Genomic DNA, 72,089 nt, shown 5'->3' on the forward strand with positions numbered 1-72,089 from the left:
CGTTGGATGCGCTGGGCCTTGACCCCTCAGGACTCCTGGCCAAGAACTCCAAGGCCACCACACTGGTCTCCCAGCGGACACTTAGGTTGGGGAAGAATCTGTGCCATGCTAAAGGACGTTACGGCTCCCACGTGGCTAGACTAAGGTCTCCTCTGGTATGTCCACACAGGGGACCTGATGCAGTCCGGATATTGTAACTGGAGGGGGGGAGGGGGGGCAAAAAAGGAAATACAGGGTGGAGGTGTTTTCACCTTTTTTTTTTTTTTTTTTTTTTTGGTATTGATGGGGAGGGGTGGTTTGGGATGGATCTAGCGCCTCAGCTCTATCCCTTCCAGTCTCCCTCGGCTGCTCAAGTTACTGGCCACCGCTCGTCCCCTCCTCGAAACGGTGTAGACACTGCCGGCACCGTCCGACGGCGGAAGGAGCGCGTAGGAAGCGGAGGTGGGTGTCCTCCGGCCCCCCACCCCGCCGGAGACCGCCAGGCGCGGCGGGAGGATGTCGGCACGCGGAGGGCGTGCGTCGCCCACCCTCCTCCCCCGCCCGCGCCCCCCGCCCTGGGGGACCCCGCGCCCAGGGGAAGCCCCGCGCGGGTGCCGGACGCCCGCCCCAGTCCCTCCGCCTCCCCGAGGCCCGGGGCTGCCTCCTCGGGCCGCGCCGGGGCCGCCCGCACTGCGCATGAGCGGGAGCCCGGCAAGCCCGTGAGAGGAGCCGCCGCCGCCGCCGCCGTCCATTCGCTGCGGAGCCGGAGGAGGAGGGGAGAGGCCTGGAGGACACCAACATGGTGAGGCACTGCGGCCGCCCGCCTGCCCGCCCCGCCGGCTGGGGGCCGGCGCAGCTGCGCACCCCCGCCCCGCCGCCCTCCGCCCCGTGGCGACCCCGCCGCCCCGAGCCTCGGCCCACGGCCTCCGTCCGCTCCCCGGCGGGGCTCTCCTCCCCTCCTCTCCCTTCCTCCTTCGCCCCTTCCCGCCCGGGCGCCGCCGCTACGCGAGAGCCGAGGAGGCGGAGCGGAGCTGGGCCTAGTCGGGAGCCCCGGGGAGTTTGGGGCGCGGGGCGCGGCCCCCGGTGCCCCTCGCCGGGCCCGGCGCGGGTGGGGGAGGCGTTGGGGCGGGGGGAGGGGATGGGGCAACGGCCCTACCCTGGCCGGGCCCCCTCGCTGGCTCCATTGTGTCTGGCCGGGGACCGGGCTCCGGGGTTCCGGGTGAGGAGCCTCCCCCCGCCCCGGAGCCGGGGCTTCCCCCTCCGCCCCGCCGGCGAGAAGGAAAGACTTTCCCGGCGCTCCTCTCCCTCCTCCGCTCCCGGCTCCAACACCCCTCAAGTCTCCAGGCAGTTTCGCTTGGGGCGGGGTATTAGCCCTTTTCCTTTCTCCATCACCTCTTGATCCGTCCCATGCTTTTGGAAAATGAGAGTTTAACTGGCCAGTTGGTGGAGGTTATAGTCGCCTCTCCGCCGAGAACATGGGAAACCGCTGAGCTTGGGGGACGTGGTGGGGGGCGGGGAGTACGGAAGTGCAACCTGTTCTCATTTCATAAAATTAGGAGAAACAGACTTGCTACCTTTTGAGCACATGTTTAATTTGCTTGGGGTGGGAGGAATAATTGCTTTATTATGCCAGTTAAAGACCATTTGTGATTTTTAAAAAACAGTTTGTCAAGTTATTTCCCTCTTTTTTGTTTGGGGGAAAAAAAAACCTAACAGTCTTCTTACCAGCTTGAAGAAGTAGTCAAGTTATCTGTTTACATTTTGGTAATCTTGTACCTGACTCTTTCGGGTTCTCTTTTTTCCAGAAGTGATATTTGGCATTATAGTTTGAGCATGAGTTGAATTCCATGCAGGTTACTGTATGAATAGACAGTAAAAATGATATTGTTGTCCTTTTGCTCATGGGGAACATAAAGGCCTCTTTGAGGAGGGTGTATGTGTGTGTCTGTGTTAAGGGAATGCCCCAGTATCTTTGTTTTTAGTTGGGCTTATTTCTGCTGAATAACACTTATCTAGCTCCAGCCTCTAACTTGGCAGAATTTTGGTGTCATGTATGGATATGTGGTTCGGTTTGTCATATATTCCATGGTAAGTTTCATGAAAATTTGTCATTTGTACTTGTAAGAAAACTTTGCCATAAAGTATAGGTTAATGTTTGGATCGACATTGCAGTATTCAAAGATATACTAGGGCGTCTAAACATTTTCTAAATTTTTAAAAAGTATTTTGAGGGTCATAGGCACTACTTCTAAAGTTTTCAGACTCTTGGCACGTAGATAAATAGTAAGTTTGAAGTAATGAAATGTAATTCCCTGGTAAACACTCTGTGAGAGCACTGAAATGTGTTCTGTTCATAATAGTCTGTAATTCAGCAGCATCCTCTAGAAACCAGGCTCTTGATAATGCTCATCACCTGCCCAGGAATTCAGGATTCATGTGGTTCGTGCAAGAGTTCAGCTTGGATTGGAGCTTGTAAACTTCTGTCCTTTTGTTAATAGTAAATTAGCTAGTTTTGGAACTTAGCCATAACTCATCTAATGATAACAGTAGTGGCAACATATCACTAATTTAAAACACTTTCTGTGGCTGAACTCAGATCATGTCACTAGAATTGTCTTGGTATGCTCTTGTTAGTTTAGAAACTAAATCACCACGCACTCTAATAGAAGTTAGGCTGTAAGATTTTTCTAGTTAAGTTTTTCATCATAAATTTAAATTATAATTGTTTCTTGATACAATTTTTGGGCTAATATTTCTCAGTATGTGTAGCTCAGGCTATTTCTAGAAGACATGTTATTGTTAATTCTAGGGTAGGCTTAAATGATGGGATATCTGAAATATTTTGTATAAAAAAATGTTCAGTTAGCCCTGCCTGACACATACACGGGCCAAAAATAACTCCCAAACTAGACAGTATTATGTTAATTTCTGAAAATCTTTAAAAAGTATTCAAAATTTCTGGGTGGTTTTCTTATTTGTAAGATGACAGGATTGAATTTGATGATTTCTAAAGTTCTATTCAGATAAAAATTTTGACTAATTTCATCTAATAGATGTGTAAGGAGTATGTATCAGGTAACCTACTAAATTTTTATAGATTCATGGCATAGGATTTTTAGACCAGAAATGGTTCCAGAGATCATCCGTTTTACTCCTCTTCCCTTTTACAGGAGAAGAAAGTGAGGATCAAGCAGGTTTTGAGGTTCAAATTTGCAAAACTGTTTGTTGCAGAACTGAAACTTTTCCTCCTGGTTTACTACTTCCGCCAGTATTTGTGGTACATGTTATCTCTTAACTCACATGGGATCTAGAAAAATTGTTGGAAATTGGATTTGATATTAAATTACATTATTCATATAAGTAGAGGAAAATCCATGTGTTATTAATGAATGTGTTAAATAACAAATTTCAGATGGATGACTAATGATGTTAATTACAATGCTTTTAATGGCTTTTTAAAAAAATGTGTGGACTTCGAAATTTAAGATTGTACTTTCAACAAATACAGAGTTTATAAGTCCAAATGAATGTAGTCCTGTTTAAGTTTGTCTCTTTAGAACTTATTTCACATTCTTTTGCATATCCACAAGTAAATTAAAGGAGGGCCTTAATTCATTTCAGTAATTATTTATTTATTTATTTATTTATTATTATTTTTTTTAAAGATTTTATTTATTTATTTGAGAGAGAGAGAATGAGAGACAGAGAGCATGAGAGGGAGGAGGGTCAGAGGGAGAAGCAGACTCCCTGCCGAGCAGGGAGCCCGATGCGGGACTTGATCCAGGGACTCCAGGATCATGACCTGAGCCGAAGGCAGTTGCTTAACCAACTGAGCCACCCAGGTGCCCTCAGTAATTATTTATTAAACACTTTGTGCCAAGCACTGTTCTGGGCACCGGGAATGTGTGTGTGTATGTGTGTGTATTTTTTATGTTTCACTGAAAAAATGAAAATCCCTCCTCTTGTAAGGGCTACATTTTAGTAGGGAGACACAAATAATAAACATAGTATATATTTTTCTTCTACTGTGTTAGGAGGTGTTAAGTGCTATGGGAGAAAACAGTGTTAAGGGAGGGGTATTGGGGGGAGGGGTGGGGGCACAGTGGTAGTGGGTTTGCAAAATGGTTTCTGCACCACTGATGAGGTGAATTTTGAGCAGACTAGGAGATGAAGGATTAAGCCATGCAGAAATATGGTAAGACCAGTGTGGCTGGAGCAGTGTGTATGGGGGCAAGTGGTATTTGGGCATTAGAGCCGATGAGGTTTGAGTGGTAAGGAGTAGAGATGGGCAGGTGTGGGTGGGCATTGTAAGGATATTGGTTTTTTACTCCAAGAGAAATGGGAAGCCACTGAAGGACTCTGAGTGATATGATAGACTCTGTTTCTATTTGTCTATAGTGTCCAATTACAATATTATAGGCAATTATTTTTTAAAGCAGTTTTTAAAAACAACAAAACCCTTACTGTAATTTTTTTTACCTTGCAGCTTCTTTGTATAGGGTTTTCAGTTCTGTTTAAGATGACTGTCTAGTATTCAGTAAAAACCTAGTTGACCATTGAGTTTACCTAACCATGCTAGTTAATAAAAACAACAAAACCTCTTCCGTAGATTGCTTTTGAATATGTTCTAGTAGTTTGTACATAGTTTAATAGCTATATGCAGAAAGTTGAGCCTCTGGGGAGAAAGAAGGACATTAACATTTATTGAGAACATACTGTCTGCTAGTCAGACAATTTACAACTGTTATTAATTTTTAGTCTTGAGATGGATATTGCTACGTCCTTTTAACATATCTGGAAATGGAGGTTTAGTGGTTCTAAATGATTTGACCAAGGTTAAAGAGCTAGTATGTGGCAGAGCATGGCTTAGAAGCCTGGTCTCTGATTAACACACTTTATCTACCCCCCCCCCCTTTTTTAAACCCGGCAAATGCTCTTTCAGTATAGGTGTGGAATTTTTGATTAGTTTCACTCTTGTTTCTTCCTTATCATGTTTCCTAGTGACCTAGTTGTTTCTGTATCAAATGAAATGATCTGATATAAACATTTAAGTAACTGAAAAATTAAAACTCTTTTGGTACATATAGTAAAAAAGTTGAAAGTAAAATTAACTCTCCTGGTGGTGTTTTGTTTTGTTTTAAGCTTAAAAAAAGCTGAGCTCATTTGAGTCAAGTTGCTGTTTCCATTATGGTCTTATAGGTTGGGTCAAGCATAATGAAATCTGTGAGAAAGCTCCTTTTTAAATTTCAGCTTGTGGTGTTCAAGTTTTGATAGTATTAGCCATGACATTTGATGATGAGAAATAGTTCCAAATAGGATTCAGTTGCTTTGTGGACACAAATAAGCTCTTGAATAACCTGCTGACTATCTAGTTTACCTAGTCATTTTAGGTGTACACACCCCACCTAAGAAAAAGCGAAAACAGAAGAGAAAAATGCCACTAAAGCATTTTTCATCACTTTGTTGAATCCCTTTTATATAATTAGTACCTAATCACTAATGGTGATTAGGCTGCTTGTTTGCGTTGTAAAATTTTAAGAGAGATTTACTTTTAAAGAGTTCTTTTCTAAAGAATTCCATTGCATTACACTTTTGAATCCTTCAACACTGAACATGGTGTTGCTGAAGATAAATTGCTGAAGTTCATGGCCCATATTTTTGTTATATTAGGATATTTTCATTTCAGTAAACATTTAGAGTGCTTATTTATTATTCATAGGGTTCTAATATTTTTGGATTTAGGATTTGAATAGATACCAGATCTTAGAATTAGGAGATTTTATTTTTCAGGGATCACTTATTCTCTTTATAAAACATAGATCACATGACTTTTGAATGCTAGTCATTATTGTAAGTTATTTAACTATGAAACTTTTAAAATCTCATTTAATTCTTTGTTTTTTTTTGTTTTGTTTTCACCTGAGTAATCTTTTTGTTAATTCTAGATTTCTTTAGAGAAGATGTTTATGGAGAGGAGAAGCAAGTTTAAATTAGCTACCTGACTGCTTGTTAGAAGTTCAAAAATTAGTTTGGCGGAATCAATTGAAATATGATGGCTAACACAAGTATTTTAAGGAGGTTATTTCTATCCTATTATAGATAATCAGGAATTAGCAAAAATAAGTTTTTAATAGGACAGTCTTGCTGAAATCAAAACATTCAGTTTACAGTGGAAGTCATCTTTTGAATAATAATTCTTAGGGCGAGGAGAAGAAAATCCTTTAAATTTCTGTCAACAGAATACTTTTTGTAATATATTAAAGTTTTTAAAAAATTTTAAGTAGGCTCCACACTCACCGTGGGGCTTGAACACACAACCCTGAGATTGAGTCTTGTGCTCTGCTGACTGAGCCAACCAGGCACCCCTGGGATACTTTTTTAAAACCTATGAGGAAAATCATACCGAACCAAACAAAATTGAGAAACATAGAAAACCAGTTTGAATCTTAAAAGTATACTTTCTGTGATAATTTTTTTCAGGTGAATTGCTATTATATAAAACATTGACTACAATAATTGCATAGTACAGTATAGTATAATTCCACGTTCAATTTAGTGTTGGTACAACACCTCTTAAGAGTTTGTCATTGAAAGTACGGGAAGTTTATGGAAGAATGATACGAGGCACAGGCCTAACCATAAATAATTATTCTAAACAGATTATAATTTAAAATAATACCGAGTGTTTTTTGTTTTGCTTAATATTTGAAATTGTACACATTTGCTTATATTTTGGGGGTATAACCTACACATGTGTTTGTATTTTCTCTGGGTTTCAAGCCTTCTCATTGGAAAAGGAAATCCTGACTTTCAATACCCCCCAGTTTTCCATCTCTACATTTAAAGCTATAGATTGTGGACAGCTCTAAAAATAGACTATGACATGACAATAAACACATTTTTCTTCCTGTTGAATTACTTTTCTTAAAAAAATACCCATCTCCCTCTTCTCCCCTCCTTTTCTTCCCAAAAACCCTAAAAGGGAAGTTCCATCCCTAAATTAGCCTTCTATTTAGGTTGTGAGGGAATGCTTAATGGGTAATTTTTAGTCAGAATGCAGATTGTTTACATGAGATTGGGGAAGGGTCAGTTGATCACTTAACTTTTCCATAAAAATAGATGAAGAAATATTGCTCACAATCCCCCCCCCCCTTTTTAACACATAATTAGTCAGTGGTTGCACTTTTGCCCTGTTTTCTCTTTCACTTGACAATATGGAATAAATGGAAAGACTGCATACCCTGAAGCAAGGCACCAGGGTTTCATTCCTAGCTCTGTTACTTTTTGTATAAGTCTATCTTTAGATAAATCGAGCTCTGGGGCTTGGTTTTCTCATTGGTAAAATGGAATCAATGATAACCACCTTGAAGGATTGTTAATAATTAAATACCTAGCACAGCGTTGGCACACAGTAGGAGCTCAAATGTTAGCTGCTAGTTTTTATGATTATTTTACTATTTGCATAAAATCATTTTTTTTCTCTGGAATATTCTTTCCTTTACGGACTTGAAAGGAGGCCTTACTATGTGCTAAGTACAGTTCTAAGAGTTTAACCTGAATTAATTTGTGTAACCTTCACACCCTGTTTACAGATGAGGAAATTGAAGCACACAGAGATTAAGTAATTTTCCCAAAGTCACACAGCAATTAAGAGGCATAGGTGGGATTAAAATCCTGCCAATCTGGTTTGAGAGTCTACACTAATCATATACTACCTCTCTGTGCAGGTAGAGGGGAAGAGGATTTCTAGCTTCTCCTACCTAGGTTCTTAGGCTGACTTTCCTGCTGAACTTTGCCCCTTGGTGAAAGTCTTCTCTCGGAGTGGGTAGTCTCATTAGTTGAATTGGTTTTTCTTTCCACTTTTGACTTCAGACCTATAATCTTACCGGGACTCTATGAGTGGTTTAAGATATTGGTAACGTTTGGTTATTATCTGCTGAATACTATGTATCATATATGGAAAGTATGATTTTTCTGGACTTAAACTAGCTCTTCAAAGTTTCAGGTAAAGTTAAACTGTTAATCATATGGTAAACACATGAGAATCAATATACAGAGCTTTTAGTGAGAATTGAGTGATCATTACAGTGTTTTGATTTTTAAAACATGGCCTTTTTTGAGCTAGATTCATCAAATCCTGAGAGAACTAGAATTGAGTTAGAAAACTAATTCCTTTAAAAGTGTAAAGACCTTAGTATCTTTTTTTTTTTTAGAGTTCAGACTGAATTTGAAACTTAAGGGTGAGAAGATGAAAATTCAGAATAATATAAATAATTAAATGTATCTTTAATTTTAATATTTTGCTTTAAAAAATATTGCCCATTGAAATTATTTCCATTTGGAATTATTAGGACTTAGTTGACTAGGAAATAATTTTCCATGTTCATTATTTTTCTTGAGGGAAGTACTTAAGAGGAATTTTTTAACATTATGATCATTATTTTTAGTGTAGAGCCTAAGTCCCCATTCTTTTTTTTTTTTTTTAAGATTTTATTTGTCAGAGAGTGAGCACAAGTGGGGGGAGTGACAGGCAGAGGGAGAGGGAGAAAAAGGCTCCTAGCGGAGCAGGGAGCCCGATGTGGGGCTCGATCCCAGGACCCCGGGATCATGACCCGAGCCGAAGGCAGACGCTCAGCTAACTGAGCCACACAGGCATCCCAAGCCTTTCTAAGTCCCCATTCTTCTATCATAATAGACTTTATAGGTTCAATGGTAAAATGTAGTTGACTCTATGATACTTGGCTACATCCAAAGTATTTTTTTTCAGATAAACTATTTTACTTTTCTATAATTTTTAAAATGATTTTATTTGAAAGTGAGCGAGAAAGCACGAATGGGGGGAGGGGCAGAGGGAGAAGCAGACTCCCCACTGAGCGGGAAGCCGGATGCTGGGCTCTGATGCTGGGAGCCGATCCCAGGACCCTGATCATGACCTGAGCTGAAGGGAGACGCTTAACTGACTGAGCCACCCGGGAGCCCCGTAAACTGTTATTTTAAATGTGATTCATAAATTTCTTGAGTGGAAAAAAAAATTGCAGATATTCTAGATTTAAGTATTAAACAATACGTGTTGATGACCAGATTTTTTTCATTTTGGAAACATGAACAAATAAGTGTTTTTTTACTGTCCAGATTATAATAGTATCTCTAACTTTGGTGACCATATACAATTGTAATTAGCTTTCTGTTACAAAACACAACACTTCTCTCCTTTTTTCCCTTCCTCTCACTCCCCTACTGTTCCTCTCTCCCCCTTCCTTTGGTTCCCCCCCCCTTTTTTGCTAGAATTAAAAATAATATATTCTATATTTTATACATTTTACATATTTCAGTACTGAATTAACTTGAAAATTTGTCACACATTTGAGTACTGAAGATTGTATTATCTAATCTTATTTAATGATTTAGTTTAAATAAGATTTATTTAAAAGGAACAAACTAAAAAAATCTGAAAGTGAATGACATATACTTATTTGAGTGCTGAATCATTGTAGTTGTCACATGTTTTTGCTCTTAGGAAGATCCCCACTGCGTTTGTAGTAGAAATAGAGAAAATCCATCTGTTTTTGTCTTCTACTTCAGTTTTCTATCCACCCTCTCATGCCCTGTAAATAATTTTTTGCTGGCTAGATACCCTTTTTCTCTTCCTTAAGTTGATAGAAATTTAAACCTTTGATGCCATACTCTTAAAATCAGAAAACCTTGCCTGATGTCCCCATGTAGCCTGGGAAAAGGGGGTGGGAGTGTTCGAGGTCTCCTAGAGGCGTGGGGAAGGGGCAACTCTATGTAGTACACTCCAGCTTTATTCTAGGACAGCCTTTGAGACTACAGAGTTGAGTACATCCTCCCTCGTAGGGGAGCACGTGGTTAAGATTGATTCTAGGCACAGAGCTGACAGAAAAATGGTAAGAGTGCAATATAAGTACAAGAAGGGGAGGGTACTTACCAGACTTTGTAGGAATGGGATTGCTTATTCTTGGTCTAGCAGAAACCCATCCTATCAGTTCTGTGCCAGGCTTCACTCATTAGCCTTAATGGTGTTGGAAGTGGGTAGCTACAGCCCTTTTCCTTAAAATATATTGATAATGCTGCGTAACTGGAAACTTTAACCAGTTAAAATAGTTTAATTTATATATACATAGACATTATTTATTACATATACTTTTTTTCAAATAAGGTAATAGAGTTAAATTATTCATTTGTATAATTTTGTTACTAATTTGTGTGGGTAGGATGATTTTTTATCTTTGCTCCCCAGTTTTCTCATCTCTGGCACTGTGACAAGAGTCATTATAGACTGAACAGTGCTTTTGGCTTGCATTAGTGACTTAAGCTATATTTTTCCTTCATCTTTTCAATAAAAATGATTCAAGTTTCAGGGAACAGAGCACTGGATTTAATACTGTATGATGAAACCCCAAATAATGCTGATTGTTTTTCTGTCTCCAACTTTTAGGGGAACGGGAAAAAGTTAATACAAAGAAGTTAATTCAGGCTGAATTAAAAAGTAATTTCTAGGATGTAGCCTGTAATTGGTATATACTTCAGATTAATCTCCTGACACTCTTTACAACCTTATACAGTGGTCACTGGTGATCATAGTGACCATCAGATCCATCTCTGTTCTTCAAAGAAAAATTAAAATGTATGTCAGTGAACTGTCTCTCTCAAGGGAAAAAGGTATACTAATTTTAAAAATAGTATTTCATAATACAGGTTGAAATCAAGGTGGCTTCCTTTCATTTAAAGAGTATATTAAAATAAGACCGGTATCTTCTTTGGCATTTGATTTCATTGTGGGTTTGTTGCAATTGAATAATAAATCTTGAGGAGCTATTTTTCAAAAGGGAAGAATCCTAGACATCTGAGAGATGTGTTGTATAATGTGGTATGAGTTATCTGGTTTCCAGAGGTGGTAGAGTTATTTAGTGAGGTAACACGAGGTTAGTGAATTTGTAGTTTCTCAATTTTAATGGAGAACAGAGGTTGAGATTTTAATCCGTAATCCTAGAAAATAACATATTTACAGAGAGAGGAGTGTGGCTGACAAATCAGACTCTAGGGCATAAACATTTTTCATATCGTAAGAGAGAGGGTTGGTTTTCATATTTGATTTTGCATATTCTTATTTTTATTCTGTAATAGGTGGAAATATTTATATCTTTGGTAGCCTTTTTCTTGAAAATCCCAAAAGGCTTATAACTGTGTACAGCATGCAGTGTGGTTTGTGGAAAGATTACTAAGACTCAGATTCATGAGATCTTTCTGTTCTTGTCCCATTTCTACTAATAATAACCTGGGTGATTTTTGAACAAATTCCTTAACTTTCTGGGTCTCTTCTCATCCGTCCAATCAGGGGATTGAGGTTTGTGATCTGTCAGTTTGGGCTAGATCAAAGATGCTGGGGTTCTCAGATGTGTTGCTTAATCCACAGAACGGTTTCTGTCTATTAATGTGTGCCCTACTCATGTGCTTTTTTCCCCTTGCAGTAGTAGCTCAGCAAGAACCCAAGCACTTTGCTGAGAGATGGTGTTAGGACTTGGTAAGGGGAAGAATAATAGTGGGGAGGCTAAAATTGCGCACAGGAGACCAGGTTGGATGGGAAGAGAGGGAAAACATGGTCTTTGTTACTGGGAGAGTAGAGGGCCTAATTGCCCTGCTTTATTTTGCACAGGGTTCAGGTCAGATGAGAAATGAATCTGTGTCAACATAAGGCAAGTAAGAAGAGGTTATTACAGCAGAGAGCCTGTTTGGGGAGAGCCTCTGCTAGGCTCGGGCCAAGGGAAAGAGGTGATTCTTTCAAGGGAAAAAAAGAAGAATTCTATTAAAAGTTACCTTCATTGGAAGGATCCAGGGTACTTGTTCATATTGCACTGCTTTCTATTTGAATGCAAATATGGGGAAATTCTATTGATAATTATCTTGGTTTCTGAACACCACCAGGAGAAATGTAGGGTACTCATATTTCATTTCTTTTTCACATTTGGTAAAAATAGCAAGAAACAAGGGGTGGGGTTGGGAGAATTGTACCCTATATCCTTTATAATGGGTTTTAAGACTGCTACTAACACCTGTTAATCTCATTGTTCCCTGGGGTCATTGCGTCTTCTGGCTTCCTAGATAATGTCACTTCTTCACCACCACTCCTTACGCGTCCCTTTAGAGCTTTGTGCTTGGTCAAGCACTTCCCTTTCTAGAGCCTTTATATATGTGCTCAGGATCCACTTTTAGGAGAAATGCAGGGTGGTTGAATTTCCTTTACCTTTTAATTTCTCCTGTAAAATAATACCAAATTTTGTGTTTTACGTTAAAAAATTTGTCTTTCTGATTAATAGAACAAAAATAAGTCTTGACTTAAAATATTTTATGAGGAAAAAGTATTGCTAAGAATGATTAGTTAGCCATATAGATATAGTCATCTGATTTTACATAGTTTCAATTTATTTTCTGGTTTCAACAGAACAAGTTGAAATCATCGCAGAAGGATAAAGTTCGTCAGTTTATGATCTTCACACAATCTAGTGAAAAAACAGCAGTAAGTTGTCTGTCTCAAAATGACTGGAAGTTAGATGTTGCAACAGACAATTTTTTCCAAAATCCTGAACTTTATATACGAGAGAGTGTAAAAGGATCATTGGACAGGAAGAAGTTAGAACAACTATACAATAGATACAAAGGTGAGTGCTTGTGACTTTAAATATTTTGAACCAGGTTTTCCACAGTTACATGCTTATGAGAAATCAGGCATACATAGAACATGAATTGGGTGAATGTGTCCAACGTAGCTCTGTAGATCTTAGAATTACTTCAAGAGATCTGAGAGAAATTCTTTCCCTCTTTTCACTAAAATTTCTTCTTAGCCTCTTTATTTCTTCCTCCCTTATCCTCCCCCCTTTTTTCTTCCCCCAAGATCCAGTTTTAGAATAGTGACTGGGGGCCTGGATTTTTTCCCCCTCATTTTCATAAAATTCAGCTGAACTAATTTAAAGAAGACCTGCATAATAATTTTAACAACCTTTAAAGAACTATGAAGTAATACTTTAAAAATGTTAAACAACATATGAATAAAGAAGAAGTTAATAGCTTCTCCCTCTTTATTCTCCTGAGGGAACCAATATTTAATAGGCTGGTGTGGATCCTTCCATATCTTTTATGTTTATGCAGAAATATATATACAGTTTCTTTCAAAATTTTTCCTAAAGTAGAATTACATTTTATGCTTAACTCATGCCCAGAAGCCAAAAGATATGCATGTTTTTTATTTCTACTAACTACTAACATCTTCTAGAGATGTTAGCAAATCACCTACAACAATGCACTGTATGGGTGCCTCTTTCTCCTTGTATTTGTCATTACTTTAAATTTTTGCCATCTGATGAGTAAATATATTGATAGTTGGGTTTTTTCTTTAATTTGAACAACAGATGTTTATATTGTTGAGATTGGGATTGAATTGCAGAGTTACAGTTTTTCTGATATTAAGAAATGATTGCCATTATCAAATGAACTTTGCTGTAAGAAAACAAGAAATTCTGTTCATATGTTCAGAAAAAATCCTTTTTTTTCTATATAGGAATGTCTGATTTTCTGAGTGTATATGAGTATGGGACATTTTTCACATCAATAAATAAAACTTAAAAATCAAGTGCCCATCTCTTCCCCCCCCCCCCCAATATCTTCCTGTTCATCTCAAGAATGCCATTTCTGGGACAAAGTGGCTTTAAATGTTATAGTGGGAAAATATGTTAGAGTATTACCATTTCATATTTCTGATTTGTTGTGAACATTTTTTAATGGAATATAGAGCATTACTTTTTCCAGTTTTAGGCATAGCATAATAAAGTATGGCACTAATTTAATATTGCACTGTTGTTTTTAAAGATCCTCAAGATGAAAATAAAATTGGAATAGATGGTATCCAGCAGTTCTGTGATGACCTGGCACTCGATCCCGCCAGCATCAGCGTGTTGATCATTGCATGGAAGTTCAGAGCAGCAACACAGTGCGAGTTTTCCAAACAAGAGTTCATGGATGGTATGACAGAGTTAGGGTGAGTATATACTTACCACAGGAAATTAGGCACATTACTATGAGAATTAACTGTGGAACTGAATTGTGTTATGAATTTGTAAATGTCAATTTTTAAATTTACCAGCCTACAAACATTGGTATAAATAGAAATGGGCTAGTATGCTAGCTCCTTCCCATGTTACATAGTTTTCTGGGTTTGTCAAGGTTTCTGTGTAGTTTAGCCTATTCCATTTGCATTATGCTTTTATCATTTGTTTCTAAGGAAGTTTCATTAGTATTAAAATAAATTACTGTGCTTTAATATTTAACATGGATAAGTGAAATGAGCTTTAGTTTATTTCTCACTGTGCGGTTGTGAACTCTGGATTTATAAACAAACTCCTAGAATGTAAAATCTTAGAAGTTACTAATCGCTTTTTGTTCCATTTATACCTTGAACAGCTGATTAGCTAAATGTCTTGGGATAGGTAAGTTAAAAAGTCATGGGTAGAGATTTTACCTATGGCGTCTAGTTGTCTGTAGTTAATGAGAATATGAAAAAGTATTCAGTCTGTGGATAGGTAACGGGCTGCTGCCCTTTCTGTTTTTAGTGAGTGACAAGTAATAATAGCTAACAGTTGTTGAACATGCATTTTTATTTCAGGAACTGTGCTAAGTAAGTATTTCACCTACACAACAACTTTGTGAGAGAAGCAGTATTTGCCCATTTTAGAGGTGAGGAAAGTGAGGTACAGAAAAATTATGGAATTAGGTAGGGTTAGAGCCCGAATTTGAACCCAGGCATTCTGATTCTCGAGCCTGAGGGACATTGTAATCAGTCAGGGTCCAGAAAAAAACACAAAAACCATGTCAGTAATTTGAACAGGGAAAATTTAAAAAGTCGTATTATGTAAAAGAGGTAAAAGAAAATTCTAAGTATAACAGAAGTGGCAGATGCAGGAAGCTGCCATCACCCTTGTGGCCGTGGGAAGTGAGCAAGGAAGGAACGTAGAAACCAAAGAAATCCTGCAAGGCTGAGGTTGAGGAGTTCCGAGGAGAGGGTGTGGCCGCTGCAGGAACACGGGGCCTGCGGTGCTTGCTTTGCCTCCTGCTCTGGTAGAGAAGAAACTGGCTGGAGGCCACCTGCGGCCGGGCCCTAGGAGTTGCCACCGTTGGTGAACGCTGCTGGGAGCTCCCAGCGCACTGGAAAACCCTTGCTCTCTGCAGAAAACAGACTAGGAGAGGAGGAAAAGTTCCTTCTTCCTCTTCCAGCCTCTCGTCGCCCTCTATTGGTAGAACCTAACAGTGAGCCAGCTGGTAAGAAAAACAGAGCCTCAGGATTGGTAGTTGACTGCAAATAGTCGCAAAGTGTAGGTAGGGCAAAGTAGGGTAAGTTTAAAGTTGAGGAGCAGTAAATTAATAACTGGTCTAGACACTGTGTTCTGCCTCCCAAGCCAGCCCTATCCTGAACTTGCTGGAATTTTCTGTACTAGGACAGGTTCCACTAGAACTTACTTTTTTTTCATTCGAAACTGAATTCATATAAAATGTAATGAACTTCCAAATAAAAATTTTAATCTACAAACTAATGAGCTGGAAGGTGTTACGAAGACCATAGAAGGGAAATAAAAGCAGAAATGATTAGAGGAAAAATGGAATGCTAGTTTGTGGAATCTATAAAAAAGAGGATTTCTGCCTTCAGGCTGTTATGTGGAAAGTAGGATGGGTACATAGACCCTTTCAGTTCCTTGGAAGTTGAATGCTTTGCAAATGTAGAAAAAGCTTAAATACTGATTTGAGAAAAGCAGTTAGAGATGGTAGGGGGTTCAGCTTATATTTATTATTATACTTTGTATAACAACACCTTTTCAAGGGGAATGCTTTCTCACCTAAGCAAGAGACTGTGCTTTCAGTTAGTTTGAGAGCTAGACATGTGACTTGTTACCAGGTAAGGAGTATCTACTGCTGTTTAAACTGGTGATTGTTATGGTGATTACTGTACATTCTATTCTCTGTGGCTGACTTCTACAATTTGGGTGTGTTGATAGTCCAATGAATTACATAGTTAAAAGTAATACTCCATTTCTTTTAAAAATGGTAATTCTGACATTTAATACTCCAGACCTTTACTTTCTCTGGCTAACCCCATACGTGTTTATATAATGTAAAAATATAAAATTTCAACTGATTTTTTAAAAGTTCTGTGAAATAAATATAAGCTTTTATCAAAGTCCTTTAATTTATGGTGAAAAAGTTTATATTTTATAAACTTTAATTTTACAATGTAGATGTGACAGCATAGAAAAACTAAAGGCCCAGATACCCAAGATGGAACAAGAATTGAAAGAACCTGGACGATTTAAGGATTTTTACCAGTTTACTTTTAATTTTGCAAAGAATCCAGGACAAAAAGGATTAGGTAAGAATTTTTTAAATTATATTTGGTGTTTCAAATATATTAAAATACATTGACAGTGTCACTTTTGTAATTGAAAGTTTCGTGTTTTGAGCATAAAGTCATCATGAAAATACCAGTTACTGAAAAACAATGAGAAACAATGAACTTTTAGTTAATCAGAAAATAACCATGTACGTTGAATAATAAGGTTACCCTTGATGCCATATCTGAACGACTGATTTTTTTTTTTAAGAACTATAATACGGAAAATAAATAATTGTTAAAATTTCACTGACATATGTACCTTTATTTACTTGTTTATATTTATGTGTATATGTATTTGTGTATGTTTATTTATTATCTAGAAGATATTGTAGGATCATAGGGCCATAAGTTATTTCACTGTGGATCTGTAGAAATAGCATTGTAAGATTTCTGAGTCATAGAATGCCAAAGAAATCTATTCTTTTTGGCTATGATTACCTTGGAAGCTATAAGAAAGAATAAAAATGAAGATTATCAAGTATAATCTTATCCAGAAATCCTATCCATAATCTTCCACTCTCAGTAGTTTAGATCAATCAATTTGTGCTGTATGTAATATCCATACACTTGCTCTGGCATGGCTAGGGGATATGGAAGTAAAAGCTACAGTGTAATTTACAGTTTACCTAGAAAGATTTGACAAAAGGAGGTAATACACAATAATAAACGTGTATGAGGGTTTTAGAGTAAAATCAGGAATGGTTGGGAAATGCTTCCTGGGCAAGATGGGATATGAACTGAAGGATATCGTATTTGACTCCACAAGGGAAGATAAAAGGTGCTTGAGAGGATAGTTATGAATGAATATCTGAAACTTCAGAAATAAGCTTGGCTTCTTTGTAGAAGAGAGAAAACATTGATGTGATTTTAGTGGGAATGCTTATTTGGAGATTGAGTTGGTGAGACATTGTAAGGCTTGACAACCACAGGCTTCCTTTAAAAACAGGGCAGAAAAGGTTTAAATTAGAATTTGTGGGCAGTAGGGATGCACTGAAGATTTTGATGATGGCAATATCCTCCATTTACTGTGTGCCTGGCAGTGTGCTAAGTACATAAACTGCTTCATTTCATGTTTAACAGTTTTATGAGTTACTCATTTTTTCATTCAATAATTCATCACCTGCCATGTGCCAGATACATAGTAATAGAGTGCTAGCCATTTTTCTATCCTGATTTTGCAGATGAGGAAAGCTTCATGTGCCTACAGGAAAGTTAAATAACTTACCCAGTGATGGAAGTGAGTTTGTTTTTGATTTTGAAGATAGTAGTTGGAGAGGCTAATAGGGGCCTCTTGCACTAATCCTTCTTTATATTTTAAATTAGAGGGGAAAACACATTGAGAAAAGGATTATGTGAATAGGGATTAGACCGAGGAAGTGGTTGAAAGCTAGTGAGGAGAAGGGATAAGTGTACAACATTTGTATTGGAGATTTGGCCTAACCAGTGACTGAACGTGATTGAACTGATTGAAGATATACAAGATATCTGTAAAGCACAATTAGAAATAATGAAGCCTCCTTTCCAGCTGATTCTTCAGTTTGGTTTGGATTTTTTTCTTGCAGTAAAATTCCTCATTTTGCAGGCAAAATAAGCTGGGATGGATGATACAGTGGGTTAGTTTCTCTACTATCTGTGGCCATCAGTTAACTGGGCTATTTTTTTCTAGTTTCCTCCTTCCTTCCCACAAATAATAACTGGTTAAAATTTTTGAATTTATTTATTTATTTATTTATTTATTTATTTATTTATTTATTTATTTATTTTTTAAAGATTTTATTTATTTATTTGAGAGAGAGAGAATGAGAGAGAGCACATGAGAGGGGGGAGGGTCAGAGGGAGAAGCAGACTCCCTGCTGAGCAGGGAGCCCGATGCGGGACTCGATCCAGGGACTCCAGGATCATGACCTGAGCCGAAGGCAGTCGCTTAACCAACTGAGCCACCCAGGCGCCCCTAAAATTTTTGAATTTATATGTATACACTACAATAACTTTTTTGTTGTGTTTAGAAATGTAGCACAATATTTTGATAAGATTAAACAAAATGTTATGAATATAAAATGTTGATTTAAATGGGCTGAATCTGTTTTTTTAGTTAGATCCTTTTCCCTTATTGGAGCACAAAACTAATGATATTTTGGGGTGACTATGTGGTTTTGATAGTGAATCTTAGTTTTTATTATATGTGGTGAAAATAAAGCAAAATTAAATTTTTATTAGATATTGGATATGTAACATGATAGTAGATTGGAATTTTGGATGATAGGGAAAATTGCAAAAAGGTTGTACAGAATTAGATATAAAAATTTATTATCTAATGTAGAATACTGAACTTAAGAAAATTGTAATATTGTTTAATGGATATAGAGTTTCTGTTTTGCAGGATGAAAAAAGAGTTCTAGAAATTGGTTGCACAACAGTGTGAATGTACCTAATACTACTGAACTGTACAATTAAAAATGGTTAAGATGATACATTTTGTTATGTGTATTTAACCACAATTTTAAAATTGTTTTCAAAAACCCCATAGAATGTACAGCCCAGAGTGAGCCCTAATGTAAAATATGGACTTGAGTTAGTAATAGTATATCCATATTGGCTCATCAGCTGTAAGAAATATACCACACTAAAGTAAGATGTTAAAAATAGTGGAAACGGGGGGTGGGGAGGTATATGGGAACTGTCTGTACTTTCTGCTCAATTTTTCTAAGACTAAAACTAAAAAATTCTTAATTTAAAAAAGAAAAAAAAAACATAATAGGAAGACAAATCTTAGTTTTTCCTTTTGTTTTGCATTGGTGTTGGGTGTCAGGAAATGTAATGACTTTCTTAGTTGAAGAACTTAATTAAAAAGAAAACTGTTTTCTTGACAGCCTTTCTAAGGGCGCACAGGGCTCTTAAATTACAGTATTTGGCAGAGAAGAGTTAGAAGATCATAGGAGAGGAGGTGAGGCCCAAAACAAATTGGCAAAGTGACGGTGACAGCACTGTGGTTTATTTATAAATAGCTCTGCGTGTTATAATGAGAACTGGTGTTTTCCATATTTTCCCATTTTCTATGACTTGATTTCCTTTGACACCAGGATAGGGTGCTCCCACTATCACTGTCTGTTTCAGTCACCTGGCATTTCTGATAGCCTTCTGAATCTTAAATTTGAAAGGGATTTCATAAGTTGTCTAACCTGTCCAAAGTAGCATTCATAGCTGATGCTCATTTAGTTTTTACTTTGGAACATCCAGGGATTGGACACACATTGTTTTAGGAAGTGGTCCGTTCTTATCACAGAATACTCCTACTTCTTATCACACAGTTCTTCCTTATGAAGTGAGCATCTTTGTCTTGCTAACTTCTACCACCCGCTCTTATTTATCCTCTACCGCAGCATGGAGGAAGTCTGACCATCTAAATCTGCTGTCACTTACCCCCTTCTCTCCTTTTTTTTTTTTCCAGGTCAGCATTCCAATTATTTTAACTGTTCTTCATTTGAGAAGACCTTTGTTATTCCTGTTACTGTCCCCTACCAGGCACATTTCCAATTTCTCAGATTCTCTCAAAATAGAGCTCTTAAAGCAGAACATAATACTCCAGAAGGAGGCTGTTTAATGTAGAACGCCATGAGTCTGTTATTTTTTGTGACTGTTCATTCTGTTTGGTCAAAAATTACATTTGTTCTTTAGCAACCATGCCATTTTTAGGACCATCCTGAACTTTTATTAGGCTAAAGATCATAGGTTATTTTCTTGTGAACTGTGGTTCAGCTGGAATCTCATACCTGTGCAGTTGATTTAAAAAATTTTAAGATTATGTTAGACATTTACTTTAATATTTAGAAATAATTTTATAGAGTGTTTTTAAGGTGTATTTTCATCTATGTAATCCTACTTGGTTCTTGAAACAACCCTTTGAGCTAAGTAAAAAACCTGTTATCCTCTTTATCATAAAGATGGAGAAATTCATGGGTAGAGAGGTTGACTTACTAAGGTCATGTAACTTTAGAGTTGGTAGAACTGGGGCTCAGGTCTCAGATCTTCTGGCTCCACATTCTCTATTTTTTTTTATATTATGTTGTGCTAACATTTTTTCCCCTAAGTATTTCTAAGATAAATGAAGATATTTCTAAGTAAATGAAGACATTGGGAATAGGATTGTTAATCACCATTCCATCCTCCCTAGTGAATTGGCAACACTTTGTTTCCCTTAGGGACAGTATTTGTATCCAGTTTGAGTTCATTTCTGTGTTCATTCAGCACTCAGTTCATCACCTTTGATGAAATCTCACGTTGCCTTGTTGATTTTGTTTGACACGGGGATTACCTCACAGTTTTAATTTTACTATAAGGGCTTAAGAATTCACTCTGCACGTATCAGTTTTAGGCAATTCTGTTATTTGCTTGTCTCTTTTTCTCTGTATTTTCCTTCTATTTATTCTAACTATTGTTGCCACTTGTTACCTTCTTGTTGAATTTGCTCTCTTTTCCAGTACTGCTTCAGAATCTATAATAATAATTTAAAAAATTATGAAAAATAAATAATACTGATAGTAAGGACTCATATATTATTTACCAAGCACTGTTCTAAATGTTTTATGTCTATTAACTCATTTAATCCTTAGAGCAACCCTGTGAGAGTAGGTACTGTTATATTTATTTTAAACTGAATTATAGAGAGGTGAATTCACTTACCCAAGTTTCCCTAACTAGTAGTAGGGTTGGGATTTAAGAGGCTAAACTACTATTTTAAACCACTTCTCTCTAGCTAGGCTCTTCTCTCTGTCACTCAGACATTTCTATCTAAAGGGCAGTTTTTCGTATGCATGTGGCAATTGCCGTTTTATCCCTGTACAGTCTTAGGCATTTCAACTCTTTTTTTAAGATTTTATTTATTTATTTATTTATTTATTTATTTATTTATTTGAGGGAGGGAGAGAGAGAGATGGCATGCATACACATACGAGCGAGCCAGGGTGGGGGAGGGGGCGTAGGAAGGGGCAGAGGGAGAGAATCTCAAGCAGACTCCTCACTGTGTGCGGAGCCCAACGTGGAACTCAATCTCAGGACCCTGAGATTATGACCTGAGCTGAAACCAAGAGTCGGACACTTAACCAGCTGAGCCATCCAGGCGCCCCTGCATTTCAACTCTTAATTATGACTTATTAAGTCTTTTTGAATATTCCTGTTTCATTCAAAAATATTTATTGACTCCTTACTCTGTGAGCATGGAGTCAGGAGCATCTTAAGTCTGTCTGGGTGAGTTTGCAAAGTCTTCATAAAGATGATTAATTTTTTTTTCCACACTACAATAGTTAATTTTATTTGTTCAAGGGCTCATTTGTTCAAGGGTTCATTGCAAGCATTAAACCAAGCATGGGCTTTGATTCTGTGAGCCCAGATTCCCATATTTAGGAAGATAAAAGCAAACTGTGGTCCATGTATATGGATGAAAAACTAAAGGCTCACAGGTAATCACATTGTAGTTTTAAATTTCTCTAGCCTGGAAGCCAGAAGTCATAGATCTTTTAGGTCTTTTCTGGATGTCCCACAAGGTATCTGCACTTTTCTTGAGCTGGGCAAACTCATCATCCTTCAGCTTCTGGTTGATCACACTGGTTAAGCCCCGAGCATTCAGGATACACGGAAGGCTCAGGAAAACTTCGTTCTCAATGCCATACATCCCCTTCACCACTGTTGACACTGGATGAATCCTGGATAGATTTTTCAACATGGATTCAGTGAGATCAGCCACACTTAATCCACTAGCCCAGTTGGTATATCCTTTTAGCTTGATGACTTCGTAGGCACTTTCAACCACCATCTTATGCACTTCTTCCAGTTTTCACTGTCATTGTCTGTTCCCATTTCTGGATTCAGTTCCTGAAGAGAAACGCCTGCCACATTCACTCCACACAGCCACACTTGAGTCGCCATATTCTCCCAAAATCCATCCATGGCAGCTGCTGGGATGAATGCCAAGTTTTTCAGCCATAAGATTGCAAAATCTAGCAGAATTCAGATTACACCTACTTCCAATCACACGGTGCTTGCGTAGTCCGCTTAGTTTCCCGGTAACATATGTGAGAATATCCACTGGGTTGGAAACCACAATTATGATACAATCAGTACTGTACCTGACTACCTGCAGAATAATGAATTTGAAGACATTAACATTCCTCTGAACCAGATTGAGCCGGCTCTCTCCCTTTTGCTGGCGGACTCCTGCAGTCACCACCACAATCTTAGAATTGGCAGTCAGAGTAATCTTTATCTGCCACAATTTTAGGTGTCTGAAGAAATAAGCTCCCAGGTTGCAGATCTATCATTTCTCCTTTGAGTTTATCTTCTAAAACATCCACACGGGCAAGTTCATCAGCTAGAGACTTTCCCAGAATGCTGATGGCACATGCCATACCAACCTGTCCAGCACCCACTGCAGTGATCTTATGTTTGGGACGGTTGCCTCTTCTTCTGCAGCTGGTGCAATCAGTTTTTCCTTAAGAGTTGCCATTGTGCCCAGAGAGAACCGGCTGTAATAGTTGAGTGAGGAAGACAATGTTAGCTGTGTGCGTCTCCTCCAGTGCAGGATCTGCAAGCAAAGATGATTAATTTTTGAGCCTTGAAGAATGAGTATATGTTTTCAAGGACCCCCCCTCCAAAAAAAAAAAAAAATAGAAGCCATCTCTTTTTGTGGAGAGATTAGCAAGTTCCGTTGCTCAGAGGTGAGAGACATAGCACCTTTGAGGAACCGCAAGTAAGTTCATTTAACTAGAAGGGCAGATTTTATCTGAAGGCAATAGGAAAATTATTGCAGATTAAAAAAAATTAGTAGACATTATTTTTTTGAGCTGTTTAGGTTTACAGCAAAATTGAGTAGAAGGTACAGAGATTTTCTGTCCCCACACATACATAGCTCCTTCCACTATCAACAGTGGTACATTGTACCCCACAGTGGTGCATTTCTTACAGTTGTACCTATATTGATACATCATTATCACCCAGAGTTCAAGTTTACATTAAGGTTTACTCTTGATGTTATACATTCTGTGGGTTTGGACAAACGTAATAACAACATGTATCCATCATTATAGCATCATACAGAGAATTTTCACTACCCTAAAAGTCCTCTGCTTTGCCTATTCATCCTTTCCTCCCTCTTAACCTGGCAACTGCTGATCTTTTTACTGTCTCCATAGTTTTCCTTTTTCAGAATTAGCCTTTTCAGACTGGCTTCTTTCACTTAGTAATATTAATATGCATTTGTTTTCCTGCATGTCTTTTCATGGCTTCATAGCTCATTTTGTTTTAGCACTGAGTAATAGTCCTCCATCTGGATATACCACAGTTTATATAATCTCTCTATCTACTAAAGGACATCTTGGTTGCTTCCAAGTTTTGACCATTATGAATAAAGCTGTTGTAAACATGTATGTGCAGGTTTTTGTGTGGACATAAGTTTTGAATTCATTTGGGTAAATACCAAGGAGTGCGATTGCTAAATCATATGGTAAGAGTATGTTTAGTTTTGTAAGAAACTGCCAAACTGTCTTCCAAAGTAGCTGTACTATTTTGCATTCCCACCAGCAATGAATGAGAGTTCCTGTTGCTTCACATCCTCGCCAGCATTTGGTGTTGTCAGTGTTTTGGATTTTGGCCATTTCAAAAGGTGTGTAGTGGTATCTCGTTGTTTTAATCATTGAAGAATTTTAACACGGAAGTGACACCAAATTTGTATGCCTGAAAGGTCCGTATGAAACCATTGTGGTTCTTTAAAAGGAGTGGAGTCAGAACTAAAGGAAGAGTGATTGGTTATGAAGCTGTGGCAGTGATTTAGCTGGACATGAAGAGGACCCTAGCATTGGTCCTGCCAGTAGGGATGGAGAAGAGAGATTTAAAAGGTACTTAGAAGCCAAAATGAAAGTGCTTCGACTGAAAGTGTGTGATGAGGAAGAGAAAGGAGTTTCTCTATCAATTCTGAACACCTTTAGGGGACATTTGGAAATGTATGTGGGTGTTTTTTGGTTGTCATAATGACTGAGGGTTTCTTCTGACATTAGGAGGGTGCCGAATGTCCTGCAGTGCACAGGGTAGTTCTTCACAGTGTGAAATTGTGTTTCATTGAGAAACACTGTAGGGTGAGGACATTGAGAGAACGAATAGCAGGTCTGTAGAGGAAGACAGTGAGTTCAGTTTGAACTCTGTTGAATTTGAGCTGTTTATGATACCCAGTTGAAGATGTCCTTAGGCAATTTGATATATGAATCTAGAACATAGAGATAAAAGATTCAGATTTAGGAGTTGTTGAAGACATTTGAGCATGTGACGTGGAAAAAGGTAAGGGTTTGAAAAATCTGCAGGTAGTAGAAATGGTTATTGCTGACATACAGTATTACAGAACACCAACATGGAAGGGATGAATGGAGGAAGGGGTGCCAATAAAAGAGAAAGAGAAAGCCAAAGAGGACAGAGGAAAATAGAGCACTATCAGTTAAAGCAGAAAGAAGTGACAAATCCATCTAGGCGGTGTATTCAGTTTTGTCCAGTGTGGCAGAGAGCCAGGTAAATTAAGGACATCAAAGTGTTTATTTGGCAGAGATTATTTCCAGTAGAGTGACAGAGGTACATCCTAGTTTATAGAATTAAAGAGTGTGTGGGAGGTGAGGAAATGGGGCAATGAATGTACATTACAAACAAATTCTCTTCCTTTACATCCTAAACCTTCAAACATCATACACATACACTTCCATCCTTGTCAGATTCTTTTTTTAGTGTATCAGCTGACAAAATAGGTGTCTCCTGGTTTGTAGTTATTTGAATATCTCTGTTGTTTCTTATCCTTATTTTGTGAAAATTAGTTGAAAAGGAAAAAAAATGCTAGCACTAGTAATAAGCTTAGTTATAAATTTCATTCATTTGAAGGGAAGAAGGAGATCATTAAGCATGCTAATAAGAGCCATTGTGTACTGCACTTGAGCCAGACAATTAGCATGTTTAGTTGTTAAAGAAAAGAACAAAATTACAGAACCTGAAAGGAATATTGGCTCTAGAGCCTTAAAGACTGCAAAGATTAAAAAGGTATTATGATTAGGAGTTGGTGTCATATTTCTAGTTTTCTTAAAACCTGGGGATCTGAATTTGACTTTCAGCCTTGCTTTCAGGAGCACATTATGTATAGAAGTAGAAGACTCCATGTACCGTTTCAAGATTATCTGTGAAGGGAAGGAGAAAGAGGGTAGCTAGTTAAGGGGATGAGAGATCCAAGAAAGTTTTTTTTTTTTTTTAATGGTAAGTGCTGTAACCTGAGCATATTTCTTTGTGAAGGGGAAAAAGCCCGAAGACAGGGCAAAGTTGAAGATGTAGGGAGAGAGGAAAACTAACTAATAGGTAAGATTCCTGAAGAGGCATGATGGTATTGGCTTGAGAACAGTGATGGTAAGGGCTTATCTTTGGAGAAGAGAAAAAAGTGACACCTTTTCCACTGAGTTTGAAGGAAGACGTAATGATGGCTTTGAGGGTAAGTAGTGCATTTGCACATGGAACTGTAGGAAGTTCATTCATCAGCAGTTTCGGAATGTGTACTGTGTTTCAGTCTGCTCATGTGGGGATATGCAGTCCCTATCCTTGAAGAGGTGAAGGTCCAGTGCTGAAGGGGGATTTTTTGCCTTATGGCCTATATATTGTTCTTTAAGGTAGGATGTGAGCCTTTTTGGAGTCTTCCCTAGTCTCAGGATTCTTCACATTATCGGGTGGTTTGGAGATCGTATCTGAAAGGACTTTTAAGTTACTTGGAATGTAATTTTTCCTGACCTGGAGATGTAAATTTACTCATAAAAGCTTGATACTTTCTTAACAGGCTTAGTTCCTTGAAAGAGATTATAGTTCTTTCTCTCTGTCATGACAGGTATTATACTTTGTCATGTAGCAGTATGGCTTCACTTGGCTCCAAACCCAGTTAAATAGCCATTTATATCATCTTCATCAAACTTTAATTTTAATTTTTAATCGAATTTTAATTTTTAAATCCGTATTCTTAGTGGTCTCTGAAGTCAGGATCAGTCATTGTGGAAAGCAGTCTTTTGCGTTACAACCTGTAGTTGTACATTGGTGGTTCTCAACTGGGGGCAGCTTTGTTCCCCCCCCCCCCCCCCCCCCCCCCCCCCCGCCACCCGGGGAAAGCTTTGGCAATGTCTGGAGACAGTTTGGTTGTCACCACTGGGGGTAGAATGGAGCTGTGGGTAGAGACCAGGGATGCTGCTAATGTCATAAAATATAGGACAGTCCCCCACAACGAAAAATTATTTGGCCCCAAATATCAAAAGTGCTGAGGTTGAGAAACACTGGTGTACATTAACATTTTATTACTTATCTAGTCTTCGCATTATCCAATTTAGGCTTCAGAAACCCCGTGTGAGGTAAGTGGTATTCTTCTTGCCCTGAAGGGACTACTCATTAGTGAGGGAGGGCAGGATACAAACCTTGGTCTTATCTGTATATGCAAATTTTACGACACAAGTAGTCAGGAGAAAAAAAACAAAACTTTTTTTTTTTTTTTAGGGCTATCTTCGGTCTTACCTGTGTTTTTTTTGCAGGGATAAATATTCATGGAATTTGAAATACATAACTTATTTTTAATATTACAGATCTAGAAATGGCCATTGCCTACTGGAATTTAGTGCTTAATGGAAGATTTAAATTCTTAGACTTATGGAATAAATTTTTGTTGGTAAGTTCATGTTTTCTGCAGCTCCATCTTTTCTCTACATTTTTACTTTGAAGATAAATTAACACTTTTTAAAGCATGACTAACTCAGAGTGTGTAGTGGACATAGAATGAGAAATTTGATTACCAGAATTTCATTACACAAGTTATTTTGCATTCTTGAATTTAGCATCATTTGGGCTGGTATTTTGAAACTCTCTGGTGATTTGGATGTTTTTTGCTTATTTTTTAAAAATAGGAACATCATAAACGATCAATACCAAAAGATACTTGGAACCTTCTTTTAGACTTCAGTACAATGATTGCAGATGACATGTCTAATTATGATGAAGAAGGTAATGAACGTTTTGGCCTTAGTAACTTTGGTTTTGTTACTTTATCACATACTCTTAAACTTCTTATCTACTTCTGTTTTTCTTGGAGTTGGATTTCTGTCCTCTGACCTCTTACTTGTGTTCTTCCGAATATATAAAATGCTTTTGTCCTCTTTACTAGCCTATATTGTTCTGTTTCTTTAAATACCAACTCGGTAATCCTGTCTTCCAGAAACGCATGAATAGTTCTCGTCCATGTTTTAGATTTTCAGTTTACTTTAGATTTTCAGTTTACTCATTACTCTTCTTAATGTACTTTTATATTTGTGTTTTTACTGTTATCTGTCTTGTCTGTGAACTTGACTGTAAACTCAAGTTCAGTGACTTTGTTAAATTTGAAATGTACTTCAGCTGCCCTACTGTAGTATGTTGACATTCAGTGACATTCACTACAGTAAATGATCATCAATTGAATTATTTTCTGATATTTTTTCATGTGTGTAAAAAGATATTACCATCCACTACGAGGACCTTGCTTTTATTTTTTGAGAAGTGACAGTGGTTTACATTGATTTCCTCACACATCCTTACTTAGCTTCCCTTGAGAATTAGCAGGATGCATTTTTGAGATTGTTGAATAGACAGAGGTACTCTTTGAAAAATCTCCAATGACCTTGGCCTCCTTAAAAGTGTCCTGGAACTATTTAACCAGAGATGATGTTATTTTTTTCTCTTTGTTTTCATTGTGATGTACAGTCTCCACTGACAAGTGAGAAATGTCTAAGCCTGCATATTACTGATGATAATTGTGCTTTCTGTTAGGCCTTACACAAAACTGGAGAACTTCCTGATTTAGAGGTTGGCGTGTGGATGTGTAGAGGCATGCATATGTGCAATTTAAAATCTTTTAGTAATTTATTATCATGAAATTAGATAGAGGTTGATATTTGCTGTTGATTTCCCTTGTAAGTTTGCCACAAAATGCCTGGAAACTTTTTTCCTCCCACCTACCTATACTCTCAGTGCTGGCAGCATGCCATTATGGCCTGGCCATTTCTTAGGCTGCCAGTTCCATGGCCTTCAGAAAACCATGATATTCTTGATTGAGCACCAGAAGAGTTATTATTTATCATTCAGAGGATAATCAAGTTTTAGAATAATAGAGCAGAGAGAATATAAGGCATATTTTAGGTAGAAACTCTAAAAAGTCAGAATTTTGGAAGTCTGATCAGTGGGAATATTTGTAATGACATACTTTAACTGTTACGGGGAAGATATTTTAAAAAGTAAAGGATTCTCTTTAAAATTTTATTTCTGCTTTTCCTCCTTTCTTTGTTCCCAATCTTTTTTTTTTTTTTCCCCCAGGAGCATGGCCTGTTCTTATTGATGACTTTGTGGAATTTGCACGCCCTCAAATTGCTGGGACAAAAAGTACAACAGTGTAGCACTAAAGGAACCTTCTAGAATGTACATAGTCTGTACAATAAATACAACGGAAAATTGCACAGTCAATTTCTGCTGGCTGGACTGAACTGAAGATCAATCCTCACAATTCAGACTGAGGGTTGTGTCAAAACTTTAAGGATACATCTTGGACCATATCGTATTTCATTCTTCTAATGGTGGTTTGGGCTTGTCTTCTAGTCTGGGCCGCTCTAAACATTTATAATTCCAACATTGTGGATTTCATCTTATATCTGTGGACCATCCTAGTTTATTCTCCCATAAGTCTTAGAAGCTTTATGGTGATTATTTTGAGGTTTCCATTCTTGCATAAAGCACAATGCTGTCTTCATCAGAAAGCAGTTTGGCATAAGAATTAAACATATGAACATCACAAACAATTTCTAAAAACTTCTTAAATATATGCTTTGGGCTAGTTGCAAAGACTATGCTGATAGCACTTCCGATGAGAGTGATATATTTAAGTGTACCAGATCTGGAATGGTGTTTTGGTTTGGGGGGATTTTTTTTTCCTGGCAAATCACATGTATTGATGTGAGTAGAGTAACTGATGTCAAAATAACCAACGTGAAAAATTTTTAGGATAACTTGGTGTGCCTACCTGAAAAATTTATTGTGTTTCAGACCCTCGATTTCAAAAGGTTCCACAGAACTAGTCTGCACTTACCTTACCCATGTTTATGTATAGTTGTCTTACAGGGAACTTTTATTTAGGAAATGTCTGCATAATGTTAGATTCTACTCCTGTCTACATTATGCACTACATAATTGGATTTCATTATGATTTTGAAATGCTTATATGCCTGTTGAATAAGTTAAACTATTTAATTTGTTTTGAATGTTTTAGATTGCTACACAATACAATATTCTAAATTTAGGCATGAGGGTTTATTTTTTTTTGTTTTTTTTTGTTTGTTTGTTTGTTTTTGTCAGCACACTATGGAACACAAATGAAATTCTCTTAATTTATAAGAAGATAGTAGGAATTAAATTTTGAAAATGGTCATGATGAGCCATGAAGTTCAATCCTTATAGGTACTGCTTTCAGACAAATAGTCCATTTTTGATGACTTCTTATTTTGTTGAAATTCCTTTAACTGTTAATCACTGTGGTTGCCAAATACTTACTTCAGGAGCAAAAATTTTCAAGCAAGCATGTACTTGATGCAAAACACCAATCTGGCTTTTATTTTTGTAAATTATTTAGTTTCTTCACCTTTTTTGTTTCGTTCAGATTAGCTCAGTTTTCACATCAAAGCAGAATCCTATCTTATTTTTTTCATTACAAGACCCATGAACTGCTTTCATGCCGAAAATGCCTAACTTTTCTGTTCACTTCCTGACATGTGAAGGGTTTCTTGCTCTCTTAAACATTTCTGTAAGGCAAGTAAAAAAATGTAAAACTTCATATATTGGGTGACTTTGGTCTTTAGCAGGAATAGATTTTGCTTGGTATATCCAGGCAACTCTCTAAGGCCCAATGTTAAAATTATCAAAGGAATGTACTTCAGAATAGCAGTATGTTTTATGTAGATGTGGAAATGATTTTAAGAAACAGTGACATCTTACAACTACTTTTTATTTACACAGTTTCTGAAATTGAGCTTTCCCCATAGATATTATATTAATATTCCAATCATAACTTTAACTCAAGAATATTAATTCTACCAAAAGAATATTTTGAAAACTCCTATTCAGGTTACTAGAATTGGTTATTTAAAAAAAAAGAAAAAGAAAAAAAGAATCCTGCTGCTTTCAGTATTTCCTGATTTCATATTTGTAAATATAAAGAGGAACTTCAATTATGAAAAATTTAAAAAGATAAATATATATATGTACTATTTTGTTTTTTGTCTTGAAGATTTTGAGTTATGGTATTGTTTTCGGATTGATTAATTCGAGTATGCTGTGTTTTAAAGTGAGATCCCATTAGCTTTTTTTTTTTTTCCCCCAATATAAATGGTTTTTCTTAGAAGTCTGATATTGGTTCATGGCTTAGTGCCTTGGGTTTACAGACTTTTCCTTTTAAACGCAAGACCTTTTTCAACAAAATAGTGTTTGTCATCATTTTGGTACTAAACATTTATAATTACTGTGTAATTATAAACAAAAAATACATAAAGCTTTGAATATAATTATGTAGCATAAAAGTTAAGGTTGTTCACTCTATGATGGCATCTTAGAATTAAACAATACTATTACTAGGGCTGAAAAGAGAAGACTGGTTTAATGTGGTGTGATTATTTTGAGGATAAATGTCTGGTTACAGGGAGTATTTTGTACTAAAAAAATGCTTATACATATGGCTGTGTATGTGTGTGAGTGTGTCTGTGAGAGAGATTGACAGAGGTTGAAAGAGAGACACATGCTCATACACACATGCGCGTGCGCGTGCACGCGCACACACACACACACACACACACACACCCCCCTTGAAATGCTTTAATTCATTAGTGTTTCAGTCTTCATTTTGGTAAACTCCCCAGGCTGATTCTTTGTTTTAAATTGAACCACAGGTACAGTTTCCTTTTTGCCAAATGTCAAAACAGGTACACATTTTAAAATGTAATGCTTTTTAAATAGTAAAGTGTATAAAATTAGAAGTGCCCACATATAAAAATACTTGAGATCAAGATTATCGTTAGTGACTATCATCTGCAAATCTCTGTAAGTTCAATTGTGCTTCTTACAATCCCTGTCATATTACCAACAGAGGCAATAAAAGCTTCCGTGAAATTGCCATGACTAAATCTTTTCACATATTATTTCAGTGTAATATTTTTAAAGACTAAAATATACCTTAAACTTTTCCAGGAAGAGTAATTATTCATGGAAAGAGCATTGTAATGGCAAGTTTTGGGAAGAAAAGACATGCCAAGTCTTGTTTACTACATTTTTAAAATGTTTACAACTATACTGGGCTGCTTTGTTTAATTAACAGTACTGTAGTTGTGTAATATGGCATTGTAAGTGCGTGTTCTGCATTAGACTTTTAAAAAGTTTTAATGAGAGAAAGTAAATAAAATAACATGGGAAATCTTTTATATAATATCCTTACTGGGGAATTCTTATTTAAGCAAGGTTATACTATTTTTTTTTTTTTCCTCAGAAAGATTTAAGTGAATGAAGTGTTCATCTATTTTTTATTTGATAAGGAATTTGAGTAGTTGTAGCTAGTTTAATGTGCACTTTGCTTAGATTTTTTGAAAACATGTTACTATTAAGACAACGTATTGTAAACCTTCTGTAACTTTTACATATGAATGACAGAAGAAAGTTAAACCTAATGAAAGAATTTTGGAATGGAAAAGGAAAGTGGTGCTGGGGAAATTTATTATAGTTCACAAAGTATGCCTTTGTAAACCTGAATCAACTTTTAGCAAGAATTAATTTATATAGTTCTAAATGTTAAGTTGTATATTTAATAGAAAATAATTATTTGGCACCTCAGCAGTTTTCTTTAAATGTTACTTTATAAAACTTTTAACAATATGATTTATATTGAATACATAGATGTTTTGATAAAATTTTATCAAATTTGATTATGTAACGATAAAATGTTTTTAAAATGTGAACTATTTAACATATATCTTAATAACTAAGGACACAACACCTGAATTGTGATTTCTACATAATGTGATAATTAGGGTTCAAATTATGGCTCATCATTTAATTGATTATAAACGAGTATATTTCTAAACTCTTTACTTGCCTCCATTTTTACAGTCATAGAGCAATAATTTCTATTTTTATTTTATAGAAATGTGAAGTTATATATCATGATACCTTTGATTTCTGAGGGGAAGGGGTTTATATTTTGTAGTTGATATAAACTTGAAAATTCTTAATAGTACAGATCCCCTTTTCCAGGTTTATCGTTACTATTTGTTGCCATTTTGGTTGAATATTTGCTTGATTTGTATCTGATTCTGGAGGCAGATAGTGCTTTTTTTTTTTTTTTTTAATTCATAATACAGATGCATAAATGGTTTTACCAGAGCATTCTTGCCATCTTATTTTCCTTTACTGCCTGTTGGGTAATTGGCGTTTCCTGCTGACCAACTTATTTAACCACTTCCCACTAGGCTCAATGTTCTGTGTTACTGTGGCTTTTTGGCTTTTCTTTGGTTGATCTTCTTTTAAAGTCTGTCATAAATAAGGAAATTATGATAAAAGGTACACAATCTTTGTAGTAGATGGAATTCCTAAAAAGTAATGTATTTATGGAGTTTTAAAGACATTATTTTGGGAATTATTTTATAGTTACCAATTTTTAAAATTGAGGTCCCCAAAAGTCTATTTTTTTATTTAAGTATATCCAAGTTTTTCTTATGCATATTGCTTAAATATTTTCAGTTTAATTTTTTTGTATTTGTGCTGTGCTGAAATGTGACTTGTAATGTAGGGCATCGGTTTGTAAGCCATACTTCGAGGCTGCTATATTCCATGAGGTTGGGCCATGGAGGCAGGGTGCCTCTTCTTCCACTTTATCCATAGCTTCCTACTTTATCTCTTGCAGGTTAATGGCATTGCATGTGAAATTTGGTTTGAGAAAAATGTTCGGTTAAAAGAAATTGTTTTTTAATGTCTGGCGTAAGCGGGAACATTACCCCTTTGGCAGATTTTTCAGTGGAATGGAAAGAGATGGGAGTTAGACCAGAATTAAAGCAGGTCTGATCATAGAAGACAGCAACTGCTTTGAAAGAAGAATCCATCAAATAATTTTAAAGAAGAATTTTGAACCAAAGTAGTTGAAAGCAAAGCTTGATTTGAAACAATGAAGTTTGAAACTTGCCAGAGGCAGTATGTGAATGGCTTAATGAAGAAACAAAACAAAAAGGATAATATTTTGTATTTAGAATGTATATGTTTAGAATGTTCATGTTCAATATAAATATTTACTTAAAATTCTAGCTCAAGTTATGAAATACTCTAAGAAAACTTTGTATTTAATGGAAAACTGGGGCAATACCAAACAAGATTTTTACAAAAAGGAATAGTGTCGGGCATACATCCAGGGGGAAAAATGGCTAAGAGAAAATGCTAGTGTAGTCTGTAGACAAGGATTTGTCTTATAGTTAACAAGGCACATAGCTAAAAGAGTAATAATTGATCAGTAAAGATTAGAGATGTATGTACTTGGAATCCTTCAAAAGTAGCGTGTTTAGGTTTCAAGCAAATGCTAATACTATTTTTAATCCTGAGACTAGGTTAGAACTCATTCTATTGAAATTAAACAGGGCTGTCAGCCAGAACTTTAAGAGAGTCGTTCCAAAGACTTGGTGTAATGGTACTTAAAAAAAAAAAAAAGCTTTATTGAGGTATAACTTACACATGATAAAATTCACCCATTGTAAATAAGCAATTTGATGGTTTTAGTAAATTTATAGAGTTGTGCAACCATCCTCACAATCCAGTTTTAGAACATTTCCATCAGCCCATAAAAGCTCCCCTCATGGTCCTTTGCAGTTGATTCCCTCTCTTACCCCCAGCCCCAGGCAGCCACTTTCATCTGCTTCATAGATTTTCCCTATCTGGGAATTACACATAAATAGAGTCAGACAATTTGAAGTCTTTTGCATCCAGCTTCTTGGCATGATGTTTTTGAGGTTCACTCCTGTTGTAGCCTATGCCTGTGCTTTGTTCATTTAATTGCTGCATAATCTTCCAGTGTATGGCTGTACTACATTTTGCTTATTCACCAGTTGATGGACATTTGGATTGTTCATATTTTTTGGGTGTTATGAATAATGATGCTATGAACATTCACATATATGCCTTTGTGTGGACATAATGTTTTCATTTCTCATAGGTAGATTCCCAGGAGTGTAATTGTTGGGTTGGTTGGAAAATTTTTGCTTAATTTCCTAAACTGCCAAATCTTTTCCAGAGTGGCTGTACTATTTAAAAATATTCCTGCCACAATTCATAAGCGTTGCAGTTTCTTCACATCCTTGAGAATACTTGTCTTTTTTTATTATAGTCATTCTGGTGGGTATGTATTTTAAGTGTGCAAATTATACCTCGCAGTCCTAACTCGTGTGTCCATAGATTGGATATGCAGTTTGGGTGAGTATAAGGTGCCCTGCGGGATTACTGTAAAATGACTTACTGTAGACATGTACTTAGTTGAAGGTAGTATTTTCTGTAGCCAGTGAGAAAAGTTATTCTAGCCTGCCAGTGGGAGTGCTCTGGTCCCTTAGAATTCTGCTGAGGAGATGAAGTGTGTAGGTGAGCAGTGCTGTGGCTGGTGCTTGGTGCTGTTGTGTGGATCATAGTTGATAAAGCTACCGAGTCAGGCTGTGACTGCTGGTAATATTTAAAACATTGTACAGACATTGCACTGCATGGATATGTCACAGTCTCTTTAAGTTTCCCAGAGCTCTTTTGCTTTTAAGGTAACTGGGAATTTCTTAAATTTGTAAAACTTTAGTTGGTACCATTTAGTTGCTGCCAGCAACTTGTGCTCTTACACATAGTGGACATTGGAGTGTAGTGCTTTTTAAATTTTTAATAGAAAATTTCAGACATACACAGAAGTACAATAGTATAATGAACCTACTTCAACATGATGAATTTATGACCAATCTTACCTCTCTGTATGCCACCCATCTTTGCAACCCTGATTTATTTTGAAGCAAGTCCCACATAGATAATTCCATTTGTGTTTCAGTATTTATATCAAAAAGATAAGGATGCTTAAATATAATCACAATACTATTACCACACTTAAATGTTAACAAATTCTTAGTAATTATCCAGTCAGTATTTTAAATTGTCTTATAATTCTTTTTCCAGTTCAAGTCAGAATTCAAATAAGGTCCATACATTGCATTTATCGCTAAATCTTTTCACCTATGGGACCCGTATATCCCAACTCCTTGCCTTGGAATACATATGTTTGAGAAAGCAGTGGTTGCTTTAAATTTTTAAATTCCTATGCAATTTATATTTAAGGTGACATTTCATGTACTTAAAGAATGTAGTCTAACTTGAAAATATTTTGAAAGCTAATGAAGTGTATAAAAAGCTATAATCAAAAGATTTCCTTAATTTAAAAATATAATGGGTCTTGTATCCAGAATATATAAAAACCTCTTATAATTTAACAATAAAAAGACAACCCATTTTACAAATGAGCAAAGAATCTGAATAGGCATATCTCCAAAAAAGATCACAAATGGCCATTATACACATGAAAAGATGCTCAACATTATTAGGCATTAGGGAAATGCAAATCAAAACCACAATGACTTCACACCCACTAGGATTGCTTTAATCAAAAAGATAGACAATAGCAAGTGTTGATGAAGGTGTGGACAAACTGGAACCCTTGTACGTTGGTGGGAATGTAAAGTGGTGCAGCTGGTTTGGAACACAGTTTGGCTGTTACTCAAAAAATTAAACAGAGTTAGCATATGATCCAGCAATTCCACTTCTAAAAATATAAGAGAATTGAAAAATATATATTCACACTCCAGCCCCTGGAAAACACCTTCTACTTTGTGTGTCTATGAATTTGATTATTTCAGATACCTCATATAAGGGAATCACACAGTATTTGTCTTGTTGTGATTGGCTTATTTCACGTAGCATAATGTCTTCAAGTGTCATCCATGTTGTAGCATGTGACAGGGATTCTTTTGCTTATGGCTGAATTATATTTCATTGTAGGTATATACAACATTTTTTGTCAGTGGACATTTGGCTATTGTGAATAAAGCTGCTAGGAAATTAAGTGTACACATACCTCTTCGAGACCCTACTTTCAATTCTTTAGGATATATACACAGAAGTGGGATTGCTGGATCATATGGTAGTTTTATTTTTAATTTTTTGCGGAACCCCCCCATACTGCTTTCCATAGCAATTATACCATTTTACAATCCTGACAATGCACAAGGTTTCCAATTTCTCCACATCCTCACTTTTTTCTTTACACTAGCCGTCCTAACGGGTGTGAGGCAGTATCTATGGTTTTGTTTTGCATTTCTCTGATGATCAGTGATATTGAACATCTTTTTATATACTTGTTGGCCATTTGTATATCTTTGGAGGAATGTCTATTCAAGTTCTTTGCCCATTTTTGAATTGGGTTATTTGATTTTCTTGTTGAGTTGTAGGAGTTCTTTTGATATTCAAGATATTAACCATCTGGTCTAACATGTTAAGTCCAATGTTTCCATATTGATTTCCTGCCTGGATGATTGATGAATATTGTCCATTGATGGGAGTGGGATATTGAAGTTCCCTACTATTATTGTATTGCTTCCTATTTCTCCCTGTCTGTTAATATTTGCTTTTTTAAAAAAAACTGCGGGCATCCTTGTCTTGTTCCTTTTCTTAGAAGAAAAGTTTTATGTCTTTCACCATCAAATATAATGTAAGCTGTGTGTTTTTCATATATGGTATTTATTATGTTGAGATAGTTTCCTTCTGTTTCTTGTGTGTGGAAGTTTTTTGTTTTAAATCGGGAAAGGATGTTAAGTCTTGTCAATTGCTTTTCTGCATCAGTTAGGATGATCATGTGGCTTTGTCCTCATTCAGTTAATGTGGTGTATTAGAATGATTGAATTTCATATGTTGAACCGCCCTTGCATTCCAGAAATAACTCCCACTTGTGGTGTATAATTCCTTGATGTGCTGTTGAATTTGTTTGCTAATATTCTGTTGAGGACTCCTGTACCAATATTCTTCAGGGATATTGGTCTGTAGTTGTCTTGTGTTTCCTTGTCTGGCTTTAGTATTGGCATTGCTGGTCTCACAGAAAGAGTTTGGAATTCCTTTTCTTCAATTTTTGGGAAGAGTTAGAGGAAGATTATTGTTCTTTAAATGTTTGGTAGAATTCTCCAGTGAAGCCTTCTGGTACTGGGCTTTTCTTTGTTGGGAGGTTTTGATTACAGATTCAGTTTTTTTTTTTTTTTTTTTTTTTTTAAAGATTTTATTTATTTATTTATTTATTTGACAGAGAGAGACAGCGAGAACAGGAACACAAGCAGGGGGAGTGGGAGAGGGAGACGCAGGCTTCCCGCGGAGCAGGAAGCCCGACGTGGGGCTCGATCCCAGGACCCTGGGATCATGACCTGAGCTGAAGGCAGACGCTTAACGACTGAGCCACCCAAGCGCCCCCAGATTCAGTTTTTTTACTAGTTATTGGTCTGCTCAGTTTTTCTGTTTCTTCAGTATTAAATTTGGTTAGGTCATATGCCCATTTTTATATTGAGTTACTTATTATATTATTGATGTGTAAGTGTTCTCTATATATTCAAAATACTAGATCTTTACCAGGTATATGATCTACAAATATTTCCCTTTTTTTTTTTAAGATTTTATTTATTTACTTATTTGGGAGAGAGAGTGAGCACACAAACAGGGGGAGGGGCAGAGGGAGAGGGAGAAGCAGACTCCCTGGTAAGCAGGGACCCCGACGTGGGCCTTGATCCTAGGACCCTGAGATCATGACCTGAGCCGAAGGCAGATGCTTAACCAACTGAGCCACCCAGGCCCCCTCTACGTATATTTTCTATCCTGTGGTTTGTCTTTTTACTTTGATAGTGCCTCGTGGCACAAAAGTTTAATAAAATCCAATTTATTTTTTTCTTTGGTTGCTTGCACTTTAGATATCAAATCTAAGAAACCATTGCCTAATCCAATGTGAGAAAATGTACACTTATGTTTTCTTTTAAGAGTTTTATGGTTTTAGCTCTTTATGTCTTTGACCTATTTTGAGTTAATTTTTGTATATTGCATGAGGTAGGGGGGCAGATTAATTCTTTTGCCTGTGAATAGCCAGCTGTCCCCTTACCACTTGTTGAAAAGACTATTCTTTCTTTCCCCATTGAATGGTCTTGGCACTCTTGTTGAAAACCAATTGCCCATAAATATATGGGTGTATTTCTGGATTCTTAATTCCCATCAGTCTGTATGTCCTTCCTTATGACAGAACCACATAGTCTTGATTCCTGTAACTTTGTAGTTAAGTTTTGAAATTAGGACGTAGGACTCCTCCAACTTGTTTTTCAAAAAATTTTTTGGCTATTTTAGGTCCCTTGCATTTCCATACAAATATTAACATCAACTTGTCAATTTCTGCAAGAAAATGCAGCTGGGATTTTGGTGGTTGTGTAGAATTTGTAGAACAGTTTTGGAGCATTTATAAGTTTTGTGTCCATATGATGTTCTTGATTCCCAGTGTCACTGTCCTTAAGTTTTCATCACAGGATTGCCTAAGTTCCTGTGGCTTCCTATATACTTTTAGTCTGTTTTTCTTTTTTCTTTTTTTTAAAGATTTTTTTTATTTATTCATGAGAGACACAGAGAGAGAAGCAGGCTCCCAAGGAGCAGGGAGCCCGATGTGGGACTCGATCCCAGGACCCTGGGATCATGACCTGAGCCGAAGGCAGACGCCTAACCATCTGAGCCACCCAGGCGCCCTAGTCTGTTTTTCTTCCAATCACTTATTCTTGCTGTTACCAGCATGACTTACCTAAAAGGCTTAAGATCCTTTGGTGACTCCTCAGATCTTTCAGAATTTATTCACTCATTCTAATAATATTCTAAATAAATGTCTCTAATCCCTTAATGTGTCAGGCATTATCCTAAGAATACAGCAGTGAACAAAAGAAAAATAATTGCCCTCATGGAGCTTACATTCTAGTATAAAATATATATATTGTGATATATAGTGAGAAGTGCTGTGGAGGGGGAAAAAGCAGGGAAGGGGACAGTGGAATGTGCAATTTTAAATAGGGTAATCAGGGAGAGCTTCACTGAGATAGCTGAATACCTAAGAAATGAAATCATAAGCCATGCATATATCTAATGAAAGCTTGCAGTCACTGCAAATATCAACTATAAAGACTGAGTTGGCAGCACGTTTGAGGAACATCAAGGAGGCTAGCAGGCTGGAGAGGAGGGAGTGAGGAGAATAATAGGAAATGAGATCAAAGATAACGGTAGAGGGGAGCCTGACTGGCTCGGTCAATATATCATGCAGTTCTTTATCTCGGGGTTGTAAGTTTGAGCCCCACGTTGGGTGTAGAGATTACGTAAAAAAATCTTTTTTCTTTTTTAAAGATTTTATTTATTTATTTGACACAGCAGGGGGAGCAGCAGCAGAGGGGGAGAGAGAAGCAGGCTCCCTGCTGAGCAAGAAGCCCGATGCGGGACTTGATCCCAGGATCCTGGGATCATGACCTGAGCTGAAGGCAGACACTTAACTGACTGAGCCAGCCAGGTGACCTAAAAAATAAAATCTTAAAAAAAGATAACAGGTAGCAAATTGTGTGTGGTCTTGTGGGTATTGTTAGTGCTATGGCTTTTACAGTGAGGTGGGAAGTCATTGGAGGGTTTGAGCAGAGTAATATCAGGTCAGTACTTGAGATTTCACAAAAGTGCCTTAGCTGGTGTGTTGGGAAAAGACTGTATGTTTGTGTGTGGGGGAAGGATAAGGTGAAAGCAGGAGACCAGTTGTGGTAGGCAGCCTCTAAAACATCCCCAATGATCCCTGCCTCATGAGATTCACACCCATGTGTAATCCCTTCCACTCGAGTGTGGGCTGGACCTAGTGATTTGCTTCTAATGAATGGAGTATGGCAAAGTGATGGGATATCATTTCTGAGATTAGGTTATAGTCTCCATTTTGCATGTTCTCTCTTGCTCTCTCACTTGCTCACTGTTGGAAGCCAGTTGCCATTTTGTGACCTGCCTTTAAGAGAGACCCATGTGGCAACAGATGAATGGATAAAGAAGATGTGGTATATATATGCAATGGAATATTATGCAGCCATCAAAAGGAATAAGATCTTGCCATTTGCAACGACATGGATGGAACTGGAGGGTATTATGCTGAGCGAAATAAGTCAAACAGAGAAAGACATGTATCATATGACCTCACTGATATGAGGAATTCTTAATCTCAGGAAACAAACTGAGGGTTGCTGGAGTGGGGGGTGGGGTGGGAGGGATGGGGTGACTGGGTGATGGACACTGGGGAGGGTATGTGTTCTGGTAAGCGCTGTGAATTGTGCAGGACTGTTGAATCTCAGATCTGTACCTCTGAAACAAATAATGCAATATATGTTAAGAAAGAAAAAAAGAAGAAGAAGAATGTAGCAGGAGGGGAAGAATGAAGGGGGGGAAATCGGAGGGGGAGAAGAACCATGAGAGACGATGGACTCTGAAAAACAAACTGGGGGTTCTAGAGGGGAGGGGGTTGGGAGGATGGGTTAGCCTGGTGATGGGTATTGAGGAGGGCACGTTCTGCATGGAGCACTGGGTGTTATGCACAAACAATGAATCATGGAACACTATATCTAAAACTAATGATGTAATGTATGGGGATTAACATAACAAAAAAATTAAAAAAAAAAAAAAAAAGAGAGACCCATGTGGCAAGAAACTGAAGGTGGCCTCCAGCCAACAGCCAGTGAGGACCCAAGGCTCTTGGCCCAACAACCCACGGAGAACTAAATCTTGCCAACAACCACATCAATAAGCTTGGAAGCTGATCTTCTCTCAGTTGAGCTTTCAGTTGGGACTGCAGTTCTGACTAACAGCTTGACTGCGGCCTTGTGAGGGACCTTAAATGTGAGCTACCCACATTGAATCTGCACTCAGATTCTGGATCCACAAAAAATGTGGGTAATGCCTGTTGTTTTAAGATGCTAAAGTTTTGGGATAATTTGTTACACAGCAATAGATAATATGTCAACTAAGAAGTTAATGCAATTATCCTGATGAGAGATGATGGTGACTTAGGGTGATAACAGTGGAGCTATTAAAAAAAAAGTAGTTAAATTCTGGATATATTTTAAAGGTAGATTTTTTTTTTTTAAAGATTTTATTTATTTGAGAGAGAGAGAGAATGAGAGAGAGAGCATGAAGGGGGGAGGGTCAGAGGGAGAAGCAGACTCCCTGCCGAGCAGGGAGCCCGATGTGGGACTCGATCCCGGGACTCCAGGATCACGACCTGAGCTGAAGGCAGTCGCTTAACCAACTGAGCTACCCAGGCGCCCTAAAGGTAGATTTAATTGGATTTTCTGAGGAACTAGGTGTAAGTGAAGGAAGGAGTAATGTCATAGAAGAGGAGAGGTTGTCACTGTGTAGCAAGAAAGAACTCAAAGATTATTCTAAGGTTTTTGGCCTGAGAAATTGGAGGGATGAATTGCTATTAATCAAGATTTAGAAGATATGGGAGAAACAGGTTTTGTAGGAAAAGATCAGGAGCTCAGTTCAGGGTACATGTTTATGATGCCTATATGAGCCAGTGAAATTCTGAGTAGAGATCACCAAGAATGAATGTGGACAGAAAAGAGAAGTTCAAGGACTGAGCCCTGAGGCACTCCAATATTAAGAGATTGAGTGAGGGGCGCCTGGGTGGCTCGGTTAAGCGACTGACTTGATTTCGGCTCAGGTCATGATCTCAGGGTCATGAGGTTGGGTCCTGCATCTGGCTCCTCGTTCATCAGGGAGCCTGTGTGAGATTCTCTCCCTCTCCCTCCGCCCCTCCCCACCGTGTGCCCTCTCTCAAATAAATATTAAAAAAAAAAAAGAGATCGGGTGAGTGTGGAGGAAATAGCAAAGAAAATGGATGAGCTACCAGTGATGGAGGAGGAAAAGCAGAAAAGTGATGTAGGAGCCAAGTGAAGAGATTATTCTAAGGAGGAGGGAGTGATAAACTATGTCAAAGGCTGCAGATAGCTCAAGAAAAATAAGAATTGCAAATTGAATATTGGATTTAGCAACATGAAAGCCATTCTTGACCTTGATGAATAGCTTCAGTGGAGTAATGGAAGGAGAATGCCTGATTGGAGTGGGCTCAAGAGAGAATTGGAGAAGAGGAGTTGGGATATCGAGTACAGACAACTCTCAAGTAGTTTTGTAGCAAAGAGGAGCAAAGAAACAGTGTGGTAGCTGGAAGGGGAAGAGTAGATTTTGTAAAGATGGGAGGAAAAACAAAATGGTTGTATGAGAAAGCTGTACTGGGTAGAAAGATGGATGCTATAGGAGAGAGGTTCCCTGGTGAGTTGTCCTAGATAAGCAGGGTAAAGTTCTGACTGTTAACTTAACATCCAACACCCTCTGCGTGTCACTCTCTGCCTGCCTCTCTCTGCCTGCCTCCCAGCTCATGTGCGCCATTTGCATAGTTGGGTTTTTGCACCTTGGAGGCTTTTCATGTTCTTTCCCCAGTGTGCAGTTTCCACTTTCTATACTTTTTCCTTTAAATGATTCATATTAATTTTTTTTTAATTTTTTTATTGTTATGTTAATCCCCATACATTACATCATTGGTTTTAGATACAGTGTTCCATGATTCATTGTTTGTGCATAACACCCAGTGCTCCATGCAGAACGTGCCCTCCTCAATACCCATCACCAGGCTAACCCATCCTCCCACCCCCCTCCCCTCTAGAACCCTGTTTGTTTTTCAGAGTCCATTGTCTCTCATGGTTCTTCTCCCCCTCCGATTTCCCCCCCTTCCTTCTTCCCCTCCTGCTACATTCTTCTTCTTCTTTTTTTCTTTCTTAACTTATATTGCATTATTTGTTTCAGAGGTACAGATCTGAGATTCAACAGTCTTGCACAATTCACAGCGCTTACCAGAACACATACCCTCCCCAGTGTCCATCACCCAGTCACCCCATCCCTCCCACCCCACCCCCCACTCCAGTAACCCTCAGTTTGTTTCCTGAGATTAAGAATTCCTCATATCAGTGAGGTCATATGATACATGTCTTTCTCTGTTTGACTTATTTTGCTCAGCATAATACCCTCCAGTTCCGTCCACGTCGTTGCAAATGGCAAGATCTCATTCCTTTTGATGGCTGCATAATATTCCATCGTATATATATACCACATCTTCTTTATCCATTCATCTGTTGATGGACATCTTGGCTCTTTCCACAGTTTGGCTATTGTGGACATTGCTGCTATAAACATCGGGGTGCACGTAGCCTTTCGGGTCCCTACTTTTGTATCTTTGGGGTAAATACCCAGGAGTGCAATTGCTGGATCATATGGTAGCTCTATTTTCAACTTTTTGAGGAACCTCCATACTGTTTTCCAGAGTGGCTGCACCAGCTTGCATTCCCACCAACAGTGTAGGAGGGTTCCCCTTTCTTCGCATCCCCGCCAACATCTGTCATTTCCTGACTTGTTAATTTTAGCCATTCTGACTGGTGTGAGGTGGTATCTCATTGAGGTTTTGATTTGGATTTCCCTGATGCCGAGCGATATTGAACACTTTTTCATGTGTCTGTTGGCCGTTTGGATGTCTTCTTTGGAAAAATGTCTGTTCATGTGTTCTGCCCATTTCTTGATTGGATTCTTTGTTCTTTTGGTGTTGAGTTTGATGAGTTCTTTATAGATTTTGGATACTAGCCCTTTATCTGATATGTCATTTGCAAATATCTTCTCCCATTCTGTCAGTTGTCTTTTGGTTTTGTTGACTGTTTCCTTTGCTTTGCAAAAGCTTTTTATCTTGATGAAGTCCCAATAGTTCATTTTTGCCCTTGCTTCCCTTGCCTTTGGCGATGTTTCTAGGAAGAAGTTGCTGCGGCTGAGGTCGAAGAGGTTGCTGCCTGTGTTCTCCTTTAGGATTTTGATGGACTCCTGTCTCACATTGAGGTCTTTCAACCATTTGGAGTCTATTTTTGTGTGTGGTGTAAGGAAATGGTCCAGTTTCATTCTTCTGCATGTGGCTGTCCAATTTTCCCAACACCATTTGTTGAAGAGACTGTCTTTTTTCCATTGGACACTCTTTCCTGCTTTGTCAAAGATTAGTTGACCATATAGTTGAGGGTCCATTTCTGGGCTCTCTATTCTGTTCCATTGATCTATGTGTCTGTTTTTGTGCCAGTACCATACTGTCTTGATGATGACAGCTTTGTAGTAGAGCTGGAAGTCCGGAATTGTGATGCCGCCAGCTTTGCTTTTCTTTTTCAACATTCCTCTGGCTATTCGGGGTCTTGTCTGGTTCCATACAAATTTTAGGATTATTTGTTCCATTTCTTTGAAGAAAGTGGATGGTATTTTGATGGGGATTGCATTGAATGTGTAGATTGCTCTAGGTAGGATTGACATCTTCACAATATTTGTTCTTCCAATCCATGAGCATGGAACGTTTTTCCATTTCTTTGTGTCTTCCTCAATTTCTTTCATGAGTATTTTATAGTTTTCTGAGTACAGATCCTTTGCCTCTTTGGTTAGATTTATTCCTAGGTATCTTATGGTTTTGGGTGCAATTGTAAATGGGATTGACTCCTTAATTTCTCTTTCTTCTGACTTGTTGTTGGTGTATAGGAGTGCCACTGACTTCTGTGCATTGATTTTATATCCTGCCACTTTACTGAATTCCTGTATGAGTTCTAGCAGTTTTGGGGTGGAGTCTTTGGGATTTTCCACATAAAGTATCATATCATCTGCAAAGAGTGAGAGTTTGACTTCTTCTTTGCCAATTTGGATGCCTTTGATTTCTTTTTGTTGTCTGATTGCTGTGGCTAGGACTTCCAATACTATGTTGAATAGCAGTGGTGATAGTGGACATCCCTGCCGCGTTCCTGACCTTAGGGGGAAAGCTCTCAGTTTTTCCCCATTGAGAATGATATTCGCTGTAGGTTTTTCATAGATGGCTTTTATGATATTGAGGTATGTACCCTCTATCCCTATACTCTGAAGAGTTTTGATCAAGAAAGGATGCTGTACTTTGTCAAATGCTTTTTCTGCATCTATTGAGAGGATCATGTGATTCTTGTTTTTTCTTTTGTTAATGTATTGTATCACGTTGATTGATTTGCGGATGTTGAACCAACCTTGCAGCCCAGGGATAAATCCCACTTGGTCGTGGTGAATAATCCTTTTAATGTACTGTTGGATCCTATTGGCTAGTATTTTGGTGAGAATTTTTGCATCCATGTTCATCAGGGATATTGGTCTGTAATTCTCTTTTTTGATGGGGTCTTTGTCTGGTTTTGGGATCAAGGTAATGCTGGCCTCATAAAATGAGTTTGGCAGTTTTCCTTCCATTTCTATTTTTTGGAACAGTTTCAGAAGGATAGGTATTAATTCTTCTTGAAATGTTTGGTAGAATTCCCCTGGGAAGCCATCTGGCCCTGGGCTTTTGTGTTTTGGGAGATTTTTGATGACTGCTTCTATTTCCTTAGTGGTTATAGGTCTGTTCAGGTTTTCTATTTCTTCCTGGTTCAGTTTTGGTAGTTGATACATCTCTAGGAATGCATCCATTTCTTCCAGGTTATCTAATTTGCTGGCATAGAGTTGCTCATAATATGTTCTTATAATTGTTTGTATTTCTTTGGGGTTGGTTGTGATTTCTCCTCTTTCATTCATGATTTTGTTGATTTGGGTCATTTCTCTTTTCTTTTTGATAAGTCTGGCCAGGGGCTTATCAATCTTGTTAATTCTTTCAAAGAACCAGCTCCTAGTTTCGTTGATCTGTTCTACTGTTCTTTTGGTTTCTATTTCATTGATTTCTGCTCTGATCTTTATTATTTCTCTTCTCCTGCTGGGTTTAGGCTTTATTTGCTGTTCTTTCTCCAGCTCCTTTAGGTGTAGGGTTAGGTTGTGTACTTGAGACCTTTCTTGTTTCTTGAGAAAGGCTTGTATTGCTATATACTTTCCTCTTAGGACTGCCTTTGCTGTATCCAAAGATTTTGAACAGTTGTATTTTCATTTTCATTGGTTTCCATGAATTTTTTTAATTCTTCTTTAATTTCCTGGTTGACCCATTCATTCTTCAGTAGGATGCTCTTTAGCCTCCATGTATTTGAGTTCTTTCCGACTTTCCTCTTGTGATTGAGTTCTAGTTTCAAAGCATTGTGGTCTGAAAATATGCAGGGGATGATCCCAATCTTCTGGTACTGGTTGAGACCTGATTTATGACCTAGGATGTGATCTATTCTGGAGAATGTCCATGGGCACTAGAGAAGAATGTGTATTCCGTTGCTTTGGGATGGAATGTTCTGAATATGTCTGTGAAGTCCATTTGGTCCAGTGTGTCATTTAAAGTCTTTATTTCCTTGTTGATCTTTTGCTTAGACGATCTGTCCATTTCAGTGAGGGGGGTGTTAAAGTCCCCCACTATTATTGTATTGTTGTCAATGTGTTTCTTTGCTTTTGTTATTAATTGCCTTATATAATTGGCTGCTCCCATGTTAGGGGCATAGATATTTACAATTGTTAGATCTTCTTGTTGGATAGACCCTTTAAGTAGGATATAGTGTCCTTCCTCATCTCTTATTACAGTCTTTGGTTTAAAATCTAATTTGTCTGATATAAGGATTGCCACCCCAGCTTTCTTTTGGTGTCCATTAGCATGGTAAATGGTTTTCCACCCCCTCACTTTCAATCTGGGGGTGTCTTTGGGTCTAAAATGAGTCTCTTGCAGACAGCATATCGATGGGTCTTGTTTTTTAATCCAATCTGATAGCCTGTGTCTTTTGATTGGGGCATTTAGCCCATTTACATTCAGGGTAACTATTGAAAGATAGGAATTTAGTGCCATTGTATTGCCTGTAAAGTGACTGTTACTGTATATTGTTTGTGTTCCTTTCTGGTCTATGTTGCTTTTAGGCTCTCTCTTTGCTTAGAGGACCCCTTTCAAGATTTGTTGTAGGGCTGGTTTCGTGTTTGCAAATTCCTTTAGTTTTTGTTTGTCCTGGAAGCTTTTTATCTCTCCTTCAATTTTCAATGACAGCCTAGCTGGATATAGTATTCTTGGCTGCATATTTTTCTCATTTAGTGCTCTGAATATGTCCTGCCAGTCCTTTCTGGCCTGCCAGGTCTCTGTGGATAAGTCTGTTGCCAATCTAATGTTTCTACCATTGTAGGTTACATATCTCTTCTCCCAAGCTGCTTTCAGGATTTTCTCTTTGTCTCTGAGACTCGTAAGTTTTACTATTAGATGTCGGGGTGTTGACCTATTTTTATTGATTTTGAGAGGGGTTCTCTGTGCTTCCTGGATTTTGATGCCTGTTTCCTTCCCCAAATTAGGGAAGTTCTCTGCTATAATTTGCTCCATTATAACTTCTGCCCCTCTCTCTCTCTCTCTTCTTCTTCTGGGATCCCAATTATTCTAACGTTTCGTCTTATGGTATCGTTTATCTCTCGAATTCTGCCCTCGTGATCCAGTAGTTGTTTATCTCTCTTTTTCTCAGCTTCTTTATTTTCCATCATTTGGTCTTCTATCTTACTGATTCTTTCTTCTGCCTCATTTATCCTAGCAGTTAGCGCCCCCATATTTGATTGCACCTCATTAATAGCCTTTTTGATTTCTACTTGGTTAGATTTTAGTTCTTTTACTTCTCCAGAAAGGGTTTCTCTAATAACTTCCATGCTTTTTTCAAGCCCAGCTAGTATCTTTAAAGTGATGATTCTGAACTCTAGATCTGACATCGTACTAATGTCCGTATTGAGTAGGTCCCTGGCAGTCGGTACTACCTCTTGTTCTTTTTGTTGAGGTGATTTTTTCCGTCTTGTCATTTTGTGCAGAGGAGAATAGATTAATGAGAGAACAAAATGCTAGCAGGGTAACAACGTCCCCAGAAAATATACTCTAAACAAATCAGAAAAGACCTGAAGCAGTGGGAAAAGAAAGGGAAAGAGAGAAAAAAGAAAAAGAAAGAAAAAAAGAAAAAAGATAAAGATAAAGATAAAAACAAACAAAAGCAGAACAAAACAAAACAAAACAAAAACAGAATGTGATCAAATATGATCAGGCTGGTTTATAGATCAGTGCCACACACTAGATTTTGGGTTTATTTTGGTCTGTTAAAAGAAAGTCCCTCCCAAAATTTTAAAGAAAGAAAAACTTATATATGTACAAAAATAAGGGTTGATATGATGAAGGGATGGAATATGACTGTAAAGATGGAAATTATAAAAAATTTTAAAAAAGGATTTGATAAGTTGTTTGAAAAAAGAAAGAAAGAAAAAAGGGAGAGAATGTGATCAGGCAGGGGAGTAGAAAAAAACCATACACTAGAGATTTAGAGTATATTTTGATCTGTTAGAAGAAACTATCTCAAGATTTTAAAGAGAGAACAACTTATATATATATGCCAAAAATATGGGTAACTACTATGAAGGGATAGAATATGACTTTAAAAATGAAAAATAAAAATGTTTTTTTTTAAAAAAGGGATTGATAAGATGTTGGTTGAAAAAGGGAAAAAGAAAAATTCAAAAAAAAAGAAAAAAGAAAAAAGAAAAAAAGACAGTTAAAAAAAATAATTAACTTTGAAAGACTAAAGAATCATGGTAAAAAAGCCATGAATTCTATGTGCAGTATTCCCCAGCGCTGGAGTTCTGCCGTTCTCATTGATCGGTAAACTTGGTCTTGGCTGGCTGTTCTCGCTGATCTTCTGGGGGAGGGGCCTGTTGCTGTGGTTCCCAAATGTCTTTGCCGGAGGCGGAATTGCCCTGCCCTTGCCGGTCTGGGCTAAGTAATCTGCTCGGGTTTGCTCTCCGGAGCTTTTGTTCCCTGCAAGCTTTCCGTACAGCTTTGGAGGCGGAGAGTGAAAATGGCGGCCTCCCAGTCTCCGCCCGGAAGGAGCCGAGAACTCGGGGTCCCGCTCCTCAGCGAGCCCCCAGAGAAAAGCAGTCAGTCACTCCCGTCTCCCCGGTCTCCGGCCACACTCCGCGCTCCCCCGGCCTGTGACCGCGCCTTTCTATCTGGCACCCGACCCCGGGTGGAGTCTCCAAATCCAGCAGATCCCCGCGGTGCGCTCCCGCGCCGCTCCTCCCGGGGGAAGAAGGGGGGGTCTCCCCAGATCTGCCGCTTGTTGGGTCCCTGCTGGAGGAGCAGTGGCCCGACTGTGCCGCAGATCACGGTTTATGACAACCCCGAGCTGAGAGCCTGCGCCTCGGCTCCGTCTCTGCAGCTGGCTTACCCGCTCCGATACCTGGGAGCTCTGCCGCACTCAGGCACCCCCGGTCTTTCTGTGACCCCGAGGGTCCTGAGACCACACTGTCCCGCGAGGGTTCCACCCCCCACTTCGCCACCAGAGTGACGTCCCTCAGCGGAGCAGACTTCTAAAAGTTCTGATTTTGTGCTCCGTGGCTCTATCACTTGCCAGAAGTGGCTGACGGAGGCTCCTCCCCCGCCGTCTATCCTCCTGAATAACGCCTCGGATTCACTTCTCCGCACGTCCTACCTTCCAGAAAGTGGTCGCTTTTCTGTTCAGAGAGTTGTTGCTCTTCTTTTCTTCGATCTCCTGTTGAGTTTGTAGGTGTTCAGAATGGTTTGATCCCTATCCAGCTGAATTCCTGAGAGGAGACGAAATCCAGGTCTCCTACTCCTCCGCCATCTTGCTCCGCCCCTAAATGATTCATATTAATTTTTACAATAACACACCTTGAGTGTTATCACCCTGAGAGGCTTTCTCTAATGCCTCAATCTGATTTAGATGGTTTTCCTCTGTGCTCCTATACCCTTTCTCTGTATTTATTCTTCTTATAGCACTTACCACAGTACTTACCACACTGAGACTACTTGTGTATCTCTGATTAGACCATGAGGGCAATATTGATAACAAGGACCATGGCTTACTTGACTCTGAATCCTTGGCACATACAGTGTTTCACACACAGTGAATATACAGTAAGTCTCTGAAAGAAGAAATTCAAGAACGCTCGAAGTTTCTTCAGTTCTTGTGGTAGATAAAAGCCCTAGCAATGAAAGATAGTTGACTTTAGATTTGAAAATGGTATTGACTAATTAAGGAGAAAATATATAATAGTTCTTATTGTCTGTGGGTTCTGTGTTTGTGAATTTGCCTACTCACTAAACTCCCTCGGTAACCCCCAAATCAATGGCTGCAGCAGCGAGGCAGGCATTCGCAGCCACGTCCAGAGTGGCAAAAATTTGGTGTTGCCTGTTGTGCGCATTCCTAGTTGAGGTCAAACAAGGTGATACTCTGCTTTCATGTTTTAGCTCTCATACTGTAAACAAGTGTCCTTTTCTTGATATATCCGGTGCCACATTTTTCATATTTTATGCTTTTTCAGGGGATGATTTTGCTGCTTAAAATGCCCACAAGTGTCATGCTGAAGTGCTGTCTGGTGGTCCTAGTGCAAGAAGGCTGTGATGTGCCATACGAAGAAAATATAGGCATTAGTTAAGCTTCATTCAGGCATGAGTTATAATTCTGTTTGTTGTGACCTCAATGTTAGTGAATCAACAATATATATTAAAAACAAAAATTGGGCTGCCTGGCTGGCTCAGTCGGTACAGCATGCAACTCTTGATCTCAGGGTTGTGAGTTCAAGCCCCATGTTGGATGTAGAGCTTACGTTAAACATACACACACACAAACATATATTGAAGTGTCTTTAAAGAGAAACACAGAGCAAGTTTATATATTGATTGGTTGATGAAAATGTGACCAGAGGCTTGTAGGAACCTAACCCTGTTTTCTCTAGGAGCAATGGTTCATTATTTGCAGCAACTTTATAACATAACTACTGTGAATGAGAACTGACCGCAGTTTAGCCTCATTCTGAAGTTGCCGGTCACATTCTTCCCACTGCTCCCTACAGATGGGAAAGTAGGTGAGTTTTTAGATAGCCATTTTTTTTTAATTTAAATTGAATCAATTAACATACAGTGTATTATTAGTTTCAGAGGTATTAGATAGTCAATTGGAAAGTAACCCTAATCAAAATGACTTTTCATTCATAACTTTCTATTATGAAAATTGGGTCTGAAGCTACCCCACTCAGTCTGAGGGGGAAAGGCAGTACAGTAATCCCAAGGAGATCTCATACCTTGGAGCTATGTGAGGTAGCCATGAAGTTCTCTTATTACAGGTAGGTCAGACGTGGGTGCCTAAGATGTTCTCAAGTAAATTTGCCCAGAGACTGTGGTTATCTTTGGCTTCCCGGACTCTAGAAATTTGGAGTCATCACATGCCTGATAAATGAATGACATTGGTAATTATTTTCACATAAAAAGAGAATTAGTATTAGTGTTGAGACTTTGAAAAACATTCCCAGCATTAAAAATGTAGCTTTTTTTGGTGAAGTGCCCCTCCTCTTCTGTGTTCCGCCTCCATTTCTTGAGCACTCACTAAGCTTCATGTTGTGCCGAGTGCTTTACTGACACCATATTGTCCAACCTTCACAGTACTATGAAGGGCAGGTATTCTTTCCCCATTTTACAAGGAGAAAAAGGAGGCTCCAAAAGGTTAAGTAACTTATAACTAGCTATTAAATGGCAGAGCCAAGATCTGAACCTAGGCTTAATTCCAAAGCCTTTAAACATTGTTAAAGTTTTCCAGTTTGTAGAACCTGATCTCTACCTTAAAATCAACACATGAATGAGAACTCTTTAAAATTCTGAAAGAACTGGAACTCTACTGCAGAGTAACTATTTCATGTGGCATTTTATAGATCATTTTAATTTTTGAATTACTAAATTCTCGGTACTTTTAAAGGAATGGATGGATTTACTTTTCATTGTTAGGGTTTTTATGAATTCACCATAGTGAGAACATACTGCTTTTGATATATGGGATAGAGACATCATGGGATGATTTCAACTATTTCCCATAAGCAGCTTTAGAGGTGGTTATATGAATAACCAGTTATTTAATGTGTACATCTGGATATTAGCTTAGTAGAGGTGGCAACTGTTAAGAATGGTTGTCTTTCCATGGTTACATTCTGGCAAGTATCAGAAAAACAGATATGGCCTTGATTCCACTACTGATCATTGTGAACTTGAGGGTAAGTGTGTTTCAACTGAATCTGTTTTTACGTCTGTCAAATGAGGGCTCCTTCTCTATCAATAATCTCTGATTCCATAATGCCTTCATGTGAGGCACATGCAACAGACTATCTCCAATCTGTTGGATCATTTTCTGGTGGAACAGATGTAATTGAGTAACCTGAAGTGTTAACTAAAACCTAGTTCCACAAATGCTGTGACAAAGTCCATCAAAATCGATCCTTCTTTATTTCCATAGTTACTTATAGCTGGTACACGGTTACCTGTCTGGGACATTGCTTGGTTCCTGCCTATAGTTAGGTGGTAGTTATATGACTAAGTTCTTACCAATAGAATAATCAGATCTGATGTGTCTTAGTTCTGGATTAGTGCCTTAACCATCATTATTTTTCCAAATATTCTCTTCCTGTCAATTAGAACCTGTGTCAACTCAACTCCACCCATGCAGATGGTGACAATGCCCTAGGATGGTAGATCATCAGGATGAAAAATGCAAATCCCTGAATGACTTCACGGAACAGGGCTAGCTGCTGACTGGAAGTCTCCACAGATTGTAATCACAAAATGTTATACCTCTTCTCTTTAATCCTCTTTATTGTTGTTGGGTGTCTGTTGCAGCAATATGGCCTTATATAATCACTACATGTGCTGAATGTGAAAAATTTTTCTAAGGGAAACAAGAAAAATTTTGAATTGGATACTCAGATGCTTTGTATTTCCAGATTTATTAACAAATCTGTAACTTGCTTACAGACATGAAGAATGTTTAGCTCACTTGTTCACAAAATTCAGTGTATCTGAGTTTTTTTAGCTTATTTTTAATGTAATCACCTAGTCCTACTTCTAGAGATTCTGAATTGGTTCAGCAGAGCTGGAGCTCCAAAAGAAAAGGACCCAGCCTCATAAAGACCTAGCAGAGAACATTCCATGCAGAGAGAATAGGACTACAAAGTCCCTGAGGCGTGAACGGATTTGGTAAGTTTGAGGAACAGAAGGGAAGGCAGTGAGGTGGCAGCTCAGTGGGTGAGAGAGAGTGGCACGAGATGAAATCAGAGGGGCAGGCAGGAGCCACATCATAGATTATGATTTTGTAAGCCAAGAAGTCTGAATTTTTTTTTTCTTGAGTCTGAATTTCTAAGTGCATTGGGATACCTTTAGGGATTTTAAAATAAGGAGCAAAATATTTGAGTTTTGCTTTTATAAAATGACTCTAGGGGTGGCCTGGCTGGCTCCCCTAGAATGTGCAACTCTTGATCTTATGGTCATGAGTTCAAGCCCCACATTGGATGTAGAGCATACTTAAGTAAAAAGGGGACAGACTCTGCTGTGTGGAGAGTGGTTCCTAGGTAGATAAGAGCTTGGCGTCTACACTAGAGGTGACGCTGGTTTGAACTGGTGACAATGGTAGAAGAGAGGTGGGCAGATTAGGGATATATTTTAAAGGTGGGATCAAAGAATGTAACAATGGATTGTATGTCAGGGGAGAGAAGGAAAGACATTTTTAATGGGAACAGTTGTGTGGATGATGGTGTCATTTATTATGATGGGAGAAAACTGGATTAGAAATGGGAAGAAAATCAAGAATTCTGTTAGGGTTAGTCATGCATGTTTCTTATTCTTCTCTCAAAACAAACAAGTCAAAATAAGTAATGCTCCAAAGTATAGCCAGATATTTATAATGTTTCTTGTCTGGATGCTGTGAGCACTTTTGGGCAGGACAATTCTGCACTGGATCTGAGTCCTGCATGTTTTACCCCAGGAAATGAATTACTGGCAGATTCCTTCCTTCCCAGTGTGACAATCCAAAATGCACATATTTATTTTATTTATTTTTATTTTATTTTAGTAAGTTCTATGCCCAGTTAGGGCTTGAACTCGCAACCCTGAGATCGAGTCTCATGCTGTACCGACTGAGCCATCCAGGCGCCCCACAAAATGCACACATATTTTAAAATGTACTTGCAGGGTAGTTCTATTCCAGGTTGTAACTCTAGTGTACCTTTGCTAGTGCAAGGGGTCCTTATATTCCTATGTGTGTGTTTTCTGAAGCAATGAATAGTAAAAGTACAACTTACACAATAAATTCTGTAAATTTTTTTGCATTATGCTTATGGGCACTTTGCCCAGGCCAGTTCATTGTCCAGGCCAATTCATTCTATTATTCTCATTCTTTTTTTTTTTTTTTTTTAAAGATTTTATTTATTTGACAGAGAGAGACACAGCGAGAGAGGGAACACAAGCAGGGGGAGTGGGAGAGGGAGAAGCACGCTTCCCGCCGAGCAGGGAGCCTGATATGGGGCTCGATCCCAGGACCCTGGGATCATGACCTGAGCCGAAGGCAGACGCTTAACGACTGAGCCACCCAGATGCCCCTATTATTCTCATTCTTAATTATCTGTCTTATGCCACCACAATTAATTGTTCATTTTTACTAACAAGAAATTTAAAGTATTAGAAAAAGAACCATGTAAAAATCACAATCTAGGGGCGCCTGGGTGGCTCAGTCGTTAAGCGTCTGCCTTCGGTTCAGGTCATGGTCCCAGGGTCCTGGGATCGAGCCCCGCATCAGGCTCCCTGCTCTGCAGGGAGTCTGCTTCTCCCTCTCCCACTCCCCCTGCTTGTGTTCCCTCTCTCGCTGTCTCTCTCTCTGTCAAATAAATAAATAAAATCTTTAAAAAAAAAAAAATCACAATCTAGTGACATTTGTTAGTCTTTTTGAAAGTACGAATCTGGAAAGAATGAAGAATGTTGGAAATGGTAAATGTGGATAAATATAAAAGACTTCATAAAATATTAATTTCTTAAATTGTTCAAAAGCAAAAAATATTTTGTTGGGTTTATAAAATGTAAATATATATGACAATAGTAGAAAGGATTGGAAGAGGGATAAATGGAATTATACTGTTGTAAACTTCTTACATTATAGATGGAGTGGTGTAATAAATCAAGATAGACTGGTTCAAAGTAAGGATGATGTATTTAAATCCTAGGAGTAACCTCTGAAAATAGAGGTATAACCAAAAAGCCAAAAGAGGAGACTGAATGCTGAAAACTAATAAAATCCAAATGAAGGTAGGAAAGGAATAAGAAAGGCCCAAAGTAGAGATGGAATAAATAGAAAATAAGGAGCAAGATGGAAAGTTTAAAGGAAAATATATCAATATTTATAGTGAACATCAATGGGCTAACCACTCTAACTTTAAAAGAGATTGTTGGAGTAGATAAAAAGCAAGACCCAAGTAAATGCTTTTATATGAGAGTCATGCTTTAAATATAGAGACACAAATGGGTTAAAAGGATAGAAGAAGATGTACCATGTAAAGAATAAGCATAAGAAAAGTTGTGTGGCTATATTAATATCACTAATTAATAAATTTAAAAAAGGACATTTCATAATGATAAAAGTAACAATTCATCAAAACATAACAATCCTAAATATGTATGTCTCTAATAACAGAGCTTCAAATTGTATGAAGCAAAAACTGACAGAGAGAAATGGACAAATCCACAATTACACTTGGAGATTTTATCATTCATCATTCAGTAATTGATAGAATTGACCAAAAACAAATCACAAAAATAAAACAACCAAAACAATAACAAAAAAACTAGTATAACTATAGAACTGAAAATCGCTGTTAATCAACAAAATCAATTTTTTTTAATGTTTCAAGTTTTTATTTAAATTCCAGTTAGTTAACATATAGTGTAATATTAGTTTCAGGGGTGGAATCTGGTGATTCATCACTTACATATAACACCCAGTGCTCATCACAAGTGCCCTTCTTAATGCGCCATCACCCACTTAGCCCATCTTCCCACCCAGCTTCCCTCCGGCAACCCTCAGTTTATTCTCCATAGTTAAGAGTCTGTCTTACAGTTTGTCTTCCCCCCTTCTCTTTTTTTCTTTCCCCCATGTTCATCTGTTTTGTTTCTTAAATTCCACATATGAGTGAAATCATGTGGTATTTGTTTTTCTCTGCCTGACTTGTTTTGCATAGCATACTACACTCTAGCTCATCCACATCATTGCAAATAGCAAGATTTCATTCTTTTCTATGGCTGAGTAATAGGCCATTGTATATATATGCATATCTTCAGTAGATGGATATTTGGGCTCTTTCTATAATTTGGCTATTGTTGATAATGCTGCTATAAACACTGGGATGCATGTGCCCCCTGGAATCAGTATTTTTGTATCCTTTGGGTAAATCCTTGGTGGTGCAATTGCTGAGTCATTCTGTTGTTAACTTTTTGAGGAACCTCCATACTGTTTTCCAGAGTGGCTGCTCCGGTTTGTGTTCCCTCCAACAGTGTAAGAGGGCTCCCTTTCTCCACATCCTCGCCAACATCTGCTGTTTCCTGGGTTGTTAATGTTAGCCATTCTGACAGTTGTGAGGTGATATCTCATTGTAGTTTTGATCTGCATTTCCCTGGTGATGAGTGCTGTTGAGCATCTTTTCATGTGTCTATTAGCTATCTGTATGTCTTCTTTGGAAAAATGACTATTCATGTCTTCTGCCCATTTCTTAACTGGATTATTTGGTTTTGGAGTGTTGAGTTTGATAAGTTCTTTTTTTTTTAAATATTTTATTTATTTGACAGAGAGAGACACAGCGAGAGAGGGAACACAAGCAGGGGGAGTGGGAGAGGGAGAAGCAGGCTTCCCGCCAAGCAGGGAGCCTGATGTGGGGCTCGATCCCAGGACCCTGGGATCATGACCTGAGCCGAAGGCAGACGCTTAATGACTGAGCCACCCAGGCGCCCTGAGTTTGATAAGTTCTTAATAGATTTTGGATACCAATCCTTTCTCAGACATGTCATCTGCAAATATCTTCTCTCACTCCGAAGGTTGCCTTTTAGTTATATTAATTGTTTCCTTCACTGTGCAGAAGCTTTTTATCTTGATGACGTTCCAATAATTCATTTTTGGTTTTGTTTCCCTTGCCTCCAGGGATGTATCTAGTAAGAAGTTGCTATGGCCAATGTTGAAGAGGTTTCTGCCTGTGTTCTCTATGATTTTGATGGTTTCCTGTCTCACATTTAGGTCTTTCATCCATTTCGAATTTGTTTTTATGTATGGTGTAAGAAAGTGGTCCAGTTTCATTCTTCTGCATGTAGCTGTCCAGGTTTTCCAACATCATTTGTTGAAGAGACTGTCTTTTTTCCACTGGATATTCTTTCTTGCTTTCTCAAGGATTAGTTGACCATATAGTTGTGGGTCCATTTCTGGGTTTTTTATTCTGTTCCATTGATCTGTGTACCTGTTTTTGTGCCAGAACCATACTGTCTTGATGACTACAGCTTTGTAGTATAGCTTGAAGTCCGGAATTGTGATGCCTCCAGCCTTGCTTTTCTTTTTCAAGATTGCTTTGGCTATTCGGGGTCTGTTGTGATTCCCTACAAATTTTAAGATTGTTTGTTCTAGTTCTGTGAAAAATGCTGGTGGTATTTTGATAGGGATTGCATTAAATGTGGAGATTGCTTTGGGTAATATAGACATTTTAACAATATTTGTTTTTCCAATCCATGAGCATGGAATGTCTTTCCATTTCTTAGTGTCATCTTCAATTTCTTATTTTCTTTCTTTTTTTTTATTTTTTAAAGATTTTATTTATTTATTTGACAGAGAGACAGCGAGAGAGGGAACACAAGGAGGGGGAGTGGGAGAGGGAGAAGCAGGCTTCCCACGGAGCAGGGAGCCCAATGTGGGGTTCTATCCCAGGACCCTGGGATCATGACCCGAGCCGAAGGCAGACGCTTAACGACTGAGCCACCCAGGCACCCTTTCAATTTCTTTCCTAAGTGTTCTATAGTTTTCAGAGTACAAATCTTTTACCTCTTTGGTTAGGTTTATTCCTAGGTGTCTTATGGTTTTTGGTGCAATTGTAAATGGGATTGATTTCTTGATTTTTCTTTCCTTTGCTTCCTTTTTGGTGTATAGAAATGCAACAGATTTCTGTACACTGATTTTGTGTACTGCAACTTTACTGAATTTGTGTATCAGTTCTAGCAATTTTTTGGTGGAGTCTTTTGGGTTTTCTCTATAGAATATCATGTCATCTGTGAATAGTGAAAGTTTGACTTCTTCCTTGACAATTTGGATGCCTTTATTTTCTTTTGTTGTCTGATTGCTGAGGCTAGGACTTCCAGTACTATGTTGAATAACAATGGTGAGAGTGGACATCCCTGTCTTTTTCCTGACCATAGCGGAAAAGCTCTCAGTTTTTCCCCATTGAGGATGATATTAGCTATGGGTCTTTCGTATATGGCCTTTATGATATTGAGGTATGTTCCCTCTGTCCCTACTTTGTTGAGGATTTTTATCAAGAATGGATGCTGTACTTTGTCAAATGCTTTTTCTGCATCTATTGAGAGGGCCATATGATTCTTATCCTTTTATTAATGTGGTATATTACATTGATTGATTTGCAAATATTGAACCACCCTTGCAGCCCAGGAATAAATCCCACTTGATCGTGGTGAATGATCAGTGTATTGTTGGATTTGATTTGCTAGTATTTTCCTGAGAATTTTTCCTTCCATGTTCATCAGGGATATGGCTTTGTAATTCTCTTTTTTAGTGAGGTCTTTGTCTGGTTTTAGAATCAAGGTAATGCTGGCCTCAGAATGAGTTTGGAAATTTTCTTTCCATTTCTATTTTTTGGAATGGTTTCAGAAGAATCACTATTAACTCTTCTTTAAATGTTTGGTAGAATTCCCCTGGGAAGCCATCTGGCCCTGGACTTTTGTTTGTTGGGAGATTTTTGATTACTGATTCAATTTCTTTGCTGGTAATGGGACTGTTCAAATCTTCTATTCCACCTATTTCAGTTTTGGAAGTTTATATGTTTCTAGGAATTTATCCCTTTCTTCCAGATTGCCCAATTTGTTGGCATGTAATTTTTCATAGTATTCTTTTAATTTTTTTGTATTTCTGGGATGTTTGTTGGGATCTCTCCTATTTCATTCATGATTTTATTTATTTGGGTCTTTTTTCTTTTTGATACATCTGGCTAGAGGTTTATCAGTTTTATTAATTCTTTCAAAGAACCAGCTCCTATTTTCACTGATCTGTTTCTTTGTTATTGTTGTTTCTATATCATTTATTGCTGCTCTAATCTTTATTATTTCCCTTCTTCTGCTGGCTTTAGGCTTTATTTGCTGTTCCTTTTCTAGCTCCTGAAGGTGTAAGGTTAGGTTGTGTATTTGAGACTTTTCTTGCTTCTTGAGGTAGGCCTGTATTGCTATATACTTCCTCCTTACGACTGCTTCTGTTGCATCCCGAAGATTTTGGAGTGTCGTGTTTTCATTTTCATTTGCTTCCATGTATCTTTTAATTTCTTCTTTAATTTCCTGGTTCGCCCATTCACTCTTTAGTAGGATGTTCTTTAACCTCCATGTATTTGTGGTCTTCCCAAATTTTTTCTTGTGGTTGACTTCAAGTTTCATAGTGTAGTGGTCTGAAAATATGCTTGTGGTCTGAATATATCTGTTAAGTCCTTCCGGTCCAGTGTGTCATTCAAAGCCATTGTTTGCTTATTGATTTTCTGCTTAGATGATCTGTCCATTGCTGTAAGTGGGGTGTTAAAGTTCTCTATTTTTGTAATTAATAAGTTTCTTTATGTTTGTTATTAACTGATTTATATATTTGGGTCCTCCCTAGTTGGGGGCATAAATACTTACAATTGTTAGATCTTCTTGTTGGATAGCCCCTTTATTATGTTATAATGCCCTTCTTTGTCTCTTGTCACAGTCTTTGGCTTAAAATCTAGTTTGTTTGATATAAGTATGGCTACTCCAGCTTTCTTTTGATGTCCATTAGCATGATCAATGTTTCTCCATCCCCTCACTTTCAATCTGCAGGTGTCTTTAAGTCTAAAATGAGTCTCTTGTATACAGCTCATAGATGGGTGTTTTTTTTTTCTTTAATCCCTTCTGATACCCTATGTCTTCTGATTGGAACATTTAGTCCACTTACATTAAGAGTGATTACTGATAACATCAATGTTTATAGAACATTACATTCAACACCTGTAGAATACACATTCTATAGCTGGTACGTTCTACACATTCTATCGTGTACTTGGTGTGATTCTGATTGGGATTGCAGCGAATGTGTACAATTTGGGAGGAACTGTCATCTTGACAATATTTATTATTCCTATTAATAAACATGGAATATGTCTCCAATCTATTTAGTTCTTCTTTGGTTTTGTTCATTAGAGTTTTACAGTTTCCTCATTTAGATCTTGTGCATATTTTGTTAGATTTATACCTAAGTACTCCATTTGTGCTAATGTAAATGGTATTGTGTTTTTAATTTCAAATTCCACTTGTTCATTGCTGGTAAGTAAGAAAGTAATTGACTTTTGCATATTAACCTTGTATCCTGCAAGTTTACCATAATCACTTATTAGTTCCAGGGGTTTTTTTGGTTGATTCTTTCAGATTTTCTTCATAAACAATAATGTCATCTGTGAACAAAGACAGTTTTATTTCTTTCTTCTCTTAATGCATTAGCTGGAACTTCAGTACAGTGTTGAAAGGGGTGGTGAGGGGGACAGCTTTCTCTTGTACCTGATCTTAGTGGGAAAACTTTGGTTTCTTACCATTAGGATGTTAGCTGTAGGTTTTTTGTATATATTCCTTAGCCAGTTGAGGAAATCCCCTCTCTTCCTAGTTTATTGAGTTTTTACTATGAATCGTTGTTGGATTTTGTCAAATGCTTTTTCTGCATCTGTTGATAAGATCATGTGATTTTTCTTTTTTAACCTGATGATATAATGGATTATGTTAAAACTGAAAGGAAAAAAAAGGAAAATTATTAAGATATAACTGACATACAGCACTGTTTAAGGTATACAGCAAAATGATTTAACTTTATTAATTGATTTCCAAATGTTGAACCAGCTTTGATATCTGGGATAAATATATTTGATTTGCTAATTTTTTAGCCACTTTTATAAACATCTTATTTATTTGAATAAATTTGTCATGGAACATTGTGTAAGTTTAAGGTGATACATTTATTTATATATATTGTAATATAATTGTCACTGTAGCAATATTTATCACATTATACAATTATAGTACAATATTATTGTTTATATTCATTATACTGCACATTAGATCTCTATGGCTTATTTACTACTCATTTCAAGTGTGTACCCTTTTTTTTTTTTAGATTTTTTATTTATTTATTTGAGAAAGGGAGAATGAGAGACAGAGAGCATGAGAGGGAGGAGGGTCAGAGGGAGAAGCAGACTCCCTGCTGAGCAGGGAGCCCGATGCGGGACTCGATCCCAGGACTCCAGGATCATGACCTGAGCCGAAGGCAGTCGCTTAACCAACTGAGCCACCCAGGCACCCTCAAGTGTGTACCCTTAAACACCATCAATCTTATCCCCTCCATCCCCTGATGATCACCATTTTACTGGTTTTTTTTTTTTTTACAGGTTTGACTTTTTTATATTTATTTCTTCATTTAGATACCACCTATAAGTGATATCATGCAATAGTTGTCTTTCTCTGACTTATCTTGCTTAACATAATGTTCTCAAGGTCCATCCTTGCTGTTGCAGATGGCAGGTTACTCTTCTTTCTCATGGCTAAATAATATTCCATTGTGTATATATACTGCATCTTTTTCATTCATCCGTTGATGGGCATTTGGGTTGTTTTCATATCTTGGCTATTGTGAATAATGCTACAGTAAACATGGGAATGTGTGTATCTTGTTGAAATCCTGTTTTCATTTCCTTTGGGAATTGCTGGATCATATGGTAGATCTATTTTTAAATTTTTGAGGAACCTCCATATTGTTTTCCATAGTGATTGGACCTATTGACATTCCCACCAACAATATGAGGATTTCCTTTTCACCACATCCTTGCCAGCACCTGCTGCCTCTTTGTCTTCTTGATGATAAACATTCCAACAGGTGTGAGGTGAGATCTCATTGGGGTTTTGATTTGCATTTCCCTGATGATTATGGTGTTGAGCATCTTTTCATGTGCCTATTGACCATTTTGATGTTCTTTTGGAAAAAAATGTCTATTTAGTTCTTCTGCCTATTTTTTAATCGGATTGCTTTTTGTTAAGTTGTGTAAATTCTTTGTATATGTTGGATATTAACCCTTTATCCAATATATAGTTTGCAAAAATGTTCTCCCATTCTGTAGGTTGCCTTTTCATTTTATTAATTGTATCTTCTGCTGTGCAGAGGCTTTTGCATTTGAAATAGTCCCATTTGTGGATTTTTGCTTTTGTTGCTTGTGCTTTTGGTGTCATGTCCAAAAAATCGTTGCCAAGACCAATATTGATGAGCTGATTCGTTACATTTTTCTTCTATGAGTTTTAAGCCATAGAGATCTAATGCGCAGTATAATGAATATAAACAATAATATTGTACAGGTATCAGGTCTATGTTTAAGTCTTTGATTCATTTTAAGTTAATTTTTATGAGTGGTATGGGACAGTGGTTCAATTATATTGTTCTGCATGTGTTCTCCAGTTTTCCCAGCACCTTTTTTTGAAGAGACTATAATTTTCCCACTGGGTATTCTTGGTTTCCTTGTTGAATATTAGTTTACAGGCTTGGATTTAATTCTGGGCTCTCGGGGCGCCTGGGTGGCTCAGTCGTTAAGCATCTGCCTTCGGCTCAGGTCATGATCCCAGGGTCCTGGGATCAAGCCCCGCATCGGGCTCCCCGCTCTGCGGGAAGCCTGTTTCTCCCTCTAACTCTCCCCCTGCTTGTGATCCTGCTCTCACTGTGTCTCTCTCTGTCAAATAAATAAATAAAATCTTTAAAAAAAAAAAAAAAAAAAAAAAATTCTGGGCTCTCTATTCTGTTCCATTGGTCAATGTGTCTGTTATTGTGCCAGTACCATATGTTTTTATTAGTATGGCTTTGTAGTATGGTTTGAAATCTGGACGTGTAATACCTTGGACTTTGTTCATTTTTCTCAGGATTGCTTTGGCTATTTGGGGTCTTTTATGGTTCCACACAAAATTTAGGATTGTTTCTTTTATATCTGTGAAGAATGCCTTTGGTATTTTCACGGGGATTGCATTGAATCTGTAGATGACTTTGGGTAGAATAGACATTTTAACAATTCTTCTGATCCACACACGTGGATGCCTTTCCATTTGTTTGTGTCTTATTCCATTTCTTTCAGCAAAGTCTTGTAGTTTTCATTCTACAGATTTTTTTCCTTCCTTGGTTAACTTTATTCCTAAGTATTTTATTGTTTTTGATGCTGTTAATGAGATAGTTTTCTTTATTTCTTTTTCAGATGTTTCATCATTAGTTCAAAGGAATGCAACTGATTTCTGTATGTTGATTTTGTATCCTGCCACTTTACTAAAATTGATTAATTCCAACAGTTTTTGGACTAACTTTTTGGAATTTTCTATATATAAGATCATATCAGTAAATAGTAACAATTTTACTGCTTTTTTATTTGGATGTCTTTTATTCCTTTGTCTTGCCTAATTGCTCTAGCTAGTACTTCAGTACTACATTGAATAGGAGTGGTGAGAGTGGGCATCCTTGTCTTGTTCCTGATCTTAGAGGAAACACTTTTGATTTTTCTCCATTGAGTATATGTTAGCAGTAGGTTTGTTTTATATAATCTTTATTATGTTGAGGTAAGTTCTTTCTATACCCAATCTGCTATGAGTTTTCAATCATGAAAGGATGTTACATTTTGTCAAATGCTTTCTCAGTACCTATTGAAATGATCATGTGCTTTTTATCTTTCATTTTATATATGTGATACATTATACTTACTGATTTGCATATCTTGGACCATCCTTGCATCCCAGGGATAAATCCCACTTGGTCATGGTATATAATCCTTTTAATGTGTTCTTCAATTTGGCTTGCTAATATTTGGTGAGAATTTTTGCATCTATATTCATCAGGGATATTGGTCTGTACTTTTTTCGTGGCATCCTTATCTGGTTTTGGTATCAATATAATGCTGGCTTCATAGAATGAGTTTGGAAGTGTTCCCTCCTCCTTGATATTTTGGAAAAGTTCAAGGAGCATTGGTGTTATTTCTTTAAATGTTTTGTAGAATTCTCTAGTGCAGCCATCTGGTCCTGGAGTTTTCTGATTATAGATCCAGTCTCTTTATTATTGGTTTGTTTGTTTTTTTTATTTCTTCCTGATTCAGTCTTGGTAGGTTGTATGTTTGTAGAACTATATCTGTTTCTTCAAGGTTATGTAATTTGCTGGCATATAATTGTTCATAGTAATCTCTTATGATCCTTTGTATTTTTGTAGCACCAGTTGTAATGTCATCTCTTTCATTTCTCATTTTGAGTCTTCTTTCTCTCTTTCTTAGTCTAGCTAAAGGTTTGTCAATTATCTATCTTTTCAAAGTACCAGCTCTTAGTTGATCCTTTTCATTATTTTTCTGGTCTCTATTTCATTTATTTCTATTCTGATCTTTATTATTTCTTCCCTTCTGTTAACTTTGAACTTAATTTGTTCCTTTTATAGTTCCTTGAGGTGTAAAGTTATGTTAAGATATTTCTAATTTCTTAATATGTGTTTATTGCTCTGAAATTTTAGAATTATTTTTATTGCACCCCATATTTGATGTTTTATTTCTATTTTCATTTTTTTAGTTATAGCTTTTCATTTCTTTTCTTTTCTTTTTTAGTAGGCTCCTTATCCAGTGTGGGGCTTGAACTCACTACTCTGAGATCAAGAGTCACACTTTCCACCAACTGATCCAGCCAGGTACCCCTTACTTCCCTTTTGATTTCTTCTTTGACTCATTGGCTATTTAGAAGTGTGTTGTTTAGTTTGTACATATTTGTAGATCTCACTTTTCTTACTTACCATTGTGGTCAGAAAAGATAGTTATTATGGTTTCAATCTTCTTAAATTTGTTAAGAAATGTTTTGTGTCCTATCTATCCTGGAGAATATTCCATGTGCACTTGAGAAGAATGTGCATCCTGCTGCTGTTGAATGTAATGTTATGTATATATTTGTTAAGTCCATTTGTTTTAATGTGTAGTTCAATTCTAACATTTCCTTGTTGATTTTGTCTGCTTAATCTATCCATTGCTGATAGTGGGGTATTGAAGTCCCCTACCATTATTGTAATGTTGTATATTTCTCTCTTAAGATCTGTTAGTATTTGCTCAATATAGTTTGGTACTTGGGTGTTGGGAATGTATATATTTATGATTGTTATATCTTCTTGATATATTGATACATATCTTCTTGATATGTATTGACCCCTTTATCATTATCTAATGACTTTGTTTTTTGTTACCCTTTTTTGCTGGAAGCCTATTTTGTCAAATATAAGTAAGATTATGCCCACCTTCTTTTGGTTTCCATTTGCTTGGAATATCATCTTTTATCCTTTCATTTTGAGCCTATGTGTGGTTTTAGATCTAAAATGAGTCTCCATTAGACAGCATATAGTTGAGTCCTTTTTTTTTTTTAATCTGTCCAGCCACTCTGTTCATTTTGATTGGTGAGTTCAATCCATTTACATTTAGGGAGATTACTGATTGGTAAGGATTTACTACTGCCATTTTATCTTTTGCCTCCTGGTTATTTTATTTCTGCATTGCTTTTTCCCCTTATTTCTACCTTTGTTAAGTTTGTGGCTTTCTATGGTGATTTGCTCAGACTCCCTTTTTTTTGTTTTTTTGTTTTGTGTTTCTGCTCTAGAATTTTGCTTTGTGGTTATCTTAAGGTTTACATAAAACTTATCGTAGATACAATAGCCCTTTTTTGGCTGATAGCAATTTATCTTCATTTGCCTTTTTCACCCTTTAACTCTTTCCCTCTTGTTTTTGGTGCCACAAATTATCTCTTTTATGCTGTGATTTTTATTCCCAAGTTATAGTAATGATATTTTAAATGTTCTTTTCCTTTTACCTTTGTTATAATTGTTTAATATGCTATTCAAAAAAGGACTATGGCTTTCTAATTCTATCACCTTAATCAGTATTTTGTGTACTTTCTTCATTTCACCTTGAAGAGCTCCCTTCAACATTTAAGACAGGTCTAGTCATTGTGAACCCCCTCAGCTTTTGTTTATCTGGGAAAGCCTTTATTTCTCCTTCAGATATGAAGGATAACTTGCCAGATAGAGTCTTTTTGACTGGAAATTTTTATTTTTCGGTACTTTGAATATATATCATTCTATTCTCACCTGGCCTGTAGAGTTTCTATTGAGAAATCTGTTGATGGCCTAGTGGGTTCCTTTGTAGGTTACTGTCTTTATTCCCCTGCCTACTTTTAAAATTCTTTATCATCAACTTTTGACAGTTTTAACTTAATATGTCTTAGAGGTCTTTTTGTGTTGAGATAAGGTGTCGTATTAGCTTCACTGGCTTGTATATCCAGTTTCATCCCTAGGTTTGGAAAGTTCTCAGGTATTATTTCATTAAACATGCTCTCTGCTCCTGTTTCCCTCTTTTCTCCTACTGGTGTACCATTAATCTTGTGTTGGCTCTTCTAATGGAGTTTGAAAGTTTTCCTAGGGTTTCTTCATTTAAAAAAAATCTTTCTCTTCCACCCAAAACATTTCTGTATTCCTATCTTTGAGCTCACTTATTCTCTTGTCCAACTGATCTACTCTCTTTCCAATGCTTTCTCATGCATTCTTCATCTCATGTATTGAGTTCTTTAGCTCCAGGATTTGATTTTTGTTTTTAGAATTTCAATCTCTTTGGTAAAGTACTCCTGCTCATTAATTTTATTCTGAGATCATTGTACTGCCCTCTGAATTTTCTTGTATGTTATTGAATTTCTTGATAACAGCTACTTTGAGTTATCAGATCACACTATTCCATGTCTTTGGGTTCGGTTGCTGAAAAATTCTCATTTTCTTTTTGTGATACCATAGTTCTGTGATTTTTCATGGTGTTTGATTATGCCTCTATCGCCACATCTGAAGTAGCACAAACACCATTCTTATTTAGGTAAGGCTTTGTTTCTTTCGATTGTAACAGCTCAATAAGTCCGCAATTAGGAGCCTTCCTTTTGTTTTCCAGAAGGTGGCATGATAGCACAAGTTTTCAATTTCTTTTACCAGCACTGACTCCTTGCTAAGGTTGGGAGGAGCATTCAAAAAAAAAAAAAAAAAAAAAAGAGTGGCAACAGAGTCAGGGGAGGTAGGAGGTATGTGTTTGATGTTTGGGGCTTTGGGTGTGCCCACAGCCCCACAGGGGGACTCTCCAGTAGTGGGGATTCTCAGAGGTTCACAGGCAGTCATCTTGCGATAATCCCAGGGGAGACGGCAGGAAATGCGTTCCTTCAGTTCTCTTTGCCTTCTTCCTTTTTCCTACCCACCCCAGTCACTGTAATCTCTCCTCAGAGGAGCAACAAGTTTCTCCAGCTAAAGCACGTGTGGCCAGGTAGACCCCCAGTCACCACTTTCACCCTCCACATCCACTGCCAGAAAGGTTGTGCTGGCTTGCTGCTGCCTACCACTCCCCTGGATCCTCAGCCTTCTCTGAGGTACACAGGTTCCTGGACCTCCCAGGTGTCCCTTTTTTGTATGCAGAGGCCCCTTTTTTGGGTTATGGATGTGTGATTAGTTGTAAATTGAAGGGGAAAGAAAAAAAGACATGCTGGTCTGACGCTGACATCTCTCCTCCTGATTTGCTAAAATTTGTTTTTTTCATGTACGTTCATAACAAATAAATATTATTCTGTAGTTTTTTTTTTTTTTTTCCTTTCTATGTCTTTGGTGTGGTATTTGGGTAATGCTAGGTTCATAGTATGAGTTAGGAAGTATTCTGCTTCCATCCTCTGAAAGAGATTGTAGAGAATTGGTATAATTTCTTCCTTAAATGTTTGTTAGAATTCAGCCACCTGGGCCTATTGTTTTCTGTTTTGGAAGGTTATTGATTGATCCCATTTCTTTAATGCATATGGGTCTATTCAACTGTCTATTTCTTGTGTAAGTTTTGGCATATTGTGTCTTTCATGGAATTGGTCCCTTCATAAAGTGTATCAAATTTGTGGGCATATAGTTGTTGATAATATTTATTATCCTTCTAAATGTTCTTGGGACCTATAGTGAGATCTCCTCTTTCATTTCTGATATTAGTAATTTGTGTCCTCTTTTTTTCCCCTTTAGTTAGCCAGGCTGGGAAGCTTACCAATTTCATTTATCTTTTCAAAGAGACAAATTTTGGCTTCATTGATTTTTTTTCTATTGATTTCCTGTTTTTAATTTCATTGATTTCTGCTCTAATTCTTTTATTTCTTTTCTTCTGCTTACTTTGGATTTAATTTGCTCTTCTTTTTCTAGTTTCCTAAAGTGGAAACTTAGATTATTGATTTAATTTTATTTTAATTTTTAAAAAAGATTTTATTTATTCATAAAGATTGAGAGAGAGAGGGGGAGAAGCAGGCTCCCCATGGAGCAGGGAACCCGATGAGGGACTCGATCCCAAGACCCTGACCTGAGCCAAAGGCAGACACTCAACAGACTGAGCCACCCAGGTACCCCTAGATTATTGATTTTAGATTTTTTTTTTAAAAGATTTTATTTATTTGACAGAGAGAGACACAGTGAAAGAGGGAACACAAGCAGGGGCAGAGGGAGAGGGAGAACAGGCTTCCTGCGGAGCAGGGAGCCCGATGCGGGGCTCGATCCCAGGACTCTGGGATCATGACCTGAGCCGAAGGCAGACGCTTAACGACTGAGCCACCCAGGCGCCCCTAGATATTTCTTTTCTAATATGCATTTAATGCTATAAATTTCCTTCTAAGCGCTGCTTTTGCTGCATCTCACAAATTTTGATAAGTTGCTTCTTTTTCATCTAGCTCAAAATATTTTAAAATTTATCTTGAGATTTCTTAACCCATACACTATTTAGAAATGTTGTTTAATCTCTATGTATTTTAGGATTTTCCAGTTATCTTTCTGTTGTTATTGATTTCTAGTTTAGACACATTGTGGTCCAAGAGAAGACTTGTATGATTTCTTTTTTAAAAAATTTGTTAAGGTGTATTTTAGGGCCCAGAATGTGGTCTATCTTGGTGAATGTTCCATGTGAGCTTGAGAAGAATTTGTATTCTGCTGTTGTTGGATAAAGCAGTCCATGTATGTCCAACTATATTCCCGTTGATTGGTATTGTTTAGTTCAATTATATCCTTACTGATTTTTCAGCCTGCTGGATCTGTCCATTTGATAATTAGATTCATCTATTTCTTCTTGCATCACATAATTTGATGGTCTGTTGTTAGATTGTTAAAGATTGTTATATCTTCTTGGAGAATTGACCCCTTTGTCATTATGTAATGTCCTTCTTTATCACTGATAAATCTCCTTGCTTTGAAGTCTGTTCCTTTTGAAAATTAGATAGCTACTCATGTTTTGATTAGGATGATAAATTTTTCTCTATCCATTTGCTCTTATTCTATATGTGTCTTTATATTTAAGGTGGGTTTCCTGAACACAACATATAGTTGGGTCTTGTTTTTTGATCCACTCAATCTCTTAATTGGTATATTTAGACCAATGATATTCAGAGTGATTATTGATATGGTTATATTAATATCTATCATATTTATTACTGTTTTTTATTTGTTGCACTTGATCTTTTTTCCTATTTTTGTCTTCCATTCTTTCTCTGGTTTTGTGTTTTAATTGAGCATTTTCTCTGATTCCATTTTTTTCGCCTTCCTTACATATTGGTTATATTTCTTTTACAAATATTTTTTTTTAGTGGGTGTCCTAGAATTTGCAATACACATTTGCAGCTAATCCAAGTCAACTTTCAAATAACACTTCACAGGTAGTGTAAGGACCTTATAATAACACAAAAATCCTTCCTCCAGTCCCTTATGTCATTGCTGTCATTCATTGCACTTAAGTATGTTTATATGTAGCATAATCAAAGACATTGTTGGAATTTTGAACAAACTGTTATCTGTTAGATCAATTAAGAATAAAGAAGTTTTATTTTACCTTTACTTATTCTTTTTTTTTTTTTAAGATTTTATTTATTTATTTGACAGAGAGATAGCACAAGTAGGCAGAGCGGCAGGCAGAGGGAGAGGGAGAAGCAGACTCTCCACTGAGCAGGGAGCCCGACGTGGGGCTCAATCCCAGGACCCCAGGATCATGACCTGAGCCAAAGGCAGCTGCTTTACTGACTGAGCCACCCAGGTGCCCCATTACCTTTACTTATTCCTTCATTGTTCCTCCTTTATTCAGATCTGAGTTTCTGACTTGTATTATTTTCCTTCTCTCTAAAGAAAAAATTTTTAACACTTCTTGCAAGGCAGGTCTACTGGCAACAAATTCCATTAATTTGTGTTTGTCTGAAAAAGTTCTTCACTTTTGAAGGATAGTTTTGCAGAGTACAGAATTCTAGGTTGGTAACCTTTTCCTCAACACTAAATAGTTTATTTTTTTCTTGTTTAGATGGTTTCTGAGCAGTTGGATGTGATCTTTATCTTTGTTCCTCTGTAGGTTAAGATGTTTTTCCCTCTGGTTTCTTTCAGGATTTTATCTTTGATTTTCTGTAATTTGAAAATGATATACCTAGGTGTAGTGGTATTTATCTTCTTTGGTATTCTGAGTTTCCTGAGTCTGTGATTTGTTGTCTGACAATTTGGGGGAAAATCAGTCATTATTTCAAGTTTCTCTTCCTTTCTTCTTTTGGCATTCCAATTACACATATGTCCTACCTTTTGCAGTTGTCCCACAGTCCTAGGATATTGGTTTTTTGTTTTTTAGTCTTTGTTCTCTTTGCTTTGAGTAGTCTATTGATATATCCTCTGGCTCAGAAATTCTTTCCTCAGCTGTGTCCAGTCTAATAAGCTGACCAAAGTCATTTTCATTTCTATTAGTGTTTTTTTAACTCTAGAATTTTTTCTTTCCTAGGATTTCTCTCTGCTTATATTGCCTACATTTTCTTGCATGCTCTCTATCCATTAGAGCTGTTACCATACTGATTATAGTTTAAAATTCCCAGTCTGATAATTCTAATACCCCTGCCACGTCTGGTTCTGATGGATGTGCTGTCTCTTCAAATTGTGTATTTTTTGCCTTTTAGTATGGCTTGTAATTTTTTGATAGCTGGAAATGTACTGGACCAGAGAAACTGCTGTAAATAGGCCTTTAGTGATTGGTAGAGGGAGAAGTATTCTATAGGTCTATGATTAGGTCTCAGTCTTTTAGTGAGCCTGTATCATAAGACTATCAACTTTACAAGTGTTTCACAGTAGCTCCTTCCCTGCTTAGGTGGGACAGGATGGCTAGAGTGGGTTAGAGTTGGGTATGTCCCTCCCTCCATGACAGGTTCTGGTTAACTGGTTTCCTTTGAGGGCAGGCCTTCTTAAAAAGAGTACTTTGGCATATTTTAAAGTTGTTCCATCCACCCCTCTCCCAACACACACACCCCAGCTGCTGGAAGCACAAAGGA

At 37.6% G+C, this 72,089-nt stretch overlaps 1 protein-coding gene and 1 pseudogene across 6 annotated transcripts; one reads left to right on the forward strand and one right to left on the reverse strand.

Moving 5' to 3' along the window:
• The first annotated feature begins 276 nt into the window (after nt 1–276).
• On the forward strand, nt 277–35,657 carry DCUN1D1 (defective in cullin neddylation 1 domain containing 1). 6 transcript variants are annotated; one of them, XM_032407102.1, is made up of 7 exons: nt 277–441; nt 12,440–12,656; nt 13,861–14,029; nt 16,278–16,408; nt 27,061–27,143; nt 27,379–27,475; nt 28,820–35,657. In XM_032407102.1, exons 2-7 carry the CDS (start codon nt 12,482–12,484, stop codon nt 28,897–28,899), a joined length of 735 nt encoding a protein of 244 aa, XP_032262993.1. In that variant the 5' UTR covers nt 277–441; nt 12,440–12,481; the 3' UTR covers nt 28,900–35,657. The 6 variants fall into 6 exon arrangements, with proteins under 6 accessions (XP_032262993.1, XP_032262992.1, XP_032262991.1 ...); XM_032407101.1 differs by lacking the exon at nt 277–441 and adding an exon at nt 661–781; XM_032407100.1 differs by lacking the exon at nt 277–441 and adding an exon at nt 1,310–2,067.
• Nucleotides 21,527–23,598, reverse strand: LOC116634021 (annotated as a pseudogene).
• Nucleotides 35,658–72,089: the final 36,432 nt, after the last annotated feature.

Source organism: Phoca vitulina, unplaced genomic scaffold (assembly GCF_004348235.1).
Source record: "Phoca vitulina isolate PV1807 unplaced genomic scaffold, GSC_HSeal_1.0 scaffold8, whole genome shotgun sequence".
Classification (NCBI taxonomy): domain Eukaryota; kingdom Metazoa; phylum Chordata; class Mammalia; order Carnivora; family Phocidae; genus Phoca; species Phoca vitulina.

Excerpts from the sequence above, each read along its gene's own strand:
- DCUN1D1 (XM_032407100.1), top strand. The coding sequence starts at position 2,029 with ATGTATGGATATGTGGTTCGGTTTGTCATATATTCCATG. Across the intron at positions 12,657-13,860 it reads ACTATACAATAGATACAAAG|ATCCTCAAGATGAAAATAAA; the intron begins GTGAGTGCTTGT and ends TTGTTTTTAAAG. Across the intron at positions 27,476-28,819 it reads GTCTAATTATGATGAAGAAG|GAGCATGGCCTGTTCTTATT; the intron begins GTAATGAACGTT and ends TTTTTCCCCCAG.